General features: G+C 39.2%; 2 protein-coding genes across 2 annotated transcripts; both read left to right on the top strand.

The window, feature by feature from the left end:
* Positions 1–29425: 29425 nt before the first annotated feature.
* LOC118344013 lies at positions 29426–37796 on the top strand (the record flags this gene model as incomplete). The annotated part of the gene is made up of 6 exons (XM_035683745.1): positions 29426–30538; positions 31040–31288; positions 31736–32371; positions 32501–33281; positions 33420–33745; positions 37722–37796. Coding segments are annotated over 6 exons (3180 nt in total), but the record flags the coding sequence as incomplete, so codon positions are not given.
* Positions 37797–43731: 5935 nt separating this feature from the next.
* LOC109000794 lies at positions 43732–48253 on the top strand. The gene is made up of 6 exons (XM_035683744.1): positions 43732–43826; positions 43925–45383; positions 45634–46247; positions 46407–46473; positions 46881–47557; positions 48250–48253. The coding sequence occupies exons 1-6, from the start codon at positions 43732–43734 to the stop codon at positions 48251–48253; spliced, it is 2916 nt and encodes a 971-aa protein (XP_035539637.1).
* Positions 48254–72089: the final 23836 nt, after the last annotated feature.

Raw genomic sequence — 72089 nt, 5'->3', positions numbered from 1 at the left:
AGGAAGAAAATGGAATCGTAAAAAAAATGGTGTCGATATGGCCGTAACTCCTGATGGTGCCAAAAATGGAGCAAAGGATGAAGAGGTAATCGTGGAGAAAGGAAAAGAAAAGGCAGCAGTGATGGAGGTGGATGAGTTTGTGGTGGCTCTTTCTGAGGATGACTCGAAGGGCTTTTCAGCTTCGTTCCATTTTGTAACAATGACCGCAGATGTGGACATGTCCACTGTTGGTGAAGTTCCAAAAGGTGACGTTGAGAAAAAGGGTAGCTACCAGGATCTGTGTAGAGAGAACAACGGGGTTGACGGCTCTTACGTTTTCGTTGATGGAAGCAACTCTGTTTCCAACAATCACGTTGAGCTGTTGGATCTCAATGGGGCTACCAAAGTCGTGGTTGTTTGTGTAGATGGTGAAGACATGCTAGCTGAAGTTGATCGAATGGAAGTTACTGATATGAAGAGATTAATGGGTAAGAATTTTTTGGCTCATCTTTTGCTTGATGTATTGATGCTAAGAGGTGTGTTAGAGCCTTTTGATAGAGGACGGGAGACCTTTGATGTATCTCTTGCTTCTACTTGCTCAAAGATTCAAAGTGGGAGTAGAACTGTGTTTGAGAAAATGATTCGTAGGTATGTGGAATTTTGGGATGCTTTTCATGGTCTGATTAAACCAGAGGGGAGTGGCACTGGTGATACAAACCAGAGGAATTTCCAGAGTTGTGAGTTGGGTGTATGCACGGGAAAGGGTGGAATGATAATGGACTATGTGGTTAATGCTGTTGGGTGTGCTCGTGTGGCGTGGCAGTTGTTCGATGATATATCCGAGGAGATTTTTTGTAGTTACTTAAGCAAGCTTGGTGTTGATGGCATTATTACTCCCTCTCAAAAACTCATGGGATGGAACAACCTAGGGCCTTTGTTCTTGGGCAAGGCATCACTTCTTGGAGCTTTTGGACAATTGGATGATGGTTGGGCAATAACGCTTGGAGAGATAATCAATTTAAGGTCTGACATATGGGAACTATAGTTTGAGGGAGCGGGGAGGACTATTTACAGTCAGGTTGCAATTCTCCGTATTAGCATCAGTGAAGCAAGGCATGGTCTAGGAATTCCAACGACTCGTGCCCAATGTCTTGTCACAACAAGAAAACATGTCACAAGAGACATGTTTTATGGGGACAATCCGAAGGAAGATCCTTGGGCAATTGTTTGTAGAGTCGCTGATATGAACCAGCGGGAAAGGAATCCCTTGAACCCATAGTTAATTTGAAAACTCCCCAAGAAAGCCAAAATCAAGTCTATGGATGGAGAATCTAGACCCGATGAGAACTTGTTTCAAGAACCTAGATTATATTAAAATCTAGACCCATTGAAGAACCCGTCTCAAGAACCCAGATTACAAAGGAGGAACGCCACAAAGGTTGTGATTTACCTTTGATAAGTTCAAAAGTTCAATTAAGAACAAGAGGAGTAAAACTCAACTCACAATGAATAACTTCATCAAATTTCATAAACTTCATAATCTAATTAGAATGAGGCTACATAGAGTATTTAAAGCAAAACCTATTGAAACCCTAGCCAAAATAAACCCCCATCTTCCAAAAATGCCCCTGGATGAATAGTGCCACGGCAACAGTGCCGCGCTACAGTGACTTGGCTACAGTAACACTAACCCTAGTTCAATAAAATAATAACTTTCCCAACATGCCCTTACATAGGTATAAACCCAATTATTCTAAGCAAATAAAATAGGTCATTGAAATTAATTAAATAAGTTGAAAGCCTTCAAGTGTCCAAAGCCTATAAGTTATATTGTTGCCCTTTCCATAGCTTATGAAATGAATCAAAGCATAATATTCATCATTTAAGCCCTTGAACTTGTATTTGGCCCATCTGGAACTTGCAACATATCTTTAAGACTAGGCCCACCTTGGTTCCCATCAGTCGCCCAATCCTTCATACTCTTTGGATTATACCAAATACATACCTCTTGAGGGAAAAGGGACCTTGGCACCATTCGCGCCTTGGCTGACTATGTAATTAGGCACCATTTTCCTTGTATAGAAAACATGAATAGAATTGAGAGTTTATCCTTTGGCACACACCACGAGGATCATTCGGTTGTGGATCTAACATCAAACACATATGCAACTTGGGCAGTGGAGGTTGCTGAGCGAACTGCTACCTTGAGTGCGAGCTGGCAATGGGTTGGTTTTACACATGGTGTATTGAATACTGACAATATGAGTATTTGGGGTCTCAACATTGATTATGGTCCTTTTGGATTTTTGGAGGCTTTTGATGTAAGTTAGTTACACACCAAATACAACAGATCTTCCTGGTAGAAGATACTATTTTGCAAATCAGCTTGATATGGGACTATGGAACATTGGGAAGTTCACATCAACTCTATCGACTGCCCAGTTGATAAATGATAAAGAGTCAGTTGAGATACAAGGGGAACCTGATGGGAACCATGATGGGCCTAGTCTTAAAGATCACGGAGACAATGCAAGGATTGATGCAATCCACTTGGGACGAGTTTAGCAAGAGCCCAACATTCAAGATGGGGCTTGAAGGATGAAGATCCAATTTTGATTCATTTGATCAGCTATGGAAGATGGCAACAACAAGACTTAAAGGCATTGGGCTCTTGAATGGTTACAACTTATTTAATTCATTTAAAGAACTTATTTTATTAGTTTAGAATAATTGAGTTTATTATGGGAAGCACTTAAGGGGGCCTATGCAAAGGCATGTTGGGAAAGTTATTATTTTATTGAACTAGGGTTAGGGTTACTGTAGCCGAGTTACTGTAGTGCGGCACTGTAGCCGAGGCACTGTTCATCCAGGGGCACTTTTGGAAGATGGGGGTTTATTTTGGCTTGCGTTTCATTAGGTTTTGCTTTAAATACTCTATGTAGCCTCATTCTAATCAGATTATGAAGTTTATGAAATTTGATGAATTTATTCTTTGTGAGTTGAGTTTTACTCCTCTTGTTCTTAATTGAACTTTTGAACTTATCAAAGGTAAATCCCAACCTTTATGGCGTTCTTCCTTTGTAATTTGGGTTCTTGAGACGGGTCTAGATTTTAATATAATCTAGGTTCTTGAAACGAGTTCTCATTGGGTCTAGGTTCTCCATCCATTGACTTGATTTTGGCTTTCTTGAGGAGTTTTCAAATTGACTGTGGGTTCAAGGGGTTCCGTTCCCGCGGGTTCATAACAGAACCCTCTGGTGTGCACAAAGTAGTAGGACTGATTTTGAATCATCTCAAGAAGTTCTTGGTTGCCCGCAGTATTGTTTGGCTCTTTGAAGCTCAAATGAAACTGCCAAATGTCTGAGCTAATCAAGAACTTTTTGAAGATGAAGCTGAAGATAAGTTGCAGGATGATATTCAAGAGAATCATGAATTCCTTTCCAGGTGTATTAATGAAAACATGGGTTTTAAGGGTGGTAAACCACTAACAACATGCATCAATGTTAAATGCCTTATGCACTAGCATGCCCTTGAGTTTGAACAAACTCAAATGTTTGACTTCATAATAGATGGGTTCTCAACGTGGGTCAGCTATTTAGCAACTAATAGCTCATTTCCAAGCTTATTTTTTGAGTGGAATATATGGACTTCGTTTATTGATGAATATATAGCAGGTCTTAGATGGGATTGGCAATGGATTTTCCCAATAACATGGTGTTGTGTCTCATATGATGTGCAAAGGAGTTTTCTACTTCAATTAAAAAAATATATATATAGGAGACTCTTGATATCAAGAAATTAGTAGTCGGTCGGTCCTTATATTTCCTTGGCTCTACTAGCTGCCTCTCTCGAAGAAATCCTGCTTGAAAGGTTTGGGAACTAAATCATAGAATTTTATCATAGCTCTAAACCTTGAGGACAAGGTTCTTTAAAGGAAGGGGATTGTTATGAACCTGAAGTGGAACTTGCCGTCTGAAGTTGCTACTTGGAGAAACGGCATCACAAGCTTAAAGGCAGAGTTACAACTTGGGCTGATTTCTATTATATGGCACAATTTTAATAAATGTAGTGTAATGTTTTAAAAGCAGTAAAACAATCTAGTTTACTTATATTCAGTCTGTTATAGTTTAAGTGTACTGTAGTAATTTCCTAGGCATCTATTATATAACCCATGCCTGAATGGTGGGAGAGGCATTCTAGAAGATTATTGTTGAAACACTTTCTGGTTTTTCTTGGAGGAATTGGGGACCTCAAATACCCCAAGGCATAGCCATTTCCATCACCATCTTCTTCTGTGTTTCATTTCCTCATTTCAGCAAACACCTAGAGTGCATTCTTTAGTTATCATACGCATCAATAGACTATTTCATTTCCATTCCATTTACAACACAGATAAGAATAACAAGATCATTACACCAGGGACCACTTCATTTCAGGCCCAATTCCTTTTATTTTCTCCAATTTTCGTATCACACCAGGAGCCACCTTCTTGCTTTACAATTCCTTCTTTTTTTGTTTATATTCCCATGTCTTCATGCCACTTGACTTTCTTTCTTTTTTTTTTTCTTTCCAAAAATGCCCTACAACCTCCAAAGAACAATACAAGTGTTTATCACTTGAAAGGCAAATATGGAACTTTGTGTGCAAAATATTGGCATCAATTAATTTGGCATCGAGTACTAGAATTTGATGTATAATTAAGTGCTTAACTTTTTTTGATGAGATAAATCACTCACTTAAGCTACTTAATTATGAGATAAAAATCATTTCACAGCATTCTTTAAACATCCTTTCATAGCATCATGTAAACTTCATTTCATAGTGTCATTTAAATACATGTTCATCGCATCATTTAAAAATCATTTAAAAGCATCAAGCGTAAAACATAAACCTCAACATCTCATTTCATGAAAATAAGGACAATAGCTACTGCATCTAACATCCATTCACATGCGTACAACTATTAATTTGGGTGCATAAATAGGGGTTGCCAAAGAAGGCCTTTACATACATATACCCTTTTAAACCTTAATACTTAGCATACTTTCATAAAACGTCCTTTCACTCTTTTTCATTGCATAAAAGAATCTTTTTCATAAAAAATTTTCATTTTCATTTCATATCATTTAGAAAACTCTATAAGAGTATGAACATAATACTTACACTAACTCCATGCTGTTTTCATTTCATACAACCCATTCATGTTCATGTCAGATGGCAATCTACATGCATACATAACCTTAACATCATTTCCTTTTCAAGTGCATAAGTAAATTAAACTTAGAAATTGCATAAACTAGCTTCCACTTGGACTTCCCTCACTCAAACACACCCTATCATCCAAGCACATCTTCTATGTTTTCCTTTATCACGTTTCCTAAATTCTCAACCCATAGCTTGGGACCCACTTGAGGTCACCTTTCCAAACACACCATTCTACTCCATGTTCTTATCCTTTAAAGTGAACCTCCATGATTCACTTTAATGTTAAAACACACAATCACATTTATCATACTCTTCCTACCAAACCATCCATCCCGATGCATAATTTGGACCAACCAAGTTATACAACCCAATCCTAGTCAATACTTGCATCCCTTTCTTCATTCATGTATAACCTAACCAACACTTCACTGCAATCTTAACCATGCAGTGAAGTGTACTCATGCTCAAGACAGACTATCCACTACATATGGTAAATCTGTCTGGCACATGCGTCCAACTAAATTACACATGTCCCCTACCCCTTTTACTGTAACAGCCAGCTAGAAATTCATTGGTTGAATTTTTATTGACTTTAGGAATCTCGTAAAAACTCCATAAATTTTTATGAATCGATCAAATCGCATAGGTTTTAGTCTGTCAACATAGTCAGTGTTATCACTCACTATTGTGCTAGAAATATGAGTTTTATTTATTTGAGGTGGTTAGAAGTGTCAGAATGCATTGTGATCTATGCCATTAGACTCTGTGGATTATTTAGGATTTTATGGCGCAATAGCCTATTTTCCTAATTCCGGACGAAACGTATGTTGGAAATTGTGAAATTATTTTTAGGGGCACTTCAAGGTTGAATTTCGTTAAAAAAAAAGATTTTCACTGTAGGTTAACATGAATATTTAGGAATTTTTAGTGTTAAGTTTATGATTCACTTTTTCAGAGTGAATAGTAACCTCGATAAGCGCACCAATTGCAATGTTTCAAAATCACAGTATGGAATGTCCAAATTAGATTAGAGAAATTTTATTTGGACACTTGGCAAGATCTTAGCCACACTTAGTGAATAATATTAGACACTTGGCACCATGAGGAGCGTTTGATGGATTTGAAGGAATCAAGGTGTGAGATCATGCCACCTAAGCAAACTTTGTTTCATTTGATCAATCAAATTGTGCCAGACCAAAGAGGTTTTGCAATCCTAGTGAAACCCTAAATGGTGGGAATCCAATTGAAAGCCCAAAAACATTGTTGAAATCGGAACCCTAAACGGCTTCCCCAAAATCCTAAAGTTGGGCTCTAAACATTTTCTAATCCGATTTCTAGCATTGTGTTTAATTACTTGATTAAATCACTTCCACATGCTATTAATCCTACAAATTTGTGTTAGAAGATCATTATCCAACCTTGCTAACCTTGAAAAATTGATTGGGCCAAGTGATATTGGATTTGGGCTTGATAGCAACCCAAACCCTCTTTAAACCCCAAAATTTAGACCCATTCGGTTTAGGCCCATTAAGGCCCACGAATTTGTCACCATATGATTGCTTCATGGCTAAGTTTTATACCCCCACTTGGCTGGCCAGATCTTTACAAGAATGGCCTAGAAGGTTCTTGGAATACAAAGCTAAAGGGTCACCTCACTCTTTCACTCTCACACTCCACCTTGAGAAAAGATCATGGACTGATTTTTATGAGAAGAAAAGGCCAACACTCAACCTTTTCTTCAGTCCTATCACTTTCCATAACTTGTGTAAGAGGCTCTCCAGTCCACATCTCACGAAAAGCAACTCTCCTTTACACTTTTCCTTCATAGAACACAAAAGACACTCTCGGATAGTTTTTCTTACCTTTTTTGAACGCCTGTTTTGAAGCTTTTGTAAGTGTTTTCTCGCAAAGTTTCCTTCATGACCGTTGTTTCTTTTGGAGTCTAGTTTATGTGGATATCTTATTCGTTCCATTTGGAGATCATTTGATTGGTCAAAATTTGTTTATACACCAGAAAGGTCATTCTGAGCGATAAACTGGAGAGTGTGTTATAATTTGGAGTTTTTGACCAAGCTAATGAATAGATCTTGGTCCGAAATTTTTATGGAGTACTGTTAACATGTGTATATGATTACTGGTTTAGGATTTGTTGCATGATTAAAAGTTTTGGTTAAATATTTTCTTAGGTCTAGAAACTTAGAAACTGGAAGAGGCAAAACAGTTTCTGTTTTGAGAAAGTTTAAATCTTTTATGGTTTAATCTTATTCCAATGGATTTGATATTTTTATTGGAAGATCCTAAGCCTCTTATATACATGTTAGAATGTTATTTTGAAGATATTTGATGTTAGTTTTGAAGATATGAAATTTTATGCAAGGAGATATTCGGTTAGGCCAAAGTGATGATGTTCTTGGCTAAATTTATGTTTTGGTTGATGTTTAACCATGTGATCTTAAGTTTGAAGCTTGGATCTGTTTTAGGACATCTTTTTGAACCATGTGATGTTTTGGTTTGAAGATCACTTCTTTATAAGTCATGGATCAATAGGTTGATCAAAACAAGTTAGAAACAAAAATCTGTTTTGAACTTAGAACAGAAACCAAAAAGTTCAAGTATGGTTTTAGTGATTTTGATGACTTTTGTTCATGATTCAAAACATGGTTATCCTTAGGAATATGTTATGAGTATAGTAGAAGAAAAATTTTGGTTTAATCATGAGTTTTGAGATTTGAAAGAATTACAAGAAAAATAAAAGGAAATAGCCTTGTAAGTTTCGGCCATATAGAGTTTTGATAGTTGTGTTTAGTTTTAAATTTTTCTGAATTGATATTTGAGCTTAAGACAAAATTTACATAAGGTTATGTAAATTTTGGTGATTTTTGGAGTTAGGATGCAAAATCCTTAAGTTAAGGGTAAAATGGTCATTTTCCCACATGTAGGGGTAAAATGGTAATTTTGCTCTAAGTTCATATTTTTCCATATTCATAATTATTAGTGATTAAGTTCTAATTTTTAGAAATCACTACTTTCAGTTTCTCGTGATCGCACTTGAGTTTAATGTGTATGAGTGATAAGTAAGGGAACTAAAGTGTATGTATGCATGTTATCATATGTGCGATGCCAAGTCATTACATATTTATCTATTACACAGAATTTATTCTGTCATGAATTATTCATCTGTTACACAAGATGTTATGTCACGCATTGCTATACATTGTTATACATTGCAAGTATGTCATGTTGAGTATGCCATCTGTTACATGTATTTCATGTCACGTAATATTCACTGTCACATGTTACGCCATGTTAAGAAATGTTGTCTGTTACTGTATGCCATGTTACGAAATGTTGCATGTTACATGTATGCCATGTTATGAAATGTTCTCTGTTACATTTATGTCTCGAAGTATGTCATGTCTGTCGTCTTAGTTCATGTCACGTTATGCTAAGTCAGGACTTCTGTCTTTTATGTCACGTTCATGTTACGTCACGTTACGAAATGTCATGTATGCCAGTTAAGTTATTCATGTCAATCAGGACCCTAAGCGCTAGGATGGGGTAATATCCTAGTGGAACTCCTTTGTTCAAGCTGGAGTGTCTAAATAGGTGTGAAATTTCCTGGGTTGACGAAGTACAATCAACAGGTTACGAATGGGGTCTAATTAGCTGGTCACCGGAGCACGCCAGGCACTAAAGTCGATGGTGCCACACATTATGTTACGTGTGTCCACAGCAAGTGTGGCACAAACAAATAAGTCATTGGGCTACAACAATTGTGGAGCATGCACTACTTGAGACACAGCAATTGTGACACGTAGAATACGTGAGGCCACAACAACTGTGGAGTACGTATTAACGCACTCACAGCTGGTATAGAAACCTGTGATGTGATGCGGTAATCGGCAGGGACACACGGCTCAAGGGGACCTGTGGAGCACCCATATGGTCATGTTAATGATTAAGTCTATTGAATAAGATTCCAAGTTCAAGTCATGTTTCACGTTATGTTATGTTCAAGTTTACGTTCACGCAATCATGGTAATCCTATGAGATAAGAATATGTTTCAAGTTCATGTTATGTTATGTTCACGTTCACGTTATATTCCAAGTTCACATTTATGTTATGTCATGCTCAGGTTCAAGTTATGTTCAAGTTCATGTTTAAATTATGCATGTTCACATTCATGCTATGTTTCAAGTCCATATTATGTTCCAAGTTCACGTTCATGCTATGTTTCAAGTCCATGTTATGTTTCAAGTCACATTCATGCTAAGCTTCAGTTTCAGTTTAAGCTATGCCAGCTATGTTATGTTGTATGTCAAGTTATGCTATCATTACTTATGATTTGATTATGCATTCATGCTTTTACTGCCATACATGCATCATTAACCTGTGTGGAAGTTTCTTGTTAACTTGCTGAGATTTGTAATCAAATCTCACTGTGGTAGTCCCAACTACCATTCCCCCCGAATGGTAGATTTTGTTACAGGATCTGAAGGAGAATCGAGAATCGACCAACTGGAAATGATTGACTAAGCGATAGATGGTAGTACAGTAGTTACCTCAGGTTACTACTTGTATTTGTTGTGTTCAATCTCCAACACTCTTTTGATCAAAACCATTTTGGACTAGTGTTGTGATCTCAGTTGTTTAGTACGTCATTATGTATGAAGTATGTTGTAAGTATTTGGGATATTTCGGTTTGGTGCATAGTATTGCTAAAGAAAAAAATTATCCGCTGCCAATATTACATAATGCTAGATGCATGTTAGGAATATTGCATCTTATATGTCATGAACGGGGGCAGGTAACCTTGTGTTGCATGTCTCGACGCTTCAAATGTCCGTCAAATCCCAAGCGGAATTTGGGGGCGTCACATTTACCACATAAGATCAACATATAATTCACTAAACGCTCGCCTATGTAAATAAGATTCAGACACCCAACACTAACGTCCAACCCAAACACATACAATCATCATGCTTCACAATCTTCCCCATCCTTCACAATCCCAACACTTCACTTGACATCATGCCATTTCATAGACTACACATCTATCCCAACACTTTACACAATTCTCAACCACTTCCAAATTGCGCCATGATCCCAAGACTTCCTAACGCGTCACACAACACAACTTTACATTTAACCCTCGTCACTTCATAGCACACTACCATAACACCAACTACGTCACATTTACATAGCAAACCCGCCACTTCAAACTACTCAGTCACATCACAAACTACTCCACAACACCATTCACAGTAATCCCAACACTTCACCTCACAATCCACAATGCATAATAGCCCCATCAGTTCACACTACAGAACTTCACACATCACAACAACAACACACTTCATATATAATCTCGTCACTTCAATTACACAACTACCACCAACTATTCCATCCACAACTCACAATACAAAACACAGTTCACAACACCAATCAAACTTCACAAGCATAATAAACTATCGAAGGAAAATAGAGGGAATTATACCATGCATCGGGGTTGACTCGTTGCATCACTTGCTGCCTGGCAAGGTCTTGTAGTGTCATGAGCCACTGGTTTGGGTGGTGACTTCCCCTTGGTGGTCTTTGTAGTGACCTAAAACAAGGGCTTCCCCTTGGTGGTCTTTGTCGTGACCTAAAACAAGGGCTATTTTGGAAGGGTTGGATCTAGGGTTTCTTGAGTGGGGCATGGTGGTGGAGCTCAGGGCGGCGCTAGGGTAGCAAGGGCTACGAGGTGGCTAAAAGTGGAGGAAGGGTCATGGGGGAAGGGCTGAGGGAGACGGTTGGACTCACGACAGAAGGGGAAAAGGGAGATCTGGGGAGGGAGATTCGATAGGGGTGGTCATGGGTGGCCATGGTCTTGGCTGGAGGCGGCGCATGGAGACAGGGAGGGCATGATTGAGGCCATCGTGGAGAGAAATAGAGGAAAGGGAGAGAGGCATGGATCTGAGAGGGGAAGGGGCTAGGTTGCGATGGTGGGTGTGGGGTGATATCATGGTGGCACTGGGAGGATGGGCTACATCCGTGGGTGAGGAAACAGAAAAGAGAGAGAGGGAGGCCTCGGGCTAGGCATGGAGGAGCAGAGGCTCCAGTGGAGGGGCTGGTGGCAGCCTTGCTGTTGTGGATGGCTACGCTGGTGGCTTTTGGCTCCAATAGGCAATGGCAAGGGTAGCGATTAGGAGACCTGAGAGAGAGAGGTGAGGCTCAGGGAGGAAGAGAGAGAGAGAAAGGGATCGATGTGCGAGCTGGGGAAGGACAAAGTGTGGCCGGCGAGGCTCATGGGGGCTGCTCATAGTGATGGCGAGTGGCGTTGTGGAGAGAAACTAAGGGAGGAAGGAGAGAGGGGCTACGTCATGCTTCGGGGAAAGAGAGGGATCCGTGGTGGGGGAGGCCATCTGAGGTGGAGGGAGATTGCCAGTGAGGTGAGATGGTGGCCGCGCGGCATGGGCTGCGGTGGCACTAGGAGGCCGAGGGAAGAAGAGGAATCGAGGAGAGAGAAGGGTGCGGCTGGAGGGAATGATGGGCACCAAGATGGACCTAGTCTTAAAGATCATTTGCAAGTTCCAGATGGGCCAATTAAAAGGTGAAGAGCCAAGAAGATGAAGGACGCAATGCAAAGATTGATGCAATCCACTTGGGACGAGTCTAGCAAGAGCCGAATATTCAAGATGGGCTTGAAAGAAGGAGATCCAGTGATCATCCACGTGATACAAGTTATGGAAGAATGCAACATAAACTAGGGTCTATTATAATTTTGATGTAATTGAAGGCCTTGGACTTGTTTATTTAATTAAAGGAGCTTATTTTATTAGTTATAGGAATTAGTCTAGAATATTTGGGCTTGAGGATGCTTGGCCCACATATGTCTCATTTCTTATGAACTGGAATTTTTGGGAAGGCCTTGTATTTTGGCCAAGGGCTTATTTGGAAAGTTACTTTTTAGGAACTAGGGTTTAAAGAGGTATTACAGCGAGTTACTGTAGTTGCCACACTATTCATCCAGGGGTGGTTTTGGAAGAAAGATCTTTATTTTGGCTAGGGTTTTAACTAGGTTTTGGTTTAGATACTCTTTGTAGCCTCATTTTAAAAAGTTTATGAAATTTGATGAATTTATTCATTGTGAGTTGAGTTTATCTTCTCTTGTTCTTGATGGAACTTTTGATCTTATTAAAGACAAACCACAACCTTTGTGACGTTCTTCCTTAAAATTTATTCTGCAACGGGTCTAGATTTTCATATAATTTAGGTTCTTGAAACGAGTTTCTCAACGGGTCTAAATTTTTCATTGGCTTCATTTTGGCTTTCTTGGGTGAGTTTTCAAATTGATTGTGGGTTCAAGGAATTCCATTCCCACGGGTTCATATCATTTGGTATTTAAACCAAGGTTTCCAATCAACTCTGATTCTATCTTTTAATTCTTGCATCTTTAAATTTAATTCTAGGGCTTCATTGTTCTAGGGTTGCAAGAACAATAAAAACAAAAAGTAGGCTGTCAAAATTCTTTGGGTTTTTGGTTTGGCTGAAATTTGCATCACCTAGGGTTTCCAAATTCTAGGGTTTCTTGCACCTTTAAGTTTGTCAATTGCTTGGACTGTCGTTTCATTGTTTCTCTTATAATTCGTTGTCAATTATTGTTTGCTTGAATTCAATTGTTCTATTTTCACAATTGAATATTGTTGTTTGTGTAACGCCCCGTCCCCAAGGGTTCGGAGAGTTAACTCATATTATCTGATAATCGACTCCAACATTGCTAATACTCTTCCAAAAGCTTCAAATCAAACGTAAACACTTTAAATTTAATTAACCACACATACTCATATTTAAAATCCTCAATACAGTAACCCCAAAAATTTCCAACTTCTCTACATGTCACGTAAACTCACATTTCAACAATATAATTATCGAAAATCACCAATACTCATCGAAAACTTTCTATTCTTAATCCACTATTCTTAAGTCATCTCACCTAATTCTTCATATTCTTGATCCTCAGCTAAAATATCCAAAAATCATCTGAAAATATTGGAGATAAGAGGGGATGAGTTATCAACAACTTAGTAAGCAGAGAACATATGCTAGTATGCAAACATGAGCATTTACAGAATTCATAATGCAGAAGAAAACAATTTATTTTAAGAATGCAGAGTCAGAACATGTTATCAAAAATATCAGAGCGAAAGTTCAAAAATATTCTTATTCAAATTCTTTTGGCATAGCATAGCTGACCACCATCGTACCAGAGCATCATATCACATCAGAGGCCATGTTTAACCCCCATGGTAGGGTTGTGCAAACCCCAGTAGCTAACCGAGCAGAAACAGAATGTGAATCTTCCCCTTATTTATTCCCGGAACCCCGAGTGTGCACACAAGAATGACCACCAGAAAACCACTTTGTTTCCAAAGTGGGTGCACTAGAAACAGAACAGTTGGTACCAACCCAAACAGAAGCCACTATTAGCACCCGTAGTAGGTCAAATAGGTCACCATCCACAAACCACATCCCGATTCAGAATGTCATGCCAAAAGTTTTCAGAAATTACATCATATCAAAGTACAGAACAACTTCAGAACAGAACAGAGTTTTCAGAAATCACATCATATCAGAGTACAAAATATCTTCAGAATAGAATAGAGTTTTCAGAAATCACAAAACATAATTTTATGCACAAGCTTTCATATTCGCTCTCTTTTGCACAATTCATAAGTAAAATGCAAAATAACTCATGTCTACACCAGTCACGCCAGAAAATATTTTATTCCTAAACAGAATCTCATGAGTAATGCAGAACAAATAATTGTGGCAGTTCAAATCTCTTTTCATAACAAAACATGCATATTTTCAAAAATCAACCTCAATCCATTTTGTTTTTATGCAAATCTAGCATGGAACCCCGCTTACCTAGACGACTTAGCTTTTCAGAATTTTCCTCAAAAATGTCAAGTCCACTATAAATCGTCACCTATAAAAATAATCATGTAATTTTCGTAAGTTTTCAATCAATCATGAATTTTAATATTTAAGCCTAAGCTTCTTAAATAACCTATTTTAATTTCTCAAAACTTAAAAACTTTCATAATCTCAAAATATATCATCACTTCCTAAAATACCAATATCCATCATAACCCACGTCAAACACAAAACACCAATATTTAAACCCGAAACAGCCAACAAATCTCATAGCATAAACCAATCACACCAACAACTCCATCATCCAATCCAACCGACCCCCTTACTCCTCGGACTCAATCCGACACAACCAACCAATTCACAGTAAATTTGAGTTAGCGCGAAAATACATTTAAATCTCAAAATTTTTTTGAGAAAATACTTACAATGCTATAATATAATTTTTGAAAGATCACGGAGGTGCTAGAAGCGGCAATGCAACAACAAAACAGTGCCAAATGCACTGTGGTCGTGTGATATGAACCCGTGGGAATGAATCCCTTGAACCCACTATCAATTTGAAAACACCCCAAGAAAGCCAAAATCAAGTCAATGGATGGGAAACCTAGACCCGATGAGAACTCGTTTCAAGAACCTAGATTATATTAAAATCTAGACCCGTTGAAGAACCAGTCTCAAAAACCCAAATTACAAAAGAGGAACGCCACAAAGGTTATGATTTACCTTTGATAAGTTCAAAAGTTCAATTAAGAACAAGAGGAGTAAAACTCAACTCACAATGAATAAATTCATCAAATTTCATAATCTGATTAGAATGAGGCTACATAGAGTATTTAATGCAAAACCTAATGAAACCCTAGCCAAAATAAACCCCCATCTTCCAAAAGTGCCCCTGGATGAACAGTGCCTCGGTTACAGTGTCACGCTACAGTAACTCGGCTACAGTAACCGCCCTAGTTCAATAAAATAGTAACTTTCCCAACATGCCCTTGCATAGGCCCCCTTAAGTGCTTCTCATAATAAACTCAATTATTCTAAACTAATAAAAGAAGGTCTTTAAATGAATTAAATAAGTTGAAACCCTTCAAGAGCCCAAAGCCTTTAAGTCTTGTCGTTGCCCTCTTTCGTAGCTGATCAAATGAATTAAAACTGGATCTTCATCCTTCAAGCCCCATCTTGAATGTTGGGCTATTGCTAAATTTGTTCCAAGTGGAGATTGCATCAATCGTTGCATTGTCTCCTTGATTTTTTTTGACCCATCTGGAAGTTGCAAATGATCTTTAAGACTAGGCCCATCTTGGATCCCATCTGGAAGTCTCCAATAACAATAGGCCGTATCTCTAAGTCATGTCTTCCACAGCTTGAATAAAGTGGAGCAAAGCTGGTTCTTCTTGTTTCAGACCCATCTTCAGTGTTGGGCTCTTGCTGGCTTCATCCCAAGTGGATTGCACCAATCCTTGGTTCCTATCATTAATTTTCTCATTAAAGTGGATTGCTTCCTTGATCTTCTTGGCCCTTGATCTTGTAATTGGTCCATCTGGAACTTGCAAATGATCTTTAAGAGTAAGCCCACCTTGGTTCCTATCATTCCCCCTCTCCTCAAAAGGATTCGACCTCGAATCTTCACCTACATCAAAAGGAAAAAGACCAGAAACATTGAAAGTTGCAGAAACTTTATACTCACCTGGAAGATCCACTTTATATGCATTGTCATTAATTTTCTCAAGAATTTGGAAAGGTCCATCTCCTCGAGGATGCAACTTAGTCCTTCTATGGGCTGGGAATCTTTCTTTGCGCATGTGAACCCAAACCCAATCTCCTGGTTCAAAGATGACACGCCTTCGTCCTTTATTGGCTTGGGAAGCAACCCTTTCATTCTTTTGGGCAATTTGAAGCCGTACCCTCTCATGAAGTGACTTCACCAACTCCGCCTTCTTTTGTCCATCCAAACTACTCCTGTCATCAACAGGTAAAGGCATCAAATCCAAAGGAGTAAGTGGATTAAATCCATAAACAATTTCAAAAGGAGAGTATGAAGTAGTAGTATGCATCGTCCTATTATATGCAAACTCTATAAATGGCAAACAATCCTCCCAAGTTTTTAAATTCTTATGAACAACAGTGCGTAAAAGCTGAGTTAAAGTCCTATTAACTACTTCAGTCTGACCATCAGTCTGTGGATGACAAGTAGTGGAAAATAAGAGCTTAGTACCCAATTTCCCCCACAACACCTTCCAAAAGTAGCTAAGGAATTTAACATCCCTATCAGAAACAATACTCCTAGGTACACCATGGAGTCGCACTATCTCCCGGAAAAACAAGTCAGCTATGTTTGTTGCATCATCTGTTTTATGGCATGGAATGAAATGTGCCATCTTACTGAATCTATCCACAACAACAAAAATAGAATCCCTACCCCTTTTGGTCCTAGGCAGCCCCAAAACAAAGTCCATAGATATGTCTACCCATGGCTCACTAGGAACGGGTAAGGGTGTATACAACCCATGTGGCAAAACCTTAGATTTGGCCTTTCTACAAGTAATGCACCTTCCACAAATACGGTTAACATCTGTCTTCATCTTAGGCGAAAAGAAATGTTCATGCAAAATGTCTAAAGTTTTCTTGACACCAAAGTGTCCCATTAATCCCCCACCATGTGACTCACGCACCAATAACTCACGCATAGAACAATTTGGCAGACAAAGTTTGCTTTCTTTAAACAAATAACCATCATGCTTGTAAAACTTACCAAATGCCGCCTTATCACATGCCACATACACATTTGAAAAATCAGCATCATCGGCATACATGTCTTTCACGTATTCAAACCCAAGCATTTTGGCACTCATAGAAGTAAGAAGTACATACCTCCGGGATAGAGCATCAGCAACAATGTTCTCCTTACCTTACTTTAACGGATGACATAGGGAAAGGTCTCAATGTATTCCATCCATCTAGCATGCCTTTTATTCAACTTACCTTGACCCTTGAGATGCTTCAATGATTCATGATCGGTATGGATCACAAATTCTCTTGGTCATAGGTAGTGCTGCCAGTCTCTAATGCCCGAACAAGAGCATAAAGCTCTTTGTCGTAAGTAGGGTACTTCAGGGATGCCCCACTTAACTTTTCACTGAAGAAGGCTATGGGCCGCCTATCCTGCATCAAAACGGCTCCAATCCCTATTCCTGAGGCATCACATTCAATCTCAAAAGCTTTGTTAAAATCAGGTAATACTAACACAGGTGCAGAGCACAACCTTTCTTTAATAGTGGCAGAAGCATTCTCTTGATTAGCCCCCCAATGAAACCCAACATTCTTTTTAATTACCTCAGTGAGTGGTGCAGCAATGGTGCTGAAGTCTTTAACAAAACGCCGATAAAAGCTAGCTAACCCATGAAAGCTTCTTACCTCAGTGATGCTTTTCGGCATTGGCCAATCCTTGATGGCCTTGACTTTCTCTTCATCCACCTCAATACCCTTTGTACTAACAACGTAACCAAGAAAAACAACTTTTTCCATGCAAAAGGCACATTTCTTGAAATTAGCATATAACTTTTCACATCTCACATCTCAACACATCAAACACATATCTAAAATGCTCAATATGTTCATTTAAGTTCTTGCTATACACTAAGATATCATCAAAGTACACAACCACAAACTTGCCTATGAATGCACGTAGGACATGGTTCATTAATCTCATGAAAGTACTGGGCGCATTTGTAAGTCCAAATGGCATAACCAACCATTCATAAAGCTCATACTTAGTCTTAAAAGCAGTTTTCCATTCATCACCCTCTTTCATTCTAATTTGATGGTACCCACTTTTAAGATCAATTTTACTGAAAATACATGAGCCAGGCAATTCATCAAGCATATCATCCAATACCTATGCCTGAAGCATCACAGTCAATTTCAAAAGTTTTAGCAAAGTTAGGTTGATGGGAACCAAGATGAGCCTAGTCTTAAAGATCATTTGCAACTTCCAGATGGGCCAAGAAGATCAAAGAGACAATGCAAGGATTGATGCAATCCACCTGGGATAAGTTTAGCAAGAGGCCAACATTCAAGATGGGGCTTGAAGGATGAGGATCCTGTTTTAATTCATTTGATCAGCTACGGAAGAAGGCAACGACAAGACTTAAAGGCTTTGGGCTTTTGAAGGGTTTCAACTTATTTAATTGATTTAAATAACTTATTTTATTAGTTTAGAATAATTGAGTTTATTATGGGAAGCACTTAAGGAGGCCTATGCAAGGGCATGTTGGGAAAGTTATTATTTTATTGAACTAGGGTTAGGGTTACTGTAGCCGAGTACTGTAGCACGGCACTGTAGCCGCGGCACTGTTCATCCAGGGGCACTTTTGGAAGATGGGGGGTTTATTTTGGCTAGGGTTTCATTAGGTTTTCCTTTAAATATTCTATGTAGCCTCATTCTAATCAGATTAATGAAGTTTATGAAATTTGATGAATTTATTCATTGTGAGTTGAGTTTTACTCCTCTTGTTCTTAATTGAACTTTTGAACTTATCAAAGGTAAATCACAACCTTTGTGGCGTTCCTCCTTTGTAATCTGGGTTCTTGAGACGGGTTCTTCAACGGGTCTAGATTTTAATATAATCTAGGTTCTTGAAACGAGTTCTCATCGGGTCTAGGTTCTCCATCCATTGACTTGATTTTGGCTTTCTTGGGAAGTTTTCAAATTGACTGTGGGTTCAAGGGATTTCATTCCCGCGGGTTCATATCATAGGTAAAACAAGCAAAGGTGCATTAGTTAACTTTTCTTTGATCAGACTAAATGCCTTTTCTTGTTCTTTTCCCCACTTAAACGGCACATTTTTCTTGATGACTTCAGTAAGAGGGGTAGCTAAGCTACTAAAATCACGCACAAACCGTCTATAGAAGCTAGCTAAGCCGTGGAAACTCCTCACTTGGCTGACTGTTGTAGGCGTTGACCACTCTTGGATTGCCTTCACCTTTTCCTCATCCACCTCAATTCCTCTCTTCTAACAACAAAACGAAGAAACACAAGCTTATCCGTGCAAAAGGTGCACTTTTTGAGGTTAGCAAACAACCTTTCTTTCCTTAGAATTCCCAAAACAGATTTCAAATGCATTACATGTTCTTCCAAATTTTTGCTATAGATCAGGATATCATCAAAATACACAACTACAAATCTGCCAATAAATGCTCGCAAAACATGGTTCATCAAACGCATAAATGTGCTCGGAGCATTAGTTAAACCGAAAGGCATCACTAACCACTCATACAAACCATATTTAGTCTTAAAAGCAGTTTTTCATTCATCACCTTCTTTCATCCTAATCTGATGATATCCACTCTTAAGATCAATTTTTGTAAAGACACAAGAACCATGCAATTCATCCAGCATATCATCTAGTCTAGGAATGGGATGACGATACTTTACCATTATGTTGTTGATGGCTCGACAGTCAACACACATCCTCCATGTTCCATCCTTCTTGGGAACTAACAGCACCGGAACCGCACAAGGACTCATACTTTCACGCACAAACCCCTTCTCCAATAATTCACTTACTTGCCTCTGAAGTTCCTTGGTCTCCTCGGGATTACTCCTATATGCAGGTCGGTTTGGAATTGATGCACCAGGTATGAAATCAATTTGATGTTCAATCCCTCGGATTGGAGGTAAACCATAAGGTACCTCTTCAGGAAGGACATCTTCAAACTCCTGCAAAAGAGAAACAATATTGCTCGGCAAAGCACCGACGAGATCATTAGTACATAAAAGAGCCTCCTTGTACATGAGTACAATAAGGGGCTGGTGTGAAAATAATGCTCTCTTGATCTCACTTTTTTTTGCAATGTAATTGAATTTCTCCTCTCTTGCTCTCACTATAGCCGAAATTCTCTCTCTTTCTTTTTCACTCTGATCAATGTTTTTCTCTCCTTTTTTTTTTAAGTCTTTTTTTTTCAGTTTCGGCTTTCCTTTCCTTTTCCTTTTTTTTTTTCATTCAAACTTTGTAACTTTAATTGGCCCTCCCTGACCTGTTTTGGAGTTAATGGCACAAGAGTAATAGGTTGCCTATTAAGAGTGAAGGAATACTTATTTGTGAATCCATCATGCGTAACCCTCATATCATACTGCCATGGTCTTCCCAACAGTAAATGGCATGCGTGCATAGGAACCACATCACAAAGCACCTCATCCTCATATTTGCCAATGGATAATGCCACCAACACTTGTCTTGTCACCTTGATTTCCCCACATTCATTCAACCACTGAAGCCGGTAAGGTTGAGGATGTTTCAAGGTAGTTAAAGCCAATTTCTCCACCAAATAAGTGCTGGCTACATTTGTGCAACTCCCACCATCGATAATGACACTGCAAACTTTGTTATTTACAAAGCACCGAGTATGAAACAAGTTCTCCCTTTGGTTACTTTCTTCCTCCTTAACCTGCACATTGAGAACTCGCCTTGCAACCAATAAATCTCCAACCACAGCATTTTGCTCATCGTCAGCATCCTCCATAGATGGCATATCATCATTATCTACTTCTTCCTCATTTTCTGACTCAAGCTCTCCTTGGGCATTTATCACCATCACCCTCTTGTTTACACACTGGCTGGCTATATGTCCGCGCCCCTGACATTTAAAACATTTAATATCACGTGTTTTAGAACTTGAAGTCTCGATTGTACCTGAAGTAGTGGCGGTCTTTAAGTTGGCATTCTTAGAGGATTCAAATTTTGGCTTATTTTGTTGCTGCTCATCCCTTTTTGGAGTTGTCTTCCACGAGCTGGTTGTAGCCATAGGCAGTCCCCTCCTAGCCAATCCCTTTCGTTTGAATTGTTCCTCCACCTTTATGGCTTGAACTCCACCAACAATTGTGATGAAACCCAATAACAATGATGGCTTGGAACCCCAAGATCGTATTGACAAGATTTGTTGAGCCTTGACCAGTCACCGAACTAGATGAAAAACCAAGACTACGAAGGATTGAAAACGCCACACCAAGAAATCAGAATCAAGGTGATAAGTTTGGAGCTTGAACGCCACAAGATTAACTTGATAAGTTCAAAGAGTTCTTTGAAGAACCAAGAGGAACACAAGACCTCACAAAGACAAATAAGCTTCTGAAATTTCAAATCTGATATTAAAACTCGAAATAACCCCTTTATATACTTGGAACAACCCTCCAAGAATAGGAAAAGTCATAACTACAGCTTTAAAAGCAACACAAATATTAACATAACAAGTCCCACGAATTTTAGGCCTCTTGGACTTCTAGAGGCAGCCAGTAATGACAAAATGACTAAATTCAATGTATTTCACGTACCCAGGCAAGACCAAGTTCATTCACCTATTTAATATTCTTGAAACTTAACAAATTCACGTCCTTTAATGGTCAGACCATTCATCATATTTCTATGTGCTAATTAGCCTCTTCAATTGCCTTGATGACATGGACTAAGTCTTGAATATTATTTGAGCCCATCTTGGTCTTTTTAGAATCAGCCCAATTCTCTTGGATTAGCCCATTTAGTGCTTCTTTGAATCGTTTGGCTCTAAGTCTTGTAATTGGGCCACTAGGAAGTGACAAAGGGTCTTTTGCAAATTCAGCTACATTCCCACTTGTATGATCAGCATGTCCAGCTCCTTGGTTTGCATCAAAAATCGACTCTCTCTAAACTCCTCTCCCCAAAAATCAAAGTTTCGTCCCATTGCCCCCTCCTTTACAAGAAAATCAGCAACCATGTTTTCCCCTGCGACATATATCGTTTGACGCCCCCAAATTCTGCTTGGGATCGGACGGACATTTCAACCATCGAGACATGTAACACAAGGTTACCTGTCCCTGTTCATGACATATAAGATGCAATATTCCTAACATGCATCTAGCATTATGCAATATTCACAGCGGATAATTTTTTTCTTCAGCAATACTATGCACCAAACTGAAATATCCCAAATACTTAAAACATACTTCATACATAATGACGTACTAAACAACTGAGATCACAACACTAGTCCAAAATGGTTTTGATCAAAAGAGTGTTGGAGATTGAACACCACAAATACAAGTAGTAATGAGGTAACTACTGTACTACCATCTACGTTACACCATTGTTTAGTCGATCATTTACAGTTGGTCGATTCTCAATTCTTCAGGTCTTGTAACAAAATCTACCATTCGGGGGGAATGGTAGTTGGGACTTCCATATTGAGATTTGATTACAAATTTCAGTAAGTTAACAAAAAAACTTCCACACAAGTTAATGACGCATGCATGACAGTAAAAGCGTGAATACATAATCAAATCAATAGAAAAACATAACATATCCTGGCATAACATGGCATGAAACATTAAACATAATGTAACTTGACATAACATGGCATGAGCTGACATAACTTGAACTGGAACTTAAACTTAACTTGATGTTACATGACATGTATGTGAACTTAAAACGTCACATGGACTTGAAACATAGCATGAACGTGAACTTGGAACATAACATGAACCAGAGCATGACATAACATAAATGTGAATTTGGAACATAACGTAAACGTGAACATAACATAACATGAACTTGAAACATATTCTTGTCTCATGGGATTACCATGATTGCGTGAACGTAAACTTGAACATAACATAACGTGAAACATGACTTGAACTTAGAATCTTATTCAATAGACTTAATTATTAAAGTGACCACAGCTCCAGCTCCGATCTGCCACCAGTGAAGCCCCACCAACTCCATTTCCGATTTGGGCTTTTGCACTTCAACCACCTTCTATGCCGCCAACCAAGGCCAACCACCACCACCATTAGCTTCACCGACATCCCTAAGCCCTACCCTAGCAATCTCGGGTCTTGGTTTGTCCCCGTTCAAAAGTGGGTTTTTGAGACCCACGATGATGGGAACAAAGGTGGAGATTCGAGGTCGAATCCTTTTGAGGAGAGGGGGAATGATGGGAACCATGATGGACCTAGTCTTGCCTAGTCTTAAAGATCACGGAGACAATGCAAGGATTGATGCAATCCACTTGGGACGAGTTTAGCAAGAGCCCAACATTCAAGGGGGCTTGAACGATGAAGATCCAATTTTGATTCATTTGATCAGCTATGGAAGATGGCAACAACAAGACTTAAAGGCTTTGGTCTCTTGAAGAGTTACAACTTATTTAATTCATTTAAAGAACTTATTTTATTAGTTTAGAATAATTGAGTTTATTATGGGAAGCACTTAAGGGGGCCTATGCAAGGGCATGTTGGGAAAGTTATTATTTTATTGAACTAGGCTTAGGGTTACTGTAGCCGAGTTACTGTAGCGCGGCACTGTAGCCAAGGCACTGTTCACCCAGGGGCACTTTTGGAAGATGGGGGTTTATTTTGGCTAGGGTTTCATTAGGTTTTGCTTTAAATACTCTATGTAGCCTCATTCTAATCAGATTATGAAGTTTATGAAATTTGGTGAATTTATTCATTGTGAGTTGAGTTTTACTCCTCTTGTTCTTAATTGAACTTTTGAACTTATCAAAGGTAAATCATAACCTTTGTGGCGTTCCTCTTTTGTAATTTGGATTCTTGAGACTGGTTCTTCAACGGGTCTAGATTTTAATATAATCTAGGTTCTTTGAACGAGTTCTCATCGAGTCTAGGTTTCCCATCCATTGACTTGATTTTGGCTTTCTTGGGGTGTTTTCAAATTGACAGTGGGTTCAAGGGATTCATTCCCACGGGTTCATATCAATTGGTATCAGAGCAAGGTTTCCAATCAGGTCTGATTCTATCTTTTAATTTTAGCATCCTTAAATTTAATTATAGGGCTTCATTGTTCTAGGGTATCCAAAAAAACAAAAAAATATAAACAAAAAGTTGGCTGCCGAAATTCTTAGGGCTTTGGGTTTGGCTGAAATTTGCATCCCCTAGGGTTTCAAAATTCTAGGGTTTCCTGCATCTCTAAGTTTGTCAATTGCTTGGAGTGTCGTTCCATTGATTCTCTTCTACTTCATTGTCCATGCTTGTGTGTTTGAATTCAATTGGTTGATTTTCACAATTGAATATTGCTGTTTGTGGATGAATTAGAGAAAAGAAAAGAAAAGAAAAGAAAAAAAAAAAAAAAAGAAGCTAGCATATTCAAAGTTGCTAGATAGTTACAACAAAGAAAAAGAAAGAAATTTGTTTATTAAACCTTATGATCAAAGGAGCTGCTGCATACATCACTCAAGTTGGTATCTTGTCTTATTGTTACTCTTTCATTCGTATAACTTCATTGATTCTTGTGTCATTTTTATTCTTTCATGTTTCTCTTGTTCTTGTTTCCTGAATCTAATTACTAGTTGGGATAAAACAAGGTTGTCTTGTCTTGATTGAGTTCATTTAGTTCTGAAAGAACTTGAGTGGAAAAACTATTGAGATAAAAGGCAAGAGAGTGTGAGACTATTATCGGGAAAAAGCCATTAAGAGTGAAACACGAGTAGAGTGTCATTATTCGAGTTGAAACACGTAAGGGAGTGTGTGAGGTTTTCTTTTTTACCACTAACATTCTTCTGTGCAGCACCTTGTAATGTCTCATCGGAGTAGCTCATCACCAAGGGGGCGAGCAGATAACTCATCCTTTGTGTTGCATGCCATGCAACAAGATTTTGAGCGGTTGAACTTCGTGTTAGGTGAAGTGAGGAATAGTATGGATAATCAAGAAGCAATGGTTAGAAATCTACAAGGAGAGAAAGATAGGAGGCGACGTGAGCCTAATATTAAGAATGGGTATGAGAGTGGTGAGTATGGTGAGGATGAGGAAGTGCTAACATCTGAAGTTGGATTGGGTAGACATAGAAGAGTTAGGCATGGAAGAGGCCTTAGGGCAAACTCAGGGGGTCGAGATAGAGTAGATAAGAACCTTGGAAGCATCAAAATGAAAATACCATCATTCCAAGGTAGAACTGACCCTGAAGTTTATTTAGAGTGGGAGAAAAGAATAGAGTTGGTGTTTGATTGTCATAATTACTCTGAGGAGAAGAAGGTGAAGTTGGCTGTAATTGAGTTCACTGATTATGCGACTATTTGGTGGGATTAATTAGCGACCAATAGGAGAAAGAATCTTGAGAGGCCTGTAAAAACATGGAGAGAGTTGAAAGCTATCATGAGGCGGAGATTTGTACCTAGCCACTACTATAGAGACCTCTACCAAAAACTACAAAATCATACAGAAGGGTCTAGGAGTGTAAAGGATTACTATATGGAGATGGAGGTGGCTATGATTCGGGCTAATGTAGTGGAGGATCAGGAGGCCACGATGACAAGATTTTTGAGTGGGTTGAATACGGAGATAGCCAATGTAGTTGAGTTGCAACATTACGTGGAGGTAGAGGATATGGTGCACATGGCTATGAAGGTGGAGAGGCGGCTAAAAGGAAAGGGTACATCAAGGTATACTTCGGTTTCTAGTACTCCTTGGAAACCAAAGTTGGACAAAAATGATCAAGTTGTAACAAGGGGGAAGACCGACGAACCACCTAAGGGAAATGATTTGGGTGAGACTAAAACTTCAAGAAAAAAAGAGAATGAGTTGCAAAAATATTGTGAGGCCGAGAGCTCAAAAAAAGAGGAGAGTTGATAGGAACCAAGGTGGGCCTACTCTTAAAGATCATTTGCAAGTTCCAGATGGGCCAATTACAAGATCAAGGGCCAAGAAGATCAAGGAAGCAATCCACTTTAATGAGAAAATTAATGATAGGAACCAAGGATTGGTGCAATCCACTTGGGATGAAGCCAGCAAGAGCCCAACACTGAAGATGGGTCTGAAAGAAGAAGAACCAGCTTTGATCCACTTTATTCAAGCTGTGGAAGACATGACTTAGAGATACGGCCTATTGTTATTGGAGGCTTCCAATTTGGTTAAATGATTTATTTTATTAGTTTAGAATAAGTGGGTTTGAAGATGCTTGGCTCACATGTCTTATTTCTTATGAACTATGTTTTTGGGAAGGCCTTGTATTTTGGCCAAGGGCTTATTTGGAAAGTTACATTTTAGGAACTAGGGTTTCATCAATTTATTGTAGGGGGTTACTGTAGCCGTGTGTACTGTTCATCAAGGGTAATTTTGGGTAAAAGGGGCATTATTTTGGCTGGGGTTTTGATTAGGTTTGGCTTTAAAAACTCTTTGTAGCCTCATTTGAGAGTTAGACAATTATTGAATTTTATTTGTGAGTTGAGTTTTCTCCTCTTGTTCTTGATTGAACTCTTGAACTTATCAAAGGTAAATCACAACCTTTGTGGCGTTCCTCGCTTGTAATCTGGGTTCTTGAGACGGGTTCTTCAACGGGTCTAGATTCTCCATCCTTGACTTGATTTTTGGCTTTCTTGGGAAGTTTTCAAATTGATTGTGGGTTCAAGGGAATTCATTCCCACGGGTTCATATCATTTGGTATTCAGAACAAGGTTTCCAATCAGGTCTTATTCTATCTTTTATTTCTTGCATATTTAATTCTAGGGTATCATTGTTCTAGGATTGATTACAAAAAAAAAAAAAAACAGTGGTGGTTAGCAGATTTCTTCACTATTGTTAGGGTTGCTGAAATTCATTGTTCTAGGGTTTGTATTGGCTGAAATCTCTTGTTCTAGGGGCTGCCGTATATCACTTGCCCAAGGGTTTTTGAGTTATTGTTAGGGTTTTTCTCAACTGCTTATTCTTGATTGTGATCAAATCAGTTGGTGAAAGGAAAAGAAAAGAAAAGAAAGGAAAAGAAAAGGAAAAAAAAAAAATTCGAGATTTTTTTTCTTGAGCCTTATCATCAAAGGGGTGTGATTCTAGTTGGTATCTTGTCTTATTGTTACTGTTTTAATCCACTTACTCCTTTGGAGTTGATGCCTTTACCTATTGATGACAGGAGTAGTTTGGATGGACAAAAGAAGGCGGAGTTGGTGAAGTCACTTCATGAGAGAGTACGGCTTCAAATTGCCCAAAAGAATGAAAGGGTTGCTTCCCAAGCCAATAAAGGACGAAGGCGTGTCATCTTTGAACCAGGAGATTGGGTTTGGGTTCACATGCGCAAAGAAAGATTCCCAGCCCATAGAAGGACTAAGTTGCATCCTCGAGGAGATGGTCCTTTCCAAATTCTTGAGAAAATTAATGACAATGCATATAAAGTGGATCTTCCAGGTGAGTATAAAGTTTCTGCAACTTTCAATGTTTCTGATCTTTCTCCTTTTGATGTAGGTGAAGATTCGAGGTCGAATCCTTTTGAGGAGAGGGGGAATGATAGGAACCAAGGTGGGCCTACTCTTAAAGATCTTTTGCAAGTTCCAGATGGGCCAATTACAAGATCAAGGGCAAAGAAGATCAAGGAAGCAATGCAAGGATTGGTGCAATCCACCTGGGATGAAGCTAGCAAGAGCCCAACACTGAAGATGGGTCTGAAAGAAGAAGAACCAGTTTTGATCCACTTTATTCAAGCTGTGGAAGACATGACTTAAAGATACGGCCTATTGTTATTGGAGGCTTCCAATTTGGTTAAATGATTTATTTTATTAGTTTAGAATAAGTGGGCTTGAAGATGCTTGACTCACATGTCTTATTTCTTTTGAACTATGTTTTTGGGAAGGCCTTGTATTTTGGCCAAGGGCTTATTTGGAAAATTACATTTTAGGAACTAGGGTTTCATCAATTTACTGTTGGGGTTACTGTAGCCGCGCGTACTGTAGCCGGTACTGTTCATCAAGGGTAATTTTGGGTAAAAGGGGCATTATTTTGGCTAGGGTTTTGATTAGGTTTGGCTTTAAAAACTCTTTGTAGCCTCATTTGAGAGTTAGACAATATTGAATTTTATTTGTGAGTTGAGTTTTCTCCTCTTGTTCTTGATTGAACTCTTGAACTTATCAAAGGTAAATCACAACCTTTGTGGCGTTCCTCCTTTGTAATCTGGGTTCTTGAGACGGGTTCTTCAACGGGTCTAGATTTTAATATAATCTAGGTTCTTGAAACGAGTTCTCATCGGGTCTAGATTCTCCATCCTTGACTTGATTTTGGCTTTCTTGGGGAGTTTTCAAATTGATTGTGGGTTCAAGGGAATTCATTCCCACGGGTTCATATCATTTGGTATTCAGAGCAAGGTTTCCAATCAGGTCTTATTCTATCTTTTATTTCTTGCATATTTAATTCTAGGGCGTCATTCTTCTAGGATTGATTACAAAAAAAAAATAGTGGTGGTTAGCAGATTTCTTCACTATTGTTAGGGTTGCTGAAATTCATTGTTCTAGGGTTTGTGTTGGCTGAAATCTCTTGTTCTAGGGGCTGCCATATATCACTTGCCCAAGGGTTTTTGAGTTATTGTTAGGGTTTTTCTCAACTGCTTATTCTTGATTGTGATCAAATTGTGATCAAATCAGTTGGTGAAAGGAAAAGAAAAGAAAAGAAAAGAAAGGAAAAGAAAAGAAAAAAGAAAACGTGAAAAAAAAAAAAAAATCGTGAAAAAAAAAAATTCGAGATTTTTTTTCATGCGCCTTATCATCAAAGGGGGTGATTCTAGTTGGTATCTTGTCTTATTGTTACTGTTTCATTCGTATAATTTCCTTGATTCACGTGCCATTTTTTTTTTCTCCATTCCTTTCGTGTTTCTCTTGTTCTTGTTTCTTGGATCTAATTACTAGTTGGGATAAAACAAGGTTGCTTTGTCTTGATTGAGTCAATTAGTTCTTGAAGAACTTGAGTGGGAAAACTCTTGAGGTAAAAGGCAAAGAGAGTGTGAGACTATTATCGGAAAAAGCCAATTAGGAGTGAAACACGAGTGGAGTGTCTTTATTCGAGTGTAAACACGTGAGGGAGTGTGTGAGGTTTATTTATTTATTTTTTTTGCCACTAACATTCTCTTGTGCAGCGCCTGATAATGTCTCATCGGAGTAGCGCATCACCAAGGGGGAGAGCAGATAACTCATCCTTTGTGCTGCAAGCCATGCAACAACAGTTTGAGCGGTTGAACTTGGTGTTGGGTGAAGTGAGGGATAGGATGGATCATCAAGAAGCAGCGATTAGAAATCTACAAGGTAGGAGGGATAGGAGGCGACGTGAGCATAGAGTTGAAAATCAGTATGAGAATGAAGGAGATGGTGAGGAAGAGGAAGATTTAGCATCTGACGTTGGGTCGGGTAGAAATAGAGGAGTTAGGCATGAAAGAGGACTTGAGGGGAATCTAAGGGGTCGGGATGGTGTAGATAGAGACCTTGGTAGCATCAAAATGAAAATACCATCTTTCCAAGGTAGAACTGACCCTGAGGTTTATCTAGAGTGGGAGAAAAAAATAGAGTTGGTGTTTGATTGCCATAATTACTCTGAGGAGAAGAAAGTGAAGTTGGCGGTAATTGAGTTCACTGATTATGCTATTATTTGGTGGGATCAATTAGTGACCAATAGGAGAAGGAATTATGAGAGGCCTATAGAGACATGGGGAGAGTTGAAAGCTCTCATGAGGCGGAGATTTGTTCCTAGCCATTACTATAGAGACCTTTTCCAGAAATTACAAAATCTTACACAGGGGTCTAGGAGTGTGGAGGATTACCATAAGGAGATGGAGGTGGCGATGATTCGGGCTAATGTAGAGGAGGACCGAGAGGCCACCATGGCTAGATTTTTGAGTGGGTTGAATAGGGACATAGCCAATGTAATTGAATTGCAGCATTATGTGGAGATAGAGGACATGGTGCACATGGCTATGAAGGTGGAGAGGCAATTAAAGAGAAAAGGGACAGCAAGGTACACTACGGTTTCTAGCACTACTTGGAAATCAAAATGGGATAGGAATGATCCAGCTGAAGCAAAGAGAAAGACCGAACCACCTAAGGGAAAAGATGAGGGAACTAGCAACAAACCCAAGGTAGAATCCCAACCTTCACGGAATAGAGATATCAAATGTTTTAAGTGTTTGGGTTCAGGGCACATTGCTTCTCAATGTCCAAATAGGAGGGTGATGATTATGCGTGACAATGGGGAGGTGATGACTGAGAGTGAGGATGATAGTGATGAGGTGCCCGAGTTGGATGATGCTAGTGATGATGATGGAGTGGTATACCCTGTGACAGGTGAGTCTCTTGTTGCCAGGCGTGCTCTTAATGCACACATTAAGGTGGATGATGCAGAGCAACAGAGAGAGAACATTTTCCATACTAGATGCCATGTCAACAATAAGGTATGTAGTATGATCATTGATGGAGGGAGTTGTACTAATGTGGCTAGCACTACTTTGGTTGTGAAATTGAATTTACCAACCTTAAAACACTCTAGACCATACAAATTGCAGTGGTTGAATGATTGTGGAGAGGTTAGGGTGGATAAACAAGTGTTAGTTACTTTTTCTATTGGGAAGTATCAAGATGAGGTGCTTTGTGATGTTGTGCCTATGCATGCGGGCCATATTTTGTTGGGGAGGCCGTGGCAGTATGATAGGAGAGTGACACATGATGGGTTCAAGAACATGTACAGCTTTGAAAAGGAGGGCAAAACAATTAAACTTGCTCCTTTAACTCCAAGTCAGGTCTATGAGGACCAATTGAAATTGAAAAGTGAGGTTGCTCAAAAAAGAAAGAGTGAAAATGAGAGTGATCAGAAGAGAAAGAGTGAAAATGAGAGTGATCAAAAAAGGAAGAGTGAAAAAGAGATTGAGCAAAAAAGAAAGAGTGAGAGTGAATATGAGCATAAAAGAAAGAGTGAGAAAGAAAGTAGAGAGGTGGCTGAGAGTAAAGAAAAAATAGTGGAGCCACGAGAGAAAAAAGAAAGAGAGTCTTCTGAGAGAAAAGGAAAGGCAAAAGTGAGTTTCTATGCAAGAGAGAGTGAGGTTAAGAGGGCTTTCTTCGCAGATCGCCCTATGATTTTTCTTGTCTATAAAGAGTCTTATCTTACTCTTGATGAAACTAACCAGTCTCTTCCTAGTTTGGCTGTTTCTTTGTTGCAGGAGTTTGAGGATGTATTCCCGGAGGAGATGCCAAATGAGTTGCCACCCATTAGAGGCATTGAGCACCAGATTGATTTTGTGCCCGGGGCTGCTATTCCAAACCGACCAGCCTATAGGAGTAATCCAGAGGAGACAAAGGAGCTTCAGAGGCAAGTTGAGGATTTGATGAGCAAGGGGTACGTGAGGGAGAGCATGAGCCCTTGTGCAGTACCAGTGCTACTAGTGCCAAAGAAGGATGGGACGTGGAGGATGTGCATTGATTGCAGGGCGGTCAACAATATCACGGTAAAGTATCGCCATCCCATTCCTAGATTGGATGATATGCTTGATGAATTGCATGGCTCATGTATTTTCAGTAAAATTGATCTTAAAAGTGGGTACCATCAAATTAGAATGAAAGAGGGTGATGAATGGAAAACTGCTTTTAAGACTAAGTATGGGCTTTATGAATGGTTGGTTATGCCATTTGGACTTACAAATGCGCCCAGTACTTTCATGAGATTAATGAACCATGTCCTACGTGCATTCATAGGCAAGTTTGTGGTTGTGTACTTTGATGATATCTTAGTGTACAGCAAGAACTTAAATGAACATATTGAGCATTTGAGATATGTGTTTGATGTGTTGAGATGTGAAAAGTTGTATGCTAATTTCAAGAAATGTGCCTTTTGCATGGAAAAAGTTGTTTTTCTTGGTTACGTTGTTAGTACAAAGGGTATTGAGGTGGATGAAGAGAAAGTCAAGGCCATCAAGGAGTGGCCAACGCCAAAAAGCATCACTGAGGTAAGAAGCTTTCATGGGTTGGCTAGCTTTTATCGGCGTTTTGTTAAAGACTTCAGCACCATTGCTGCACCACTCACTGAGGTAATTAAAAAGAATGTTGAGTTTCATTGGGGGGCTAATCAAGAGAATGCTTTTGCCACTATTAAAGAAAGGTTGTGCTCTGCACCTGTGTTAGCATTACCTGATTTTAACAAAGCTTTTGAGATTGAATGTGATGCCTCAGGAATAGGGATTGGAGCCGTTTTGATGCAGGATAGGCGGCCCATAGCCTTCTTCAGTGAAAAGTTAAGTGGGGCATCCCTGAAGTACCCTACTTATGACAAAGAGCTTTATGCTCTTGTTCGTGCATTAGAGACTTGGCAGCACTACCTATGGCCAAGGGAATTTGTGATCCACACCGATCATGAATCATTGAAGCATCTCAAGGGTCAAGGTAAGTTGAATAAAAGGCATGCTAGATGGATGGAATACATTGAGACCTTTCCCTATGTCATCCGTTACAAGCAAGGTAAGGAGAACATTGTTGCTGATGCTCTATCCCGGAGGTATGTACTTCTTACTTCTATGAGTGCCAAAATGCTTGGGTTTGAATACGTGAAAGACATGTATGCCGATGATGCTGATTTTTCAAATGTGTATGTGGCATGTGATAAGGCGGCATTTGGTAAGTTTTACAAGCATGATGGTTATTTGTTTAAAGAAAGCAAACTTTGTCTGCCAAATTGTTCTATGCGTGAGTTATTGGTGCGTGAGGCACATGGTGGGGGATTAATGGGACACTTTGGTGTCAAGAAAACTTTAGACATTTTGCATGAACATTTCTTTTGGCCTAAGATGAAGAGAGATGTTAACCGTATTTGTGGAAGGTGCATTACATGTAGAAAGGCCAAATCTAAGGTTTTGCCACATGGGTTGTATACACCCTTACCCGTTCCTAGTGAGCCATGGGTAGACATATCTATGGACTTTGTTTTGGGGCTGCCTAGGACCAAAAGGGGTAGAGATTCTATTTTTGTTGTTGTGGATAGATTCAGTAAGATGGCACATTTCATTCCATGCCATAAAACAGATGATGCAACAAATATAGCTGACTTGTTTTTCAGGGAGATAGTGCGACTCCATGGTGTACCTAGGAGTATTGTTTCTGATAGGGATGTTAAATTCCTTAGCTACTTTTGGAAGGTGTTGTGGGGGAAATTGGGTACTAAGCTCTTATTTTCCACTACTTGTCATCCACAGACTGATGGTCAGACTGAAGTAGTTAATAGGACTTTAACTCAACTTTTACGCACTGTTGTTCATAAGAATTTAAAAACTTGGGAGGATTGTTTGCCATTTATAGAGTTTGCATATAATAGGACGATGCATACTACTACTTCATACTCTCCTTTTGAAATTGTTTATGGATTTAATCCACTTACTCCTTTGGATTTGATGCCTTTACCTATTGATGACAGGAGTAGTTTGGATGGACAAAAGAAGGCGGAGTTGGTGAAGTCACTTCATGAGAGGGTACGTCTTCAAATTGCCCAAAAGAATGAAAGGGTTGCTTCCCAAGCCAATAAAGGACGAAGGCGTGTCATCTTTGAACCAGGAGATTGGGTTTGGGTTCACATGCGCAAAGAAAGATTCCCAGCCCATAGAAGGACTAAGTTGCATCCTCGAGGAGATGGTCCTTTCCAAATTCTTGAGAAAATTAATGACAATGTATATAAAGTGGATCTTCCAGGTGAGTATAAAGTTTCTGCAACTTTCAATGTTCCTCCTTTTGATGTAGGTGAAGATTCGAGGTCGAATCCTTTTGAGGAGAGGGGGAATGATAGGAACCAAGGTGGGCCTACTCTTAAAGATCTTTTGCAAGTTCCAGATGGGCCAATTACAAGATCAAGGGCAAAGAAGATCAAGGAAGCAATGCAAGGATTGGTGCAATCCACCTGGGATGAAGCCAGCAAGAGCCCAACACTGAAGATGGGTCTGAAAGAAGAAGAACCAGTTTTGATCCACTTTATTCAAGCTGTGGAAGACATGACTTAAAGATACGGCCTATTGTTATTGGAGGCTTCCAATTTGGTTAAATGATTTATTTTATTAGTTTAGAATAAGTGGGCTTGAAGATGCTTGGCTCACATGTCTTATTTCTTTTGAACTATGTTTTTGGGAAGGCCTTGTATTTTGGCCAAGGGCTTATTTGGAAAATTACATTTTAGGAACTAGGGTTTCATCAATTTACTGTTGGGGTTACTGTAGCCGCGCGTACTGTAGCCGGTACTGTTCATCAAGGGTAATTTTGGGTAAAAGGGGCATTATTTTGGCTAGGGTTTTGATTAGGTTTGGCTTTAAAAACTCTTTGTAGCCTCATTTGAGAGTTAGACAATATTGAATTTTATTTGTGAGTTGAGTTTTCTCCTCTTGTTCTTGATTGAACTCTTGAACTTATCAAAGGTAAATCACAACCTTTGTGGCGTTCCTCCTTTGTAATCTGGGTTCTTGAGACGGGTTCTTCAACGGGTCTAGATTTTAATATAATCTAGGTTCTTGAAACGAGTTCTCATCGGGTCTAGATTCTCCATCCTTGACTTGATTTTTGGCTTTCTTGGGAAGTTTTCAAATTGATTGTGGGTTCAAGGGAATTCATTCCCACGGGTTCATATCACCTTGGTAGCATCAAAATGAAAATACCATCTTTCCAAGGTAGAACTGACCCTGAAGTTTATCTAGAGTGGGAGAAAAAAATAGAGTTGGTGTTTGTTTGCCATAATTACTCTGAAGAGAAGAAAGTGAAGTTGGCGGTAATTGAGTTCACTGATTATGCTATTATTTGGTGGGATCAATTAGTGACCAATAGGAGAAGGAATTATGAGAGGCCTATAGAGACATGGGGAGAGTTGAAAGCTCTCATGAGGCGGAGATTTGTTCCTAGCCATTACTATAGAGACCTTTTCCAGAAATTACAAAATCTTACACAGGGGTTTAGGAGTGTGGAGGATTACCATAAGGAGATGGAGGTGGCGATGATTCGGGCTAATGTAGAGGAGGACCGAGAGGCCACCATGGCTAGATTTTTGAGTGGGTTGAATAAGGACATAGCCAATGTAATTGAATTGCAGCATTATGTGGAGATAGAGGACATGGTGCACATGGCTATGAAGGTGGAGAGGCAATTAAAGAGAAAAGGGACAGCAAGGTACACTATGGTTTCTAGCACTACTTGGAAATCAAAATGGGATAGGAATGATCCAGCTGAAGCAAAGAGAAAGACCGAACCACCTAAGGGAAAAGATGAGGGGACTAGCAACAAACCCAAGGTAGAATCCCAACCTTCACGGAATAGAGATATCAAATGTTTTAAGTGTTTGGGTTCAGGGCACATTGCTTCTCAATGTCCAAATAGGAGGGTGATGATTATGCGTGACAATGGGGAGGTGATGACTGAGAGTGAGGATGATAGTGATGAGGTGCCCGAGTTGGATGATGCTAGTGATGATGATGGAGTGGTATACCCTGTGACATGTGAGTCTCTTGTTGCCAGGCGCGCTCTTAATGCACACATTAAGGTGGATGATGCAGAGCAACAGAGAGAGAACATTTTCCATACTAGATGCCATGTCAACAGTAAGGTATGTAGTATGATCATTGATGGAGGGAGTTGTACTAATGTGGCTAGCACTACTTTGGTTGAGAAATTGAATTTACCAACCTTAAAACACTCTAGACCATACAAATTGCAGTGGTTGAATGATTGTAGAGAGGTTAGGGTGGATAAATAAGTGTTAGTTACTTTTTCTATTGGGAAGTATCAAGATGAGGTCCTTTGTGATGTTGTGCCTATGCATGCGGGCCATATTTTGTTGGGGAGGCCATGGCAGTATGATAGGAGAGTGACACATGATGGGTTCAAGAACATGTACAGCTTTGAAAAGGAGGGCAAAACAATTAAACTTGCTCCTTTAACTCCCAGCCAGGTCTATGAGGACCAACTGAAATTGAAAAGTGAGGTTGCTAAAAAAAGAAAGAGTGAAAATGAGAGTGATCAGAAGAGAAAGAGTGAAAATGAGAGTGATAAAAAAAGGAAGAGTGAAAAAGAGATTGAGCAAAAAAGAAAGAGTGAGAGTGAATATGAGCATAAAAGAAAGAGTGAAAAAGAAAGTAGAGAGGTGGCTGAGAGTAAAGAAAAAAGAGCAGAGCCACGAGAGAAGAAAGAAATAGAGTCTTCTGAGAGAAAAGGAAAGGCAAAAGTGAGTTTCTATGCAAGAGAGAGTGAGGTTAAGAGGGCTTTCTTCGTAGATCGCCCTATGATTTTTCTTGTCTATAAAGAGTTTTATCTTACTCTTGATGAAACTAATCAGTCTCTTCCTAGTTTGGCTGTTTCTTTGTTGCAGGAGTTTGAGGATATATTCCCGGAGGAGATGCCAAATGAGTTGCCACCCATTAGAGGCATTGAGCACCAGATTGATTTTGTGCCCGGGGCTGCTATTCCAAACCGACCAGCCTATAGGAGTAATCCAGAGGAGACAAAGGAGCTTCAGAGGCAAGTTGAGGATCTGATGAGCAAGGGGTACGTGAGGGAGAGCATGAGCCCTTGTGCAGTACCAGTGCTACTAGTGCCAAAGAAGGATGGGACGTGGAGGATGTGCATTGATTGCAGGGCGGTCAACAATATCACGGTAAAGTATCGCCATCCCATTCCTAGATTGGATGATATGCTTGATGAATTACATGGCTCATGTATTTTCAGTAAAATTGATCTTAAAAGTGGGTACCATCAAATTAGAATGAAAGAGAGTGATGAATGGAAAACTGTTTTTAAGACTAAGTATGGCTTTATGAATGGTTGGTTATGCCATTTGGACTTACAAATGCGCCCAGTACTGATGCAAACCAAGGAGTTGGACATGCTAATCATACAAGTGGGAATGGAGCTGAATTTGTACAAGACCCTTTGTCATTTCCTAGTGGCCCAATTACAAGACTTAGAGCCAAACGTTTCAAGGAAGCACTAAATGGGCTAATCCAAGAGAATTGGGCTGATTCTAAAAAGACCAAGATGGGCTTAAATAATATTCAAGACTTAATCCATGTCATCAAGGCAATTGAAGAGGCTAATTAGCACATAAAAATATGATGAATGGTCTGACCAATAAAGGACGTGAATTTGTTAAGTTTCAAGAATATTAAATAGGTGAATGAACTTGGTCTTGCCTGGGTACGTGAAATACATTGAATTTAGTCATTTAGTCATTTCTGGCTGCCTCTAGAAGTCTAAGAGGCCTAAATTTCGTGGGACTTGTTATGTTAATATTTGTGTTGCTTTTAAAGCTGTAGTTATGACTTTTCCTATTCTTGGAGGGTTGTTCCAAGTATATAAAGGGGTTATTTCGAGTTTTAATAGCAGATTGGAAATTTCAGAAACTTATTTGTTTTTGTGAGGTCTTGTGTTCCTCTTGGTTCTTCAAAGAACTCCTTGAACTTATCAAGTTAATCTTGTGGCGTTCAAGCTCCAAACTTATCACCTTGATTCTGATTTCTGGGTGTGGCGTTTTCAATCCTTCGTAGTCTTGGTTCTCATCTAGTTGGGTGACTGGTCAAGGCTCAACAAATCTTGTCAATACGATCTTGGGGTTCCAAGCCATCATTGTTATCGGGTTTCATCACAATTGTTGGTGGAGTTCATATCATTTTGGTATCAAGAGCTTTGGTTCTAAGATAAGTTTGTCTATCTTTTATCTTCGTTCTATTTCCTGTTCCTGCTGTGTTTAAAAAAAAAAAAAAAAAGGGTACACGATTCCAGTAAGAAAACTTCTTCCTTTCAATCTTGTATCTCACCTTATTCAAGTACTTGAACTTTTGATGAGTTTTGGTTGTTTATTTTCTGAATTGCTGCTGGATTATTTTGAATGAGTTTCTTGAAGTTCGATTAAGAACTAAAGAAGACACAGAAGAGTGGAAAAAGGCAAGAGTGTGTGAGACCATATGAGGGTAAAAGCCGTTTAGAGTGAAAACACGAGTGCAAGTGTATCAATTCTTGAGTGAAACACGTGAGGGAGTGCTTGTGAGGATTCTAACTTTGTTTGCAGATTTTAAAACATGTCTAATAATCAAGAAGAAGACACAACAGAAGAATTTCGACAACCTCCAGTTCCAAACCTCCAAATGCAAGCGATGTTAGGGGAGATGAGGCGTATGTTGAGGGCTGAATTAGAACCTATTCACGAAAGGTTGGACAGGGTAGAAGCGGAAACTCCTAGGGGCCAGCAACATGACATCCACAATAGGCAGCATGGTGGGCGTGGTCCGTGGCGGAATGTTGATGGAGAGGCGGAGTCGGAGGAGTTTGATGAGCAATATTTGAACCGAGGCAGGATTGAGCGTGGGTATAGAAATAGAGAAGCTAGGATGGGTAGGCCTAGGAGGGATAACGATTTAGGAAATATAAAGATTAAAATCCCATCTTTTCAAGGTAAAAATGATCCTGAAGTTTATTTGGAGTGGGAAACTAAAATGGAGATGGTTTTTGATTGTCACAACTACTCAGAGATAAAGAAGGTTAAGTTGGCTGCAATTGAATTTACCGATTATGCCATTGTGTGGTGGGATCAATTACTGATTAATAGGAGGAGGAATAGAGAGCCACCCGTGGACACTTGGGAGGAAATGAAAATGCTTATGAGGAAGCGTTTTGTACCCAGCCACTATTATAGGGGATTGTATCAAAAATTACAGAGGTTAATTCAAGGATCTAAAAGTGTGGATGAGTATTACAAGGAGATGGAGGTAGCTATGATCCGGGCAAATGTAGAAGAGGACCGGGAAGCCACCATGGCTAGGTTTTTGCACGGTTTAAATCGTGAGATTGCGGATATAGTCGAGATGCAGCACTATGTTGAGTTGACAGATATGGTGCATCAAGCCATAAAGGTGGAGGAACAATTCAAACGAAAGGGATTGGCTAGGAGGGGACTGCCTATGGCTACAACCAGCTCGTGGAAGACAACTCCAAAAAGGGACGAGCAGCAACAAAATAAGCCAAAATTTGAATCCTCTAAGAATGCCAACTTAAAGACCGCCACTACTTCAGGTACAATCGAGACTTCAAGTTCTAAGACACGTGATATTAAATGTTTTAAATGTCAGGGGCGCGGACATATAGCCAGCCAGTGTGTAAACAAGAGGGTGATGGTGATAAATGCCCAAGGAGAGCTTGAGTCAGAAAATGAGGAAGAAGTAGATAATGATGATATGCCATCTATGGAGGATGCTGACGATGAGCAAAATGCTGTGGTTGGAGATTTATTGGTTGCAAGGCGAGTTCTCAATGTGCAGGTTAAGGAGGAAGAAAGTAACCAAAGGGAGAACTTGTTTCATACTCGGTGCTTTGTAAATAACAAAGTTTGCAGTGTCATTATCGATGGTGGGAGTTGCACAAATGTAGCCAGCACTTATTTGGTGGAGAAATTGGCTTTAACTACCTTGAAACATCCTCAACCTTACCGGCTTCAGTGGTTGAATGAATGTGGGGAAATCAAGGTGACAAGACAAGTGTTGGTGGCATTATCCATTGGCAAATATGAGGATGAGGTGCTTTGTGATGTGGTTCCTATGCACGCATGCCATTTACTGTTGGGAAGACCATGGCAGTATGATCTGAGGGTTACGCATGATGGATTCACAAATAAGTATTCCTTCACTCTTAATAGGCAACCTATTACTCTTGTGCCATTAACTCCAAAACAGGTCAGGGAGGACCAATTAAAGTTACAAAGTTCGAATGAAAAAAAAAAGGAAAAGGAAAGGAAGGCCGAAACTGAAAAAAAAGACTTAAAAAAAAAAGGAGAGAAAAACATTGATCAGAGTGAAAAAGAAAGAGAGAGGATTTCGGCTATAGTGAGAGCAAGAGAGGAAAAATTCAATTACATTGCAAAAAAAAGTGAGATCAAGAGAGCATTATTTTCACACCAGCCCCTTATTGTACTCATGTACAAGGAGGCTCTTTTATGTACTAATGATCTCGTCGGTGCTTTGCCGAGCAATATTGTTTCTCTTTTGCAGGAGTTTGAAGATGTCCTTCCTGAAGAGGTACCATATGGTTTACCTCCAATCCGAGGGATTGAACATCAAATTGATTTCATACCTGGTGCATCAATTCCAAACCGACCTGCTTATAGGAGTAATCCCGAGGAGACCAAGGAACTTCAGAGGCAAGTAAGTGAATTATTGGAGAAGGGGTTTGTGCGTGAAAGTATGAGTCCTTGTGCGGTTCCGGTGCTGTTAGTTCCCAAGAAGGATGGAACATGGAGGATGTGTGTTGACTGCCGAGCCATCAACAACATAACGGTAAAGTATCGTCATCCCATTCCTAGACTAGATGATATGTTGGATGAATTGTATGGTTCTTGTGTCTTTACAAAAATTGATCTTAAGAGTGGATATCATCAGATTAGGATGAAAGAAGGTGATGAATGGAAAACTGCTTTTAAGACTAAATATGGTTTGTATGAGTGGTTAGTGATGCCTTTCGGTTTAACTAATGCTCCGAGCACATTTATGCGTTTGATGAACCATGTTTTGCGAGCATTTATTGGCAGATTTGTAGTTGTGTATTTTGATGATATCCTGATCTATAGCAAAAATTTGGAAGAACATGTAATGCATTTGAAATCTGTTTTGGAAATTCTAAGGAAAGAAAGGTTGTTTGCTAACCTCAAAAAGTGCACCTTTTGCACGGATAAGCTTGTGTTTCTTGGTTTTGTTGTTAGTAAGAGAGGAATTGAGGTGGATGAGGAAAAGGTGAAGGCAATCCAAGAGTGGTCAACGCCTACAACAGTCAGCCAAGTGAGGAGTTTCCACGGCTTAGCTAGCTTCTATAGACGGTTTGTGCGTGATTTTAGTAGCTTAGCCGCCCCTCTTACTGAAGTCATCAAGAAAAATGTGCCGTTTAAGTGGGGAAAAGAACAAGAAAAGGCATTTAGTCTGATCAAAGAAAAGTTAACTAATGCACCTTTGCTTGTTTTACCTAACTTTGCTAAAACTTTTGAAATTGAGTGTGATGCTTCAGGCATAGGAATTGGAGCTGTTTTGATGCAAGAAGGCCGTCCAATTGCTTATTTCAGTGAAAAGTTGAGTGGGGCAGCCCTAAATTACCCTACTTATGATAAGGAGATGTATGCCTTGGTGAGGGCTTTGGAAAATTGGCAACACTATCTATGGCCAAAGGAGTTTGTGATTCACACAGATCATGAGTCTTTGAAGCATTTGAAAGGACAGCAAAGGTTGAACAAACGCCATGCCAAGTGGGTGGAATTCATTGAAACATTTCCGTATGTGATCAGATATAAGCAAGGTAAGGAAAATGTGGTGGCTGATGCATTGTCCCGAAGGTATGCCTTACTTTCCATTTTAGATACAAAAATGCTTGGCTTTGAATACATTAAGGAATTGTATGCTCAAGATTCTGATTTTGGTGATGTGTTCAATGCATGTGAAAAAATGGCGTTTGGTAAGTTTTATAGGTATGATGGATTTTTGTTTCGGGAAAATAAACTGTGTTTGCCAATATGTTCTTTGCGCGAATTGCTTGTGAGAGAAGCTCATGGTGGTGGTTTGATGGGTCATTTTGGTGTAGCTAAGACTTTAGGAATTTTGCATGAACATTTTTTTTGGCCTCATATGAAACGTGATGTGGAAAGAATTTGTGAGAAGTGTATCACGTGTAAACAGGCTAAGTCTAAGTTGAAACCCCATGGTTTGTACACCCCTTTGCCAATACCTAGTGAACCTTGGACTGATATTTCTATGGATTTTGTTTTAGGTTTACCTAGGACTAAGAGGGGGAGAGATTCAGTTTTTGTGGTGGTAGATAGATTTTCCAAGATGGCACACTTCATTGCATGCCATAAAACTGATGATGCATCACATATAGCTGATTTGTTCTTCAAAGAAATTGTTAGGTTACATGGTATGCCTAAGACCATTGTTTCTGATAGGGATGCAAAGTTTTTGAGTTACTTTTGGAAGACTTTGTGGGGAAAGCTGGGAACTAAGTTGTTGTTTTCTACTACTTGTCATCCACAAACGGATGGCCAAACTGAAGTAGTAAATAGAACTTTGTCGTCTTTGTTGCGTGCTATCATTAAAAAGAACTTGAAAGCATGGGAAGATTGTTTGCCACATGTTGAATTTGCTTACAATAGAAGTATACATTCTGCAACTAAGTTTTCACCATTTGAAATTGTTTATGGCTTTAACCCATTGTCACCTTTGGATTTAACTTCTTTACCTTTGAGTGAACGTGTGAACTTAGATGGCAAAAAGAATGCAGAATTTGTAAAGATGATTCATGAAAAGGCACGGCTGAACATTGAAAGGAGGACTAAACAATATGTCCATCAAGCCAACAAGGGACGTAAGAAGGTAGTGTTTCAACCAGGAGATTGGGTTTGGTTGCACTTAAGGAAGGACCGTTTTCCAGAGAAGCGGCGTTCAAAACTCCTACCTCGGGGTGACGGGCCATTTCAAGTAGTAGAACGCATCAATGATAATGCCTACAAGCTTGACTTACCAGGTGAGTATGGTGTCAGTGCAAGCTTTAATGTTGCTGATTTGTCTCCTTTTGATGTAGGTGATGATTTGAGGACAAATCCTTCTCAAGAGGGGGAGAAAATGATGCAAACCAATGAGTTGGACATGCTAATCATACAAGTGGGAATGGAGCTGAATTTGTACAAGACCCTTTGTCATTTCCTAGTGGCCCAATTACAAGACTTAGAGCCAAACGTTTCAAGGAAGCACTAAATGGGCTAATCCAAGAGAATTGGGCTGATTCTAAAAAGACCAAGATGGGCTCAAATAATATTCAAGACTTAATCCATGTCATCAAGGCAATTGAAGAGGCTAATTAGCACATAAAAATATGATGAATGGTCTGACCATTAAAGGACGTGAATTTGTTAAGTTTCAAGAATATTAAATAGGTGAATGAACTTAGTCTTGCCTGGGTACGTGAAATACATTGAATTTAGTCATTTAGTCATTTCTGGCTGCCTCTAGAAGTCCAAGAGGCCTAAATTTCGTGGGACTTGTTATGTTAATATTTGTGTTGCTTTTAAAGCTGTAGTTATGACTTTTCCTATTCTTGGAGGGTTGTTCCAAGTATATAAAGGGGTTATTTCGAGTTTTAATATCAGATTTGAAATTTCAGAAGCTTATTTGTCTTTGTGAGGTCTTGTGTTCCTCTTGGTTCTTCAAAGAACTCTTTGAACTTATCAAGTTAATCTTGTGGCGTTCAAGCTCCAAACTTATCACCTTGATTCTGATTTCTTGGTGTGGCGTTTTCAATCCTTCGTAGTCTTGGTTTTTCATCTAGTTCGGTGATTGGTTAAGGCTCAACAAATCTTGTCAATACGATCTTGGGGTTCCAAGCCATCATTATTATCGGGTTTCATCACAATTGTTGGTGGAGTTCATATCATTTTTGGTATCAAGAGCTTTGGTTCTAAGATAAGTTTGTCTATCTTTTATTTTCGTTCTATTTCCTGTTCTTTGCTGTTTAAAAAAAAAAAAAAACACGAAAACGAAAAAAGATATTATAAAAAAAAAAAAAAAAAGGTACACGATTCCAGTAAGAAAACTTCTTCCTTTCAATCTTGTATCTCACCTTATTCAAGTACATGAACTTTTGATGAGTTTTGGTTGTTTATTTTCTGAATTGCTGCTGGATTATTTTGAATGAGTTTCTTGAAGTTCGATTAAGAACTAAAGAAGACACAGAAGAGTGGAAAAAGGCAAGAGTGCGAGACCATATGGGGGTAAAAGCCGTTTAGAGTGAAAACACGAGTGTAAGTGTATCAATTCTTGAGTGAAACACGTGAGGGAGTGCTTGTGAGGATTCTAACTTTGTTTGCAGATTTTAAAACATGTCTAATAATCAAGAAGAAGACACAACCGAAGAATTTCGACAACCTCCCAGTTCCAAACCTCCAAATGCAAGCAATGTTAGGGGAGATGAGGCGTATGTTGAGGGCTGAATTAGAACCTATTCACGAAAGGTTGGACAGGGTAGAAGCAAAAACTCCTAGGGGCCTGCTAGCAACATGACATCCACAATAGGCAGCATGGTGGGCGTGGTCCGTGGCGGAATGTTGATGGAGAGGCGGAGTCGGAGGAGTTTGATGAGCAATATTTGAACCGAGGCAGGATTGAGCGTGGGTATAGAAATAGAGAAGCTAGGATGGGTAGGCCTAGGAGGGATAACGATTTAGGAAATATAAAGATTAAAATCTCATCTTTTCAAGGTAAAAATGATCCTGAAGTTTATTTGGAGTGGGAAACTAAAATGGAGATGGTTTTTGATTGTCACAACTACTCAGAGATAAAGAAGGTTAAGTTGGCTGCAATTGAATTTACCGATTATGCCATTGTGTGGTGGGATCAATTACTGATTAATAGGAGGAGGAATAGAGAGCCACCCGTGGACACTTGGGAGGAAATGAAAATGCTTATGAGGAAGCGTTTTGTACCCAGCCACTATTATAGGGGATTGTATCAAAAATTACAGAGGTTAATTCAAGGATCTAAAAGTGTGGATGAGTATTACAAAGAGATGGAGGTAGCTATGATCCGGGCTAATGTAGAAGAGGACCGGGAAGCCACCATGGCTAGGTTTTTGCACGGTTTAAATCGTGAGATTGCGGATATAGTCGAGATGCAGCACTATGTTGAGTTGACAGATATGGTGCATCAAGCCATAAAGGTGGAGGAACAATTCAAACGAAAGGGATTGGCTAGGAGGGGACTGCCTATGGCTACAACCAGCTCGTGGAAGACAACTCCAAAAAGGGATGAGCAGCAACAAAATAAGCCAAAATTTGAATCCTCTAAGAATGCCAACTTAAAGACCGCCACTACTTCAGGTACAATCGAGACTTCAAGTTCTAAAACACGTGATATTAAATGTTTTAAATGTCAGGGGCGCGGACATATAGCCAGCCAGTGTGTAAACAAGAGGGTGATGGTGATAAATGCCCAAGGAGAGCTTGAGTCAGAAAATGAGGAAGAAGTAGATAATGATGATATGCCATCTATGGAGGATGCTGACGATGAGCAAAATGCTGTGGTTGGAGATTTATTGGTTGCAAGGCGAGTTCTCAATGTGCAGGTTAAGGAGGAAGAAAGTAACCAAAGGGAGAACTTGTTTCATACTCGGTGCTTTGTAAATAACAAAGTTTGCAGTGTCATTATTGATGGTGGGAGTTGCACAAATGTAGCCAGCACTTATTTGGTGGAGAAATTGGCTTTAACTACCTTGAAACATCCTCAACCTTACCGGCTTCAGTGGTTGAATGAATGTGGGGAAATCAAGGTGACAAGACAAGTGTTGGTGGCATTATCCATTGGCAAATATGAGGATGAGGTGCTTTGTGATGTGGTTCCTATGCACGCATGCCATTTACTGTTGGGAAGACCATGGCAGTATGATCTGAGGGTTACGCATGATGGATTCACAAATAAGTATTCCTTCACTCTTAATAGGCAACCTATTACTCTTGTGCCATTAACTCCAAAACAGGTCAGGGAGGGCCAATTAAAGTTACAAAGTTCGAATGAAAAAAAAAAAGGAAAAGGAAAGGAAAGCCGAAACTGAAAAAAAAGACTTAAAAAAAAAAGGAGAGAAAAACATTGATCAGAGTGAAAAAGAAAGAGAGAGGATTTCGGCTATAGTGAGAGCAAGAGAGGAGAAATTCAATTACATTGCAAAAAAAAGTGAGATCAAGAGAGCATTATTTTCACACCAGCCCCTTATTGTACTCATGTACAAGGAGGCTCTTTTATGTACTAATGATCTCGTCGGTGCTTTGCCGAGCAATATTGTTTCTCTTTTGCAGGAGTTTGAAGATGTCCTTTCTGAAGAGGTACCTTATGGTTTACCTCCAATCCGAGGGATTGAACATCAAATTGATTTCATACCTGGTGCATCAATTCCAAACCGACCTGCTTATAGGAGTAATCCCGAGGAGACCAAGGAACTTCAGAGGCAAGTAAGTGAATTATTGGAGAAGGGGTTTGTGCGTGAAAGTATGAGTCCTTGTGCGGTTCCGGTGCTGTTAGTTCCCAAGAAGGATGGAACATGGAGGATGTGTGTTGACTGCCGAGCCATCAACAACATAACGGTAAAGTATCGTCATCCCATTCCTAGACTAGATGATATGCTGGATGAATTGCATGGTTCTTGTGTCTTTACAAAAATTGATCTTAAGAGTGGATATCATCATATTAGGATGAAAGAAGGTGATGAATGGAAAACTGTTTTTAAGACAAAGTATGGTTTGTATGAGTGGTTAGTGATGCCTTTCGGTTTAACTAATGCTCCGAGCACATTTATGCGTTTGATGAACCATGTTTTGCGAGCATTTATTGGCAGATTTGTAGTTGTGTATTTTGATGATATCCTGATCTATAGCAAAAATTTGGAAGAACATGTAATGCATTTGAAATCTGTTTTGGGAATTCTAAGGAAAGAAAGGTTGTTTGCTAACCTCAAAAAGTGCACCTTTTGCACGGATAAGCTTGTGTTTCTTGGTTTTGTTGTTAGTAAGAGAGGAATTGAGGTGGATGAGGAAAAGGTGAAGGCAATCCAAGAGTGGTCAACGCCTACAACAGTCAGCCAAGTGAGGAGTTTCCACGGCTTAGCTAGCTTCTATAGACGGTTTGTGCGTGATTTTAGTAGCTTAGCCGCCCCTCTTACTGAAGTCATCAAGAAAAATGTGCCGTTTAAATGGGGAAAGGAATAAGAAAAGGCATTTAGTCTGATCAAAGAAAAGTTAACTAATGCACCTTTGCTAAAACTTTTGAAATTGAGTGTGATGCTTCAGGCATAGGTATTGGAGCTGTTTTGATGCAAGAAGGCCGTCCAATTGCTTATTTCAGTGAAAAGTTGAGTGGGGCAGCCCTAAATTACCCTACTTATGATAAGGAGATGTATGCCTTGGTGAGGGCTTTGGAAAATTGGCAACACTATCTATGGCCAAAGAAGTTTGTGATTCACACAGATCATGAGTCTTTGAAGCATTTGAAAGGACAGCAAAGGTTGAACAAACGCCATGCCAAGTGGGTGGAATTCATTAAAATATTTCCGTATGTGATCAGATATAAGCAAGGTAAGGAAAATGTGGTGGCTGATGCATTGTCCCGAAGGTATGCCTTACTTTCCATTTTAGATACAAAAATGCTTGGCTTTGAATACATTAAGGAATTGTATGCTCAAGATTCTGATTTTGGTGATGTGTTCAATGCATGTGAAAAAATGGTGTTTGGTAAGTTTTATAGGTATGATGGATTTTTGTTTCGGGAAAATAAACTGTGTTTGCCAATATGTTCTTTGCGCGAATTGCTTGTGAGAGAAGCTCATGGTGGTGGTTTGATGGGTCATTTTGGTGTAGCTAAGACTTTAGGAATTTTGCATGAACATTTTTTTTGGCCTCATATGAAACGTGATGTGGAAAGAATTTGTGAGAAGTGTATTACGTGTAAACAGGCTAAGTCTAAGTTGAAATCCCATGGTTTGTACACCCCTTTGCCAATACCTAGTGAACCTTGGACTGATATTTCTATGGATTTTGTTTTAGGTTTACCTAGGACTAAGAGGGGGAGAGATTCAGTTTTTGTGGTGGTAGATAGATTTTCCAAGATGGCACACTTTATTGCATGTCATAAAACTGATGATGCATCACATATAGCTGATTTGTTCTTCAAAGAAATTGTTAGATTACATGGTATGCCTAAGACCATTGTTTCTGATAGGGATGCAAAGTTTTTGTGTTACTTTTGGAAGACTTTGTGGGGAAAGCTGGGAACTAAGTTGTTGTTTTCTACTACTTGTCATCCACAAACAGATGGCCAAACTGAAGTAGTAAATAGAACATTGTCGCCTTTGTTGCGTGCTATCATTAAAAAGAACTTGAAAGCATGGGAAGATTGTTTGCCACATGTTGAATTTGCTTACAATAGAAGTATACATTCTGCAACTAAGTTTTCACCATTTGAAATTGTTTATGGCTTTAACCCATTGTCACCTTTGGATTTAACTTCTTTACCTTTGAGTGAACGTGTGAACTTAGATGGCAAAAAGAAGGCATAATTTGTAAAGATGATTCATGAAAAGGCACGGCTGAACATTGAAAGGAGGACTAAACAATATGTCCATCAAGCCAACAAGGGACGTAAGAAGGTAGTGTTTCAACCAGGAGATTGGGTTTGGTTGCACTTAAGGAAGGACCGTTTTCCAGAGAAGCGGCGTTCAAAACTCCTACCTCGGGGTGACGGGCCATTTCAAGTAGTAGAACGCATCAATGATAATGCCTACAAGCTTGACTTACCAGGTGAGTATGGTGTCAGTGCAAGCTTTAATGTTGCTGATTTGTCTCCTTTTGATGTAGGTGATGATTTGAGGACAAATCCTTCTCAAGAGGGGGAGAATGATGCAAACCAAGGAGCTGGACATGCTGATCATACAAGTGGGAATGGAGCTGAATTTGCAAAAGACCCTTTGTCACTTCCTAGTGGCCCAATTACAAGACTTAGAGCCAAACGATTCAAGGAAGCACTAAATGGGCTAATCCAAGAGAATTGGGCTGATTCTAAAAAGACCAAGATGGGCTCAAATAATATTCAAGACTTAGTCCATGTCATCAAGGCAATTGAAGAGGCTAATTAGCACATAGAAATATGATGAATGGTCTGACCATTAAAGGACGTGAATTTGTTAAGTTTCAAGAATATTAAATAGGTGAATGAACTTGGTCTTGCCTGGGTACGTGAAATACATTGAATTTAGTCATTTTATCATTACTGGCTGCCTCTAGAAGTCCAAGAGGCCTAAAATTCGTGGGACTTGTTATGTTAATATTTGTGTTGCTTTTAAAGCTGTAGTTATGACTTTTCCTATTCTTGGAGGGTTGTTCCAAGTATATAAATGGGTTATTTCGAGTTTTAATATCAGATTTGAAATTTCAGAAGCTTATTTGTCTTTGTGAGGTCTTGTGTTCCTCTTGGTTCTTCAAAGAACTCTTTGAACTTATCAAGTTAATCTTGTGGCGTTCAAGCTCCAAACTTATCACCTTGATTCTGATTTCTTGGTGTGGCGTTTTCAATCCTTCGTAGTCTTGGTTTTTCATCTAGTTCGGTGACTGGTTAAGGCTCAACAAATCTTGTCAATACGATCTTGGGGTTCCAAGCCATCATTGTTATCGGGTTTCATCACAATTGTTGGTGGAGTTCATATCAGATTTAGTGGGCTTGTACGCACCGATAAATGGGGGCTTCCATATATTAGGGGCCAGTCATGTGGGATTGTGTACATGACATGGTTAGGGGCATTTGGAGTGTTGATTTGGGGATATATTATTTGGCATCTAAGGAGAATTTTTTATTTGATGGTATTGGTGCATTTATTATGGTTGTATTCGGTATTCCTCCGCCATAAGTGAGGGCTTTTAATAAAATTGAGGAGGGGGTCACTCTTGGACATGTGACCTTCGACTACTCATTAAAAAAAAAAGAAAAAAAAAACAACTACAACAACCTTCTGCGGCTACTTTAGTACATGGTACCATAAGACTAAACATAACCCAAATATTGTCTTAACATAACATGCTTTTCAAAAGTACCAGATAATATATTCATTGTCTCCCAAAATAAAAGTACTGAAACTTTTTCCCAAAACAAAGGGGACCACTGCAAAAGGTTAAGTCTTAAAAATCCAAAACTTGTTTCCTCGTACAGGAAAAGTGGTCCCCTTTTTTTACTTCAAACTAGTCAAGCTTCTTTCTCTTCACCAAAAATCGGTCCTTGTCTCGATTCCTTAACCTTTTTCAGCTCGTCATTGAGCTGCAATGCCTTGGTAATGAGCCGGTCAGCGTTCTCTACCCTATCAAACAAAGAAGGCTTCCTCGAGCTGTCATTGTTCTTTGGTATCTCCTTGATGGTCAGGGTTACCGTCCTCTTCCATTTCACCATGGGGTGATCTTCTATACATGTCACAAGTCCTACCATTCCGTGTGGGGAATGGTAGTGGAAACTACCACAATGAGATTTTAAAAAATCTCAGCAAGTAAACATACAACATACAGCAGTTAACATAAACATACAAATGGCAAATCATGGAATGCGTGCATGAACATTTACTTGACATATGACTTGACCAAAAACTTGACTTATGCACTTGACCTTTTTCAAAAGACATGTTCCTACTAGTTATCGCACCACCAACGGTGGTGAATACGTCTTATTCATATTCATCATAACACAACAGTACTTTGTCGAGTTATTTGCCTTAGTCATGGCATCCACTAGCATTAGGTGCTACGTCGCTCCAGAATCCTTTCCAAAAAGATCCATTCAAGGTAAGCTGACGGTTCTTTGTCGATCCAGGGGTTACCACTCCATTCTTAAGCACTCCAGAGTGGACAAAGGAGTTTTACTAGGACATTCCCCCATCCTAGCATTTGGGGTCATAATAAAACATGTACTTGACTTTCGAAATGAATATCATTCACCCAAATGCATGTGACATGAGACTTAAGACGTACTTTTCCTTACACATGACATGTAACATATGAAATGCCATGTATGCAAAACAAGCATAACACAATTGGATCATGGCATGGTAACATATGAGCATGGCATGGTATATTGACAAAATCCAAAGCATATTACACATGGAACATCAAAACCACTTAATCCAAACATACATAAACATACTTGGCCAAAACTTATAGGGTTCATTAGCATGTGAAATTCAATTTAATCATGGACCAAGTCTGAACTACAATGAACTATAAATCATGGCAAAGATAATCACATAATCTTATTAAAGAAAACATGGCAAATCCTCAGACAAGCCAAAACCCAAATCTCTAGCCAAAACCCTAATCAATTCAAATCATGGCGTATCCTCATGCAAATTGCAAATCAAAACATATAATCATGGCATGTTCTTATACAACTCACAACAAGATATTTGTTCACAAGATCACGAAATAACAACATACACAATACCAAACAAGGTGAAAGATTCACACAAGTATGTACGTATATTAACCAAAAATAGGTTGAGGGTTTACTTACAAAATCCTTTGAATATTCACTAGCAAGTTGTAATAGATTGATACAACCTATTAGAACAAGGGTCTAACCCTACTCCGTGTGTGTGCGTGGGTTATGGAATTGCTAGGGTTGGTTGTTTGCTCGAAGTGAGGCTTCAAGAATTCAGTTCAAGGGCTTAGAACACATGGATAAACATGTGGGTAGTGTCATGACCGAATGCTTTAAGGATGTGAGTCCTCAATCATTTCGGTCTCCCCCCATGGAAAACCCTAGGTTATTTCAAGGAAGAAATAACCCTTTGTGTGAGTGCGTGTGTGCTGTAGATGATCATCTCACTCGAGATTTTCATCTCATGGTGTAGGCGTGTGTGTGAGAAAGAATCATAGAAACATGAATCTCATTGTGAGGTTCCTTCTCAGCTTAGAGTTGTAGTCTTCCTTGCAACTGGAGAGTGTATGGTTGCCATTTGGTGGAAAGTGCGAGAAAATCCACTATATGTTGTGTAGAGAAGTAGAATGTAGAGAAAAATGCTTAGAATCCAAAAATGGCAAGAAGGAAAAGGCATGGGCGTGTGACTTATGGCCTTTTTATAGCCTTCTCCTCATGAATCCGATTGGTTGATCAAGGGCCATTGCACGTTGGCCAAGTGGCATGGCCTTCTTCCTCTTTGAACAAAATCCTCATCATTTGGTGGCTTTGGAAAGTGCAAAGGCCACCTTGGAAAGTGGCGTGTGCCTTGCCCTAGGTTAGCCCAAAAGTCTCTTTTTCCCCTCTCCAAAACGTCAAGGTTCAAAGAACCTCATGTGCAAAAATGTAAAAAGACTCAGAGTCCCTTCATCTTCCTAAGAAGGAGTGTGTGCATGCATGCTAAGTGGCATTGGCGTGTGGAGCATCTCCTAGGTGCCGCCCCCTTCTCTCCTTCCCCATGCAAGATCATTTCCTCTCTCTTTTTGTGTGTTCCCTAGGTGTCACATCCTTTTCTCAAGCGTTCTATAATGTCCAAAGGATGACATATGGCAAGTGAGGGTAGCTGAAAATCTAGAGTTAGAAGTGTAATTTCATGTGATGCCTTTTCCATTTCCCTAAGGCAAATCTTCTAGAACCTTTCTTCCACCAACAAGTGAGTGACAAATGGCTTAGTGGGCTAAAACTGCCCTTGGGTGGGCGTGTGGCTTAGAAATTTGAATGCCTCTCGGTGTTCCCCATGTATCCTTAGGAAAAATCAGCCCTTCAGTCTTCCCATGCGCCACTTCCCTATGTAGATCTCTTTGAATTCTTCAAAATGACAAGTGGCTTGAGGTGGGTTCCTTGGTGAATGTGGGGTGTGGGGTGTGTTGGCCGAGTGGCCCTTGGCCTCTCCTAGGTGAATCTCATGATTAACTTTTAGAACCTTCATGCATGGATGACATGTGTCAAGTCCAATGGCTTGTCACTAGGGTAGGCATGCAAGCCTTCGTTGGCCTTCCTAAAACCCTATTCTATCTCTCCCTTATCCGACTATCATGTATAGATTCATGGATTATGCTTGTGCGATAAGTGGCACAGGCCACATGGCGTGGGATGTGATCTATTTTGGGACTTTTTGGGCTTAAGCCCACCTAGTTGGACAAAACTGCAAGGGTTTAAGTGGCCCTTCTCTTGGGTTTTGGATGCTTAATCCTGAGGCCCAAGGTCTTAATCACTCTATGCCTAATTCATGGCCATTAACAAAATAAAAACTTAGGCAATGAAAATATAGATAAAAGTCTAGCTAAGTCTGGGTTATCACACACCTAGACCCACATAACACAATGCAGCACCTGAAAATACCTCTCTCACTTCCTCATTTCTCCACACCTCTCCTCCAAGCCTTCTCTTGAGAGCATTTCTCCACCTTAGTGTGCATTAGAGTGGAGCCGAATGAGTTCTTGTGAGTTCTTGAGAGAAGTTGTGTTGGGAGCTCTAATGGCCATGAATATTTGTAAGTAACCTTGCCCTAATCTTTGTTTAATATTAGCATAGCATGTTAGGCTTTAATTTATGCCATGGCAGTGAGTTTGTTTTTAATGAAGTTTAGTAAAGGTTGCCATGCTAAGTTCAAAACCGAATTAATTGGGAAGTATGGAATGCATAAGCTATTTAAGTTGAATTTTTAGCTATGGCATGTCATAGTACAATTTTATATGATTCAAGAATTTCTTTAAATGAATTTTGAAGGTTTAATTTCGAAGTTGGAAGTACACCATAATAGGCTTTAATTCTATCTTGTGTTGATCATCTAGCATGCATAAGTTTTGATTAGTTTATGCTTAATTTATGGAAGTTTTGATTAATTTATCTAAACTTAAATAATGAGCAATTATAAAAGCCTAGTGATTGCGATAAGAATGAAAATGCAAGATTTAATTAGGTTCTAAATATTTCTTTAGTAAAGAAAAACTAGAAACATCATGCATATGCTTAATGGATGCTTTAGTGGTAATTTGGCCTTAAATTGTGCTAAAGTGTTGCAATGAACTTATAGGACTTAAACCTAAGATTTCAAATTGTCCTAAAGATTATATTCAAGTTTTCATTAGAGGAAATTTGAAGCACACATGCATCCATAGAGTTTTCTTTTTTAAAAAAATGAAAGCAACCAAAATCTAATAGAAGCACATACCGACTGCATAGAGACTCTTTTGTCCTCCATTCTCTCTTGACATCTTCTCCACCACAATCTCCATGAAATGATAGTAGGCAAAATACCTACCAGCTGACCCCCGTTATTAGCCAACTTAGCCCTTCTATGAAACAGCTCCACTCTCTCTCTCCACGACCTTCCATGCACAGACAGAAGCCCTACCACTGAGACAAACCTCGCCCAAACCAGTTCAGCCAACTCTCCTTTAGCTAATATATGACCAATATTTTCTTCATACACACTTAAGCAGCAGTTGCATTTTGAAACCATAGGGATATTCAACCTGTGAACCTCCTCATCAACAAGTAAGCAGTTGTGCCAAGCTCTCCACATTGTAATTGATATTTTCCTTGGAAAAGCGAGATGCCAAAACCACTTTGCCCATGCAAACACTAGAACCTGAGTATCTATGCACCCCAACGCACTACTAGTTGTAAATTTGCCATTACTATTTGGCAGCCAAATGAGGGTATCAACACCCAGTTTAACTCTGCCCAGCCTTTCAATCATCTCAACTGTGACGCCCCCAAATTCCACTTGGGATCGGACGGACATTTGAAGCGTCGAGACATGCAACACAAGGTTACCTGCCCCCGTTCATGACATATAAGATGCAATATTCCTAACATGCATCTAGCATGATGCAATATTTGCAGCGGATAATTTGTTTCTTCAGCAATACTATGCACCAAACTGAAATATCCCAAATACTTAAAACATACTTCATACATAATGACGTACTAAACGACTCAGATCACAATACTAGTCCAAAATGGTTGTGATCAAAAGAGTGTTGGAGATTAAACTCCACAAATACAACTAGTAATCTGAGGTAACTGCTGTACTACCATCTACGTCACACCATCGCTTAGTCGACCATTTCCAGTTGGTCGATTCCCGGTTCTCCTTCAGATCCTGTAGCAAAATCTACCATTCGGGGGGAATGGTAGTTGGGACTACCACAGTGAGATTTGATTACAAATCTCAGCAAGTTAACAGGAAACTTCCACACAGGTTAATGATGCATGCATGGCAGTAAAAGCATGAATGCATAATCAAATCATAAGTAATCATAGCATAACTTGACATACAATATAACATAACTGGCATAACATAAATTGAAACTGAAGTTTAGCATGAAAGTTGATATGAACCCGCGAGAAAGGAATTCCCTTGAACCCACAATCAATTTGAACACTTCCCAAGAAAGCCAAAAAATCAAGTCAAGGATGGAGAATCTAGACCCGATGAGAACCCGTTTCAAGAACCTAGATTATATTAAAATCTAAACCCGTTGAAGAACCCGTCTCAAGAACCCAGATTACAAGGGAGGAACGCCACAAAGGTTGTGATTTACCTTTGATAGGTTCAAGAGTTCAATCAAGAACAAGAGGAGAAAACTCAACTCACAAATAAAATTCAATATTGTCTAACTCTCAAATGAGGCTACAAAGAGTTTTTAAAGCCAAACCTAATCAAAACCCTAGCCAAAATAATGCCCCTTTTACCCAAAATTACCCTTGATGAACAGTACCGGCTACAGTACGCGCGGCTACAGTAACCCCTACAATAAATTGATGAAACCCTAGTTCCTAAAATGTAACTTTCCAAATAAGCCCTTGGCCAAAATACAAGGCCTTCCCAAAAACATAGTTTAAAAGAAATAAGACATGTGAGCCAGGCATCTTCAAGCCCACTTATTCTAAACTAATAAAATAAATCATTTAACCAAATTGGAAGCCTCCAATAACAATAGGCCGTATCTCTAAGTCATGTCTTCTACAGCTTGAATAAAGTGGATCAAAGCTGGTTCTTCTTCTTTCAGACCCATCTTCAGTGTTGGGCTCTTGCTGGCTTCATCCCAAGTGGATTGCACCAATCATTGCATTGCTTCCTTGATCTTCTTGGCCCTTGATCTTGTAATTGGCCCATCTGGAACTTGCAAATGATCTTTAAGAGTAGGCCCACCTTGGCTCATATCATTCCCCATCTCCTCAAAAGGATTCGACCTCGAATCTTCACCTACATCAAAAGGAGAAAGATCAGAAACATTGAAAGTTGCAGAAACTTTATACTCACCTGGAAGATCCACTTTATATGCATTGTCATTAATTTTCTCAAGAATTTGGAAAGGTCCATCTCCTCGAGGATGCAACTTAGTCCTTCTATGGGCTGGGAATCTTTCTTTGCGCATGTGAACCCAAACCCAATCTCCTGGTTCAAAGATGACACGCCTTCGTCCTTTATTGGCTTGGGAAGCAACCCTTTCATTCTTTTGGGCAATTTGAAGCCGTACCCTCTCATGAAGTGACTTCACCAACTCCGCCTTCTTTTGTCCATCCAAACTACTCCTGTCATCAACAGGTAAAGGCATCAGATCCAAAGGAGTAAGTGGATTAAATCCATAAACAATTTCAAAAGAAGAGTATGAAGTAGTAGTATGCATCGTCCTATTATATGCAAACTCTATAAATGGCAAACAATCCTCCCAAGTTTTTAAATTCTTATGAACAACAGTGCGTAAAAGCTGAGTTATTAACTACTTCAGTCTGACCATCAGTCTGTGGATGACAAGTAGTGGAAAATAAGAGCTTAGTACCCAATTTCCCCCACAACACCTTCCAAAAGTAGCTAAGGAATTTAACATCCCTATCAGAAACAATACTCCTAGGTACACCATGGAGTCGCACTATCTCCCGGAAAAACAAGTCAGCTATGTTTGTTGCATCATCTGTTTTACGGCATGGAATGAAATGTATCATCTTACTGAATCTATCCACAACAACAAAAATAGAATCCCTACCCCTTTTGGTCCTAGGCAGCCCCAAAACAAAGTCCATAGATATGTCTACCCATGGCTCACTAGGAACGGGTAAGGGTATATACAACAACCCATGTGGCAAAACCTTAGATTTGGCCTTTCTACATGTAATGCACCTTCCATGACTTATAAAGAAGTGATCTTCAAACCAAAACATCACATGGTTTAAAAAGGTGTCCTAAAACAGATCCAAGCTTCAAACTCAAGATCACATGGTTAAACATCACCCAAAACATAAATTTAGCCAAGAACATCATCACTTTGGCCTAGCCAAATATCTGAATGCATAAAATTTCATATGTTCGAAAATAACATCAAATATCTTCAAAATAACATTCTAACATGTATATAAGATGCTTAAGATCTTCCAATAAAAATATCAAAGCCATTGGAATAAGATTAAACCATATAAGATTTAAACTTTCTCAAAACAGAAACTGTTTTTCCTCTTCCAGTTTCTAAGTTTAGACCTAAGAAAATATTTCACCAAAACATTTAATCATGCAAAAAATCCTCAACAAATAACCATATACACATGTTAACAGTATTCCATAAAAATTTCGGACTAAGATCTATTCATTAGCTTGGTCAAAAACTCCAAAATATAACACACTCTCCAGTTTATCGCCCAGAATGACCTTTCTGGGGTCTAAACAACTTTTTACCGATCAAATGATCTTCAAATGGAACGAATAAGGTATCCACGTAAACTAGACTCCAAAATAAATAACTTTCATGAAGGAAACTTTGCGAGAAAACACTTACAAACGCTTCGAAACAGGCGTTCAAAAGAGGTACGAAAAACTGTCCGAGTCTTTTGTGTTCTATGAAGGAAAAGTATAAAGGAGAGCTGCTTTTCGTGGGAAGTGGACTGGAGAGCTTCTTACACAAGCTATGTAAAGTGATAGGACTGAAGGAATGGTTGAGTGTTGGCCTTTTCTTCTCATAAAAATCAGACCAAGATCTTTTCTCAAGGTGGAGTGTGAGAGTGAAAGAGTGAGGTGGCCCTTTAGCTTTGTCTTTCAAGAACCTTCTAGGCCCTTCTTGTAAAGATCTGGCCAGCCAAGTGGGGGTACAAAACTTAGCCATGAAGCAATCCTATGGTGACCAAATTCGTGGGCCTTAATGGGCCTAAATTTTGGGGTTTAAAGAGGGTTTGGTTGCTATCAAGCCCAAATCCAATATCACTTGGTCCAATCAATTTTTCAAGGTTAACAAGGTTGGATAATGATGTTCTAACACAAATTTGAAGGATTAATAGCATGTGGAAGTGATTTAATCAAGTAATTAAACACAATGCTAGAAATCGGATTAGAAAATGTTCAGAGGCCAACTTTAGGGTTTTGGGGAGACCGTTTAGGGTTTCGATTTCAACAAACCTTTTGGGCTTTCAATTGGATTCCCACCATTTAGGGTTTCACTAGGATTGAAAACCTCTTTGATCCGGCACAATATGGTTGATCAGATGAAACAAAGTTTTGCTTAAGTAACATGATTTCACAGCTTGATTCCTTCAAATCCATCAAACGTCCCTCATGGTACCAGGTGTCTAATATTACTCGCTAAGTGTGGCTAAGATCTTGCCAAGTGTCCAAACAAAATTTCTCTAATCTAATTTGGACATTCCACACTGTGATTTTGAAACACTGCAATTGGTGCGCTTACCGAGGTTACTATTCACTCCGAAAAAGTGAATCATAAACTTAACACTAAAAATTTCTAAATATTCATATTAACCTACAATGAAAATATCATACCGAAATTCAACCTCGAAGTGTCCCTAAAAATAATTTCATAATTTTCAACAAACGTTTCGTCCGGAATTATGAAAATAGGATATTGCGCCATAAAATTCTAAATAATCCATTGAGTCTAATGGCGTGGACCATAATGCATTTTGACACTTCTAACCACCTCAAATAAATAAAACTAATATTTCTAGCACCATAGTGAGTGATAATACTGACTATATTGATAAACTAAAATCTATGCGATTGGTCGATTCATAAAAACTTATGGTGTTTTTACAAGATTCCTAAAGTCAATAGAAATTCCACCAATGAATTTCTAGCGGGCTGTTACATCAACTGCTTGTTCATAGCCCAGCAATCTGGTAAACAGCTCCATATTCCAACCTCTTTCATTCTTACAAGCCTCTAACTTCATATCTGGTAGATCCGAAATAGCTAATGTGAAGATAGCGGGCCCAAACCTAACCCGTTATCCTTCCAAAATGAGATCTTGCCATCTCTTACCTTCCATTTTGACTTTTCAATAACCAAAGGAATACACCTCACCAACATTCTCCAAAAATTTGTTCCTTTATTTGCCTCAGTTTCGGATATGTGCCTCCCTGCTATATATTTTTTTATGAAAATAAAACCAAGGAGTTGGACATGCTAATCATACAAGTGGGAATGGAGCTGAATTTGTACAAGACCCTTTGTCATTTCCTAGTGGCCCAATTACAAGACTTAGAGCCAAACATTTCAAGGAAGCACTAAATGGGCTAATCCAAGAGAATTGGGCTGATTCTAAAAAGACCAAGATGGGCTCAAATAATATTCAAGACTTAATCCATGTCATCAAGGCAATTGAAGAGGCTAATTAGCACATAGAAATATGATGAATGGTCTGACCATTAAAGGACGTGAATTTGTTAAGTTTCAAGAATATTAAATAGGTGAATGAACTTGGTCTTGCCTGGGTACGTGAAATACATTGAATTTAGTCATTTAGTCATTTCTGGCTGCCTCTAGAAGTCCAAGAGGCCTAAATTTCGTGGGACTTGTTATGTTAATATTTGTGTTACTTTTAAAGCTGTAGTTATGACTTTTCCTATTCTTGGAGGGTTGTTCCAAGTATATAAAGGGGTTATTTCGAGTTTTAATAGCAGATTGGAAATTTCAGAAACTTATTTGTTTTTGTGAGGTCTTGTGTTCCTCTTGGTTCTTCAAAGAACTCCTTGAACTTATCAAGTTAATCTTGTGGCGTTCAAGCTCCAAACTTATTACCTTGATTCTGATTTCTGGGTGTGGCGTTTTCAATCCTTCGTAGTCTTGGTTCTCATCTAGTTGGGTGACTGGTCAAGGCTCAACAAATCTTGTCAATACGATCTTGGGGTTCCAAGCCATCATTGTTATCGGGTTTCATCACAATTGTTGGTGAAGTTCATATCAAGGAATAAGCACACCATGCTCAGGAGATATAATCTTTTGGAGAATAGGTGAAGGTCGATTCACCAATATTTTTGAACAAATCTTATAGACTACGGAGCATAAACTTATTACTCTGAATTTCTCAAAACTTGATAGATTGCTTACTTTAGGAATAAGCACAAAAAATGTAGCCGTATAAAACCGAGGTAAAGAAACCCCTCTAAAAAAATCTAACCTGCCTCAATGACATCCGGACCCACAATAGACCAACAAGATTTATAAAATCTTGCTCCAAACCCATCCGGGCCAGGGCCGCTATCCACCGGAATGGACTCAAGTGCTTTAAAAATTTCCTTAGGATCTTACACAGTCCATCATTTTCAAAATCTGAAACAATAGGTTGCACCAACCCAAAAAAATCAGGTAGTGTACCGCTACTACTACTCTCAGAAAGAAAAGAGTGAAAATATTGTACTGCTCCATCATGTATACCCTCAAGTGAAGAGAGAACCAAACCATCTTGTAACACCATTGTTCGTATCTCCTGATTTTTCCTTCTATTAAAAGCATGGTAAAACTCTGAAGGGCCTCCCCTTTGGTTATCCATTTTTGCTTAGCCATATTCGCCAAATGCATTTGCTCTCTTTCATTCCACACCGACAGCTCTATCTTAGAAGCAATCATGTCATCTTCTATATCCACCGAATAACTCTCCTGCAAAGACATCTCTAATCCTTCAATACGAACCTCAAGATCAGAAATACGACGATTAGTCCTACAAAACGTTTGCTTGTTCCAATCTCTCAATACAATTTTCAGTCTCTTAAGCTTAATCATAAGCTTCAACAGACCACCAACCTCCTGCTCTATATCCGTTTGCCAGGATTTCAAGACACAATCAAAGACCAACTCAAGTGAGACCCACATTTGTTGAAATTTAAATGATGGAAAACCATAACGAACATTATCCCTTAACAACTTAATAACCATGGGAGAGTGATCAAAAGATGATCTAGCTAAGTAAGACAAACTAGCATCAGAAAACGCATTCAAGAAATTTATATTCATCAAAACCCGATCCAACCTTGCCCATTGTCTAGTCCTACCATAGTGTCCATTACACCAAGATAGCAAATTCCCAGTGAATGGCATCTCCAGCAGCCCATTAGCATCTACGTACTCATTAAACTCATCCATTGCCAAAGCTAGTCTTGGACGACCCGCCCCTTCTTTCTTGATCCATACGTACAATATTAAAATCCTCAGCCACAATCCAAGGCGACTGGGAGTACCTTGAATTAGCTAGAGAATCCCACAGTGTACGTCTTTCCATATACGAACATTTCGCATACACAAATGACAATAAAAACTCCCGCAGGTTATACTTAATCTTCACAGTATGAAATTGATCCTCCATACACAAAACCGAGATATCCACTACCTGGTTCCAAAAAATCCATAATTTACCACCTGCAACACAATTTGAGAAACAACACTCGAAACCCAGTTTTTCCTTCCATAAAATCAAACGAGACTCCTACAGCATAGGTTCAGCAATTGCAACAACATTGGGCTTGAATTCCTTTATTAACAACTTTATTCTCCTTCTTGATGTCCCTAAACCTCTAGCATTCCAATATATAAACGACATAATCAAAAATTTAGTTTAGAGGGCTTACGACCCACCCTCTTAGAATATCTCTCCTTCATTGCTTTTTGTTTAACTCAAGTTGCTTCCACCACCTCAGAATCAGATACAACCATTTTGTTCTTGGCCAAGTGCTCCACTTCATGATCCGTTTCATTTTCCGAGCAAGTTTCTACCTACACCAACTGTTCAACCTCGCCTACCGAAAAAGAAAATCCACCTGCTTGATCATCAACACTCTCATTCTAAACTGCCCCAATAACACCTGAACTCTTAAACATGAACATGCTTCCCTCAAATTTTTAGGGGGTGATCTCCCCATTTTCTAAGACACTGACATCCACTTGAGCCTCGACCAATAAAGAATCCATACCCTGTTCCTCCATGACATGGCTCAAAACCGAAGACACTGCCTCCAATTATTTTCCGCAAGGCAATTTACAACAAATTGTACGTTGTCCACCAGACCACATTCCACCAAAGGTACTGTGTTCTCAGGTTCTATGACAATAGGCAGGTTCTGCACCTCAACAACATTCACAGATTCAACATTACCTTCCAGACCAAGATCATTCACAATTAGCGATTTACTAGCAACATTCTAAAAGCCCAAATTCCCCTAATTACTAGTTTCTCCTAATTGAAGAACATATGACTTCTCTTTATTTTGCTTCTACACCCAGATTCCAACAGTTCCCCCATTGTTCTTCCCCTGCATACCACCTTCTTTCCTCTGATTCAATTTCCATTTACATGTTGATTCATTATGTCCCTGCACTCTACAATGCAGACAATATGCAGGGAGCATCTCAAACTCCACCTCCTAATAAAAATTGAGCGGATTATGAGGGATACCAATCCATATTGCCTTAATAGGATCCTTGGATACATCCATCACCACACACACACGGGCACCATCCATTCTCGTCGCACATCTGGTAGAATTATCTCTCTTCAGAAACCTTCCAATCGGAGATGTAATATTCTCAGCAAATCTTCATGATAAAAATTCAGTGGCAAACCCGGCAAGTTTAACCACACTGGTACTCGAGTTGGCTCGTGATCCTCATGAAAATCAATAGACCAGTGAAAAGGCCTGTAAGGAATGCCATCAATTTCACAACTTTCCCTAGCAAATGCCTTCACAAAATCTTCCTCATTTGTCATACGGACAAATATATTTCTTGGTTTCCGCATAGAATAAATAATCGGTTGCTTGCTTAGGCCCATCTAGAACGAATAAATGACCGGATTACATCCAATGAAGGCCTCTGTTGAAGAAATTTCAACACCAATGAGAACTGAAACAGCAAAGCGGATCTCTCAAGTTCTTCCTTGGAAAAAACAATACATACTTCTCCCTCCACCATCTGGGGTGCCCGAAGAGGGACCTTAACCTCTGGAATAGGTTGTGAAGGATCAATAACCATATCCGTAAATGATCGCGGGCGAGGACCCAACGCCAACACAACCCTAAGGCCAGCGGTGGTGGCCATGAAACCCTAGTTCGAAGAAAGCTCCAGCGGCAGCACTAGGGCCTCTCCTGTTGCTTGCTCTTTCCACCAAGACTTCATCCAAAACTCGTCTAAAAAATTTGTTCTCGTGAGGCACTGGGGGCTCGAACTCCAGTCATGGAGATTAATAAAAGCCGCATTAACAACCATTAGGCTAATCAAGTCTCAAAGTACATGACTACTTGCTTACATGATATGTGCAATTTTCATCATTTGAGCATGTTATACAAAATTATCATTTTCACATGAAGCTTGCTTACAAACGCATGTCGTGAAAAATATTTTTTTAAGCAAAGCATAAAAACTTAATTTTAGTCACCACCCCAAAGGCCAGGATGAGAATTTATCTTAATGGAACTCCTCTGTCCACTCTGAAGTGAGTAAAAATGGAATGGTAACCCTTGGGCTGACGAAATACAATCAACGGGTTTCGAATGGATTCCTTTTAAAGAATGCCAGAGCGAAGTCAAATTTTACAACACCTGAGGCTGGTGGGTGTATATGTTATGATGTGATGATAATGTTATGTTACCAATGCATGGAGAATGAATTTGCAAACAACATAGTTTCAACATGAGTTGTACTATGGTCACTAGTAAGTACTCACAGTGCATATGGAGAAATGTGATGATACCATGTGTTATGATGTAATGTTAATGTTAATATGATTTTAATGATTCTTAAAGATGAAAAAATGTTATGTTTTTCAAAGTTGAATCTAAAAATGTTCTCTATAAGAAAATGTGCATCAAAGTTTTTAAGAAAAAGTTGAGGAATCTGGATGGGAGATAGATTTTGATTTATGCATAGCATGCATTTCGTATTTATCATTTATCATGCATAGTTTATCTTTGTGCACATTGGTTGTTTAACTTATTTAGATTTCAAGTAAATCTCACCCTTTGTGGACCCACTATCATTCTATTCGGGATGATAGAATTTGAATCAATACCAGACAGGATGGACCAATGGATCTAACTGATTGAAGAGGAGCCAAACCTTGATCTATCTTTGAGGATATGCTACCTTATCGTTTAAACTCATGATGAATATTCATTCTATTGGGATGTTTTAGTTCATTCTAGCATAAGTTATATTTAGTCAACTTTTTCCCGCTACGATTATTGCATACTGCTAGTTGCATTCTAGAATTCATTGCATACTATTTGTCATGAACGAGTGTATGTAACCTTGTGTTGCATGTCCCTACGCATTAAGTCTCTGTTCCTTCCCAAGTGAAGGTTGGGGGCATCACAATTTCCTAAGGACATGTGGATTTAAACCCAGAGAGGTATTGCTATGATATCACCCTGTGATGCTCCCAGATTCCGCTTCAGACCGGACTGACATCTGAAGTATCGGGACATGCAACTCAAGGTTACCTGCCCTCATTCATGACAGATAGAGATGAAATGCGCCTAGCATGCATATAACAGTATGCAATATTCATAGCGGATAATTTTTTTTAGCAACACTATGCACCAAACTAAAGATATCCCAAATACTTCAAACATAATCCATACATATTGAAATGCTAAGCATTCATGATTATAGTACGAGTCATAAAATGATTGTAATCTCAAAAGTATGGGAGATGGTGCTCCACCATTACATCACCAAAAACATAATTATTGGGCTAGTTAGTCAAGCAACTCGCGTAACTCAACCAACGATGCCATAATACTATCTAAAAATCTAACTATGGAGACCACAAGGTTTGCGTCACGACGGTGCCGCCTAATCAACCTCCTCCAGTCTGCTAGGCTCCTTTCCCTCTCCTTGTCCTGATACATTGCCTACCATTCGAAGGGAATGGTAGTTAACACTACCATGGTGAGATCAAATGACCATGAAATCAAACAAAAACTAGAAACCAAACTCAAAGGGGAACAACTTTCATGATGGAAGCTTAGTCAGATAATACTTACAAGGGCTTCAAAACTTGAAGGCAAGAAAGCTCTAAAAACTGCCCGAGAGAGTTTCTAAGTTCCTCTTTAGAAAATGTGATGGAAAAAAAATGAAATGAGGAAGGGAATGGTCTACAATCTTCTTAGGAAAACTGAAGATGTGATATGAACCCGCGGGAACGGAATCTCTTGAACCCACAATCAATTTGAAAACTCCCCAAGAAAGCCAAAATCAAGTCAATAGATGGAGAACCTAGACCCGATGAGAACTCGTTTCAAGAACCTAGATTATATTAAAATCTAGATCCATTGAAGAACCCGTCTCAAGAACCCAGATTACAAAGGAGGAACGCCACAAAGGTTGTGATTTACCTTTGATAAGTTCAAAAGTTCAATTAAGAACAAGAGGAGATAAACTCAACTCACAATGAATAAATTCATCAAATTTCATAAACTTCATAAACTTTTTAGAATGAGGCTACATAGAGTATTTAAAGCAAAACCTATTGAAACCCTAGCCAAAATAAACCCCCATCTTCCAAAAGTGCCGCTGGATGAATAGTGCCACGCTACAGTGACTTGGCTACAGTAACACTAACCTTAGTTCAATAAAACAATAACTTTCCCAATATGCCCTTACATAGGTATAAACCCAATTATTCTAAGCAAATAAAATAGGTCCTTGAAATTAATTAAATAAGTTGAAAGCCTTCAAGTGTCCAAAGCCTATAAGTTATGTTGTTGTCCTTTCCATAACTTATGAAATGAATCAAAGCATAATCTTCATCGTTTAAGCCCTTGAACTTGTATTTGGCCCATCTGGAACTTGCAACATATCTTTAAGACTAGGCCCACCTTGGTTCCCATCATTCCCCCTCTCCTCAAAAGGATTCGACCTCGAATCTCCACCTGGATCAAAGGGAAAATGGTTAGTAATATTGAAAATAGTAAAAACAAGATAGTTACCTGAAAGATCCATTAGACATGCATTTTCATTAATTTGTTCAAGAGTTTGGAAAATACCATCCAAGCTACTCCTGTCATCAACAGGTAAAGGTGTTAAATCTAAAGGAGTAAATGGATCAAGTCTATAAACAATTTCAAATGGTGAAAATTTAGTAGTAGTATGAACACTCCAATTATATGTAAACTCAATGAATGGTAAACAATACTCCCACAAATGTTCATGAAGCACATCTAAAGTCTTCCTCGAACCAAAATGACCACTCCAATATGCAAACTCAATGAATGGCAAATGATACTCCCGGAAATGTCCATGTAACAATTCAATGAATGGCAAATGATACTTCCACAAACGTTCAAGAAACAAACCTAAATCTTTCCTTACACCAAAATGACCACTCCAATTATATGCAAACTCAATGAATGGCAAGTAATACTTCCACAAATACTCATGCAACACGTTAATGAATGACAAATGATGCTTCCACAAACGTTCATGTGATACGTCAATGAATGGCAAATGGTACTCTCACAAACGTTCATGCAACACATCAATGAATGAAAAATGACACTTCTACAAACGTCCATGCAACACATCATTCAAAGGCAAATGATAGTCAGAAAAATGTTCATACAACACAACAAAAGTCTTCCTTACACCAAGGTCACCCAACAAACCAGCATGTCCATCACACACAAGCAACTTATGCAAACTACTAGTAGGCACACAAAATCTATTCTTTCTAAACAAGTACCAATCTAGTTTATAGAACTTACCAAATGATGCTTTCTCATATGTTCCATACACACTAGCAAAGTCATCATCATTAGCATGCAATTCCTTATCATATTCAAGTCTCAACAATTTTGCATATAAAATGAAGACATTGACATACCTTCTTGCTAAAGCGTCAACCACAAAATTTTCCATACCTTGTGTGTATTTGAATACATAAAGAAAAATCTCAATACAGTCCTCCCACTTAGCATGCATTCTAGTCAACAACATACCTTGTCCCCTTAAGTGTGCCAATGACTTATGTTCCTCAAAGAAAGGTCGGGTAGGAATTGTCGCATATGGCACAAAATCAATGTAGTGCTCTATCTCTCTAATAGGTGACAATCCACTAAACACACCGCTTGGAATCACGACCTCATATCCCTGCAAGAAAGAAACAACAACACTAGGCAAAGAGTCGTTAAATTCGTTAGCATAAAAGCTTGCCTTAGCATAAAAACTCACTTTTGTCTTTTTATTTCTCTCTACAATCTCTCTTTCTTTTTCCTCTTGTGGCTCCATTCTTTTTTCTTGACTCTCAACCACCTCTCTATTTTCTTTTTCTCTCTCTCTTTCTTTTGATGTTTCGGCCTCATTCTCTTTTTTCCTCTCACTCTCTTTGTTCTTTTCACTCTCTGGTTTTCTTTCAATCTCCTCTTTTTTTGAACTCTCGGCCTCACAATTGTTTTTCAACTCATTCTCTTTTTTTCTTGAGGTTTTAGCCTCACCCAAATCTTTTCCCTTTGGTGATTCGGTCTTCCCCATTGCTACAACTTGATCATTTTTGTCCCACTTTGATTTCCAAGGAGTACTAGAAACCGAAGTATACCTTGATGTACCCTTTCCTTTTAGCCGTCTCTCCACCATCATAGCCATGTGCACCATGTCCTCTACGTCATCATAATGTTGCAATTCAACTACATTGGCTATCTCCTTATTCAACCCCCTCAAAAATCTTGTCATCGTGGCCTCCCGATCCTCCACTACATTAGCCCGAATCATAGCCACCTCCATCTCCTTATAGTAGTCATCTACACTCCTAGACCCCTGTATAAGATTCTGTAATTTTTGGTAGAGGTCTCTATAGTAGTGGCTAGGTACAAATCTCCGCCTCATGATAGCTTTCAACTCTCTCCATGTTTCTACAGGCCTCTCAAGATTCCTCCTCCTATTGGTCACTAATTGATCCCACCAAACAGTCGCATAATCAGTGAACTAAATTACAACCAATTTCACCTTCTTCTCCTCAGAGTAATTATGACAATCAAACAGCAACTCTATTCTTTTCTCCCACTCTAAATAAATTTCAGGATCAGTTCTACCTTGGAATGATGGTATTTTCATTTCGATGCTCCCAAGGTTCTTATCTACTCCATCTCGACTCCCAGAGTTTGCCCTAAGGCCTCTTCCATGCCTAACTCTTCTATGTCTACCCAATCCAACTTCAGATGTTAGCACTTCCTCATCCTCACCATACTCTCCATTCTCATACCCATTCTTAATATTAGGCTCACGTCCCCTCCAATCTTTCTCTCCTTGCAGATTTCTAACCATTGCTTCTTGATTATCCATACTATCCCTCACTTCACCCAACACCAAGTTCAACTGCTCAAACTGTTGTTGCATGGCTTGCAACACAATGGATGAGTTATATTCTCTCCCCCTTTGTGATGAGCTACTCCGATGAGACATTATAATGTGCTGCACAAAAAGAAAGTTAATGGAAAACCTCACACACTCCCTTACGTGTTTGCACTCGAATAATGGCACTCCACTCGTGTTTCACTCTTAATTGGCTTTTTCCCAATACTAGTCTCACACTCTCTTGCCTTTTACCTCGAGAGTTTTCTCACTCAATTTCTTTCAGAACTAAATGAACTCAATCAAGACAAGGCAACCTTGTTTTATCCCAACTAGTAATTAGATCCAGGAAACAAAAGAACAAGAGAAACATGATGGAATAAAAATGATACGAGAATCAATGAAGTTATACGAATGAAAGAGTAACAATAAGACAAGATACCAACTTGAGTGATGTATGCAGCAGCCCCTTTGATCATAAGGTTTAATCAACAAATTTCATTCTTTCTCTTTGTTGTAACTATGTAGCAACTTTGAATATGCTACCTTCTCTTTTCTTCATCTTCTTTTTTTCGTTTTTTTTTTTTTTTCGAATTTTCTTTTCTTTTTTTTTCCTTTCTTTTCTTTTCTCTAATTCATCCATAAACAGCAATATTCAGTTGTGAAAACCAACCAATTGAATTCAAACACACAAGCATGGACAATGAAGTAGAAAAGAATCAATGGAACGACACTCCAAGCAATTGACAAACTTAGAGATGCAGGAAACCCTAGAATTTTGAAACCCTAGGTGATGCAAATTTCAGCCAAACCCAAAAAACCCTAAGAATTTTGGCAGCCTACTTTTTGTTTCTATTTTTTTTTTGGCAACCCTAGAACAATGAAGCCCTAGAATTAAATTTAAGGATGCTAGAATTAAAAGATAAAATCAGACCTGATTGGAAACCTTGCTCTGAATACCAAATGATATGAACCCGTGGGAACGGAATCTCTTGAACCCACAATCAATTTGAAAACTCCCCAAGAAAGCCAAAATCAAGTCAATAGATGGAGAACCTAGACCCGATGAGAACTCGTTTCAAGAACCTAGATTATATTAAAATCTAGACCCATTGAAGAACCCGTCTCAAGAACCCAGATTACAAAGGAGGAACGCCACAAAGGTTGTGATTTACCTTTGATAAGTTCAAAAGTTCAATTAAGAACAAGAGGAGATAAACTCAACTCACAATGAATAAATTCATCAAATTTCATAAACTTCATAAACTTTTTAGAATGAGGCTACATAGAGTATTTAGAGCAAAACCTATTGAAACCCTAGCCAAAATAAACCCCCATCTTCCAAAAGTGCAGCTGGATGAATAGTGCCGCCCTACAGTGACTTGGCTACAGTAACACTAACCCTAGTTCAATAAAACAATAATTTTCCCAATATGCCCTTACATAGGTATAAACCCAATTATTCTAAGCAAATAAAATAGGTCCTTGAAATTAATTAAATAAGTTGAAAGCCTTCAAGTGTCCAAAGCCTATAAGTTATGTTGTTGTCCTTTCCATAGCATATGAAATGAATCAAAGCATAATCTTCATCGTTTAAGACCTTGAACTTATATTTGGTCCATCTGGAACTTGCAACATATCTTTAAGACTAGGCCCGCCTTGGTTCCCATCAAGATGAAGTGAGGTCTTTGAGTGACATTTGAATGATGGAAGTCTTGTCCAAAGTAAGGGGCAAACCACCCAAGGTATGGCTACCTTAAGGTGGCATATAGGTGGTGGTGGTGAGGTGGACTTCCCCTCACAACATGTGACTTTTTGGGGATACCTTGGGCAGAGGTTGGTCTACCATGGAGGGGTGGAAACTTCCTCAAGAAGTTTTACCTAGGTGGCCAAAATCTGTGGGCCTTAATTGATATGAACCCGTGGGAATGAATCCCCTTGAACCCACAATCAATTTGAAAACTCCCCAAGAAAGCCAAAATCAAGTCAAGGATGGAGAATCTAGACCCGATGAGAACTCGTTTCAAGAACCTAGATTATATTAAAATCTAGACCCGTTGAAGAACCCGTCTCAAGAACCCAGATTACAAAGGAGGAACGCCACAAAGGTTGTGATTTACCTTTGATAAGTTCAAGAGTTCAATCAAGAACAAGAGGAGAAAACTCAACTCACAAATAAAATTCAATATTGTCTAAATCTCAAATGAGGCTACAAAGAGTTTTTAAAGCCAAACCTAATCAAAACCCTAGCCAAAATAATGCCCCTTTTACCCAAAATTACCCTTGATGAACAGTAGCAGCTACAGTACGCGCGGCTACAGTAACCCCAACAGTAAATTGATGAAACCCTAGTTCCTAAAATGTAATTTTCCAAATAAGCCCTTGGCCAAAATACAAGGCCTTCCCAAAAACATATTTCAAAAGAAATAAGACATGTGAGTCAAGCATCTTCAAGCCCACTTATTCTAAACTAATAAAATAAATCATTTAACCAAATTGGAAGCCTCCAATAACAATAGGCCGTGTCTTTAAGTCATGCCTTCCACAGCTTGAATAAAGTGGATCAAAACTGGTTCTTCTTCTTTCAGACCCATCTTCAATGTTGGGCTCTTGCTGGCTTCATCCCAGGTGGATTGCACCAATCCTTGCATTGCTTCCTTGATCTTCTTGGCCCTTGATCTTGTAATTGGCCCATCTGGAACTTGCAAATGATCTTTAAGAGTAGGCCCACCTTGGTTCAAGATGAAGTGAGGTCTTTGAGTGACATTTGAATGATGGAAGTCTTGTCCAAAGTAAGGGGCAAACCACCCAAGGTATGGCTACCTTAAGGTGGCATATAGGTGGTGGTGGTGAGGTGGACTTCCCCTCACAACATGTGACTTTTTGGGGCTACCTTGGGCAGAGGTTGGTCTACCATGGAGGGGTGGAAACTTCCTCAAGAAGTTTTACCTAGGTGGCTAAAATCTGTGGGCCTTAATGGATCTTAAACAAGTGGGCTTCATTTTGGAGTTTAAAGAGGGTTATGTTAGGGTTTGAGATGCTATCAAGACCAAATGCAATTTTTCTTGGCCTAATCAAGATTTCAAGGTTTAAAGGGTTGAATAATGATTTCATAACATGAATTTGAGGCATTAATAGCATGTGAAAGTGATTTAATCAAGTGATTAAACACAATGTTAAAAATCAGGTCTATTAGGGTCTGAAATCAAGTTTGGGATTTGATGTAACCGTTTAGGATTTCGGTTTCCTCCAAGATTTTTTGCTCTTCAATTGCATTTTAAGTATTTAAGGTTTCACTAGTTTTGAAACCCTTTTTGGTTTGCCACAATTTGGTTGATTGTATGAAATAGTGTTTTGCTTAGGTGGCATGATCTCACAACTTGATTTCCTTCACATTTCCATCTCATGGTTCCTCTTAGCACCAAGTGTCCAATACTATTCACCAAGTGTGGCTAATATCTTGCAAAGTGTCTAAATAAAACTTATCTAACCTGTGGCGCCCCCAGCCCCCGCTTCGGATTTGACGGAAACTGAAACATCAGGACATGCAACACCAAGGTTACCTACCCCTCGTACATGATAGATACACTGCTCATCCCGGTTGTACAAAGATGTACTAGGATCTGAAGCAGCATATCTGGTGGGAAGGAATGAAGAAGGACGTAGCAGAATTTGCGAACAAATGTTCAGTATGCAGATTAGTTAAAGCGGAACACCAAAAACCAGCAGGTGAATTGCAGCCACTGCCAGAAATCATGGGAACCTCAGCCGGATATCTGGATGGATTTTGTAGTGGGTTTTCCAAGAACCTCAGCCAGAAATAATGCTATTTGGGTGATAGTGGACTGTCTGACAAAAAGTGCTCACTTTATACCCATCAAGAATACAGATTTTTTGGAGAGATTAACGAGGATTTATATAGCAGGGATTGTCAGATTGCATGGAGTGCCTAAGACAATTGTGTCCGATAGAGACCCTCGTTTCGCGTCGCGTTTCTGGCAAAGTTTGCAAGACTTAATGGGAACTTGATTGAAGTTCAGTAGTGCTTACCATCCTCAAATAGATGGGCAAATAGAAAGGATGATACAAACTTTGGAAGATATGCTAAGAGCCTGTGTATTGGAAAATGACGGGAATAGG

This window comes from Juglans regia, chromosome 12 (assembly GCF_001411555.2).
Source record: "Juglans regia cultivar Chandler chromosome 12, Walnut 2.0, whole genome shotgun sequence".
NCBI classification, from domain to species: domain Eukaryota; kingdom Viridiplantae; phylum Streptophyta; class Magnoliopsida; order Fagales; family Juglandaceae; genus Juglans; species Juglans regia.
Note: the sequence above shows the minus strand (reverse complement) of the source record. Positions and strands in the feature narration are given on the sequence as shown.

Coding starts and splice junctions, on each gene's coding strand:
- LOC109000794 (XM_035683744.1), top strand. CDS start 43,732: ATGTCTAATAATCAAGAAGAAGACACAACCGAAGAATTTCGACAACCT. Junction 45,384..45,633: donor TGCCATTAACTCCAAAACAG/GTCAGGGAGGGC, acceptor CTCATGTACAAG/GAGGCTCTTTTATGTACTAA. Junction 46,248..46,406: donor ATTGGCAGATTTGTAGTTGT/GTATTTTGATGA, acceptor TTTTGTTGTTAG/TAAGAGAGGAATTGAGGTGG.